This window comes from Apium graveolens, chromosome 6, assembly GCF_009905375.1.
Source record: "Apium graveolens cultivar Ventura chromosome 6, ASM990537v1, whole genome shotgun sequence".
Taxonomy (NCBI): Eukaryota; Viridiplantae; Streptophyta; class Magnoliopsida; order Apiales; family Apiaceae; genus Apium; species Apium graveolens.
In genome coordinates, this window is record NC_133652.1 from 79531382 (window position 1) to 79603470 (window position 72089).

The window sequence follows — 72089 nt, forward strand, 5'->3', positions numbered from 1 at the left end:
ATGTCCAACGCATCTATCTTGGTTGACAGATCAGAATTTTTCCTTAATTGCCTCTTGATGTCAAGCATTGTAGCTTCCTGAAGTTTAGAATCTATCTTATCTGAAATGGCCTTCTTCATCTCCTCAATATCACCCTTCATGGTGTTTACATCCCTAGCATGCTGGAAGCCCTGGATTTGTTGAAGTTGCAGGGAGGCTAGATGTGCCTGAAGGAGCTTCTTGGTGCTGGCATTAGTAGTGGTTTGAAGAGAAGTATTTGTCTGATTGATTAGCTGGATCAGGGTTGTCTTGAAGTAATGCTCATCACAGTGCTTCGAGAAGGCCCATGATGGCATACCTGATCTTGAACTTGAGCCTACTTCTCCCCTATATCCATTGCTTCATCTTCACTATCCCCACTCCCATCTCCAAAGAAATCAGCTGAACCATCAATCTCATAGTCCACATCACCAGCTTTAGAAGGCAATGCTGTGATGGCATCCTTAGCTCTCATCATAGACTATGTGGTATGCACCAAATTCAGCATCCTTTCTGCATTGTCATTGCCCTGTTCAGCTAAAAGTTGATAAGCTGGAACAGGGTGAGTAAATGCCTTAGCATCAAGGGAGGTGGAATCTATAACAGCTTTAGGATGCTGAGATAGTCCCTCCATGTCTACATCCTGGACATTCATTGACTCACTAGCAATGACATCCATCCTTATAGCTCAAGTACCTGCATTTCTCTCATTTTCTCTCTTTTGTTGCATCAGGGTCTCACCTTGGCTCCCCACCCTCACACCCTCACCTTCACCTACTAAGGTGGGACTCCACTCACTCTCTTTTGCCAATCCTGAAGAAATGGATTGCATAGTTTCACTCATTTCCTCTCCTTTTTCCTGGGAGCAACCCAGACTCTCACTAAAAACACTCTTCTCTCTCAATCCTAGGAGTGACTGAACAACCACTAAATCTTCTGCACTTGAAATAAATGAAGTTTGAAGTTGTGCACAGATACTCGATGGATGAGTGATATCCATCAAGTGAGTGGTTTTGCTATCCGACGGATAATTGATGTCAAGCTTATCTATCGGGATACAATCACTACTCGACGGATGAGCAATATTCGTCAAGAGAGTAGAAATGAATGAGCTGGGAATAGAAACTATTGTTGGCTCTGTGCTGATTGAAGATATTTTGGGCACAGATGATACAACAGTTCCTGAAAGAATTGGTAAGTGAGCCAACAAATCATCTAAAAGATGATGCTCACTTGCACTAGATTTTGGCTTCCCCAACAGAGTTAAAGAAGGGGAATCAGGAATTGATGTGTTTATCATATCCACATCCATAGAATTTGTTGGTGAGTTGGGTGTTTGAGGTGCTTCTATAACTAAAGATTTTGGATGTGACTCCACATTTATTGGAGCCACATGAAACTGAATTTGTGAAGGTGCAGTGACTGTGTCTGTTGCACCAGTTTGCACTGTGTGGGTACCCTGTGCATCCCCAAAGGTTTTAGATTTCTTCTTTCTGGCATAAGTTTGGGGTGAGCTTGTGTCCCTAACCCTCTTGGCCTGTGCTCTTGGTTGAGAGCTTTGTTCAATAACTACATCTTTTTAGGAGGATGCAGCTAGAAATGAGCTTTTATCCTTTTTAAGCACTGCAGTTTGTTGGGAAACTGCAGTGTGGCTAGGCTGGGATCCACTCAACTCTCCAACCTTATTCTTGGGGTTTCTTTGATATTCATCCCTTCCCTCACCTAACTTACCCTCCTTCACACTCCCCTCTTTGGCTTTAGTGGATTTTGCAACTGGCATCTTTTGAGAGATACCAGAGGGGGCTTTCTTTGATTTGGATTTTGAAATAATTGCAGTTTTGGTGGCTTGGGTAGGCAACTGTTTGGTCATTGACACAGTTGCCATAGCCACACTAGAACTCAAAGAAATTTTTGAGGTTGGAATAGTTGTAGGGATAGATGAACTTACCTCACTTACCTGAGGTGCTTGCATTACAGGGAAATAGAATAATGGCACATCCTTGTGATGATTGGCCCTGTTCAAATCTGTAATGAGCCTTCTCTCTTGAACCCAACAATCTAATTTGTTGTTAGGGTTCTCAAGCACAATCTCTTCACAAAGGTGGTTAGCTAACATCGTAAGGAATCTAGCATAATACACATTCTTACCTCTTTTATTTAACTCTCCCAGTTTAAAACCTAACTCAAATAAAACAAGGTCACTAAAATTAAAATACTTATCTGTAACTAGCATGTAGAGCATGTTAAGCATGGAAATATTCACTGAATCAAAATTACTGATCTTTCCTGAGAAAACCATTGTAACTACATCACACATGAAACTCCATTCTTTCCTAAGACCCAATCTCCTAATGTCACTCAGTTTAGAAGTAGGAAAAGCATAGTTCATGGAATTAAGCATATTGATTATATCATTGTCAGTGTGTGGTGAGGTTACATTGTCATCAGGAATTTTGAAACATGCTTTTATCACATCAATATTGATACATAATTCTTTACCTTTAATGGTTAGTGTGATGGTCTTATCTGTAGAGTTGTAGGTAGTAGTGGTCCATATCTCTTCAACTTCACAGAAGATTGTGGGTGATTCCAGCATGGCATAATTGAGCTTGCAATTCTTCACAAAGTCCATCATCTTGTGATAGTCACCAGATTGCTGAATACCCTTGTTAACCAGTGCAGTGAAATTGTTCTTCTCATAAATGAACCCAGTTTGAGAGATAATCTTTACAACAGGTGCCATTGTTAGAGTATAAGAGCTTGAAGAGAAAGAGAGTAAGTGCTTTGAGAGAGAATGAAATTAGAGCAGTTGAATTGAGAATGATAAAAGAAAAGTGATTGAAATGAAATAAGCTTTTATATTATCTCAAAAATAACTGATAAAATTAATAAAGTAAAATAAAGTAACCAATAGAAATTGCCTAAAATAGCCGTTTAAAAATAAACTGTAAAAATTCCACCCATTATCCGTTGTGTTATGCTTACAAACTGTAAGTATACTCGATGGATAATGTACAGAGAATTAACGACTGAGATTAAGACAATTCGATGGATGAGGATAAACTGTTATCCGTCGAGACATAAAATATTCCAGAAAAGTAATTGATTTTTATTAGCACATAATATACCGACGGATGATCAAACTCGATGGATAATGATCAACCGTCGAGATGTAAATTTTGACTTACCCAAAATTTCATCCAAGACTGAAAAATCAGTTAAATTTCTGGCTGCATTTCAACTTGCAAATTAACTCATATAAATTTAAGAGTAATTAAGCATACCTAACTCACTTACCAACCTTGAAAAGGTGGATTCATCCAGTGGCTTGGTAAAGATATCTGCAAGCTGCTTCTCACTTGGAACAAAATGTAGCTCCACAGTACCATTCATTACATGTTCCCTTATGAAGTGGTACTTGATATCTATGTGCTTTGTCCTTGAATGTTGTACTGGATTTTCAGTGATGGCAATTGCACTTGTGTTATCACAGAAAATAGGAATCCTCTCAACTTGCAAACCATAATCTGGCAATTGATTCTTCATCCATAATATATGTGCACAGCAACTACCAGCAGCAATATATTCAGCTTCAGCTGTAGAAGTAGAAAATGAATTTTGCTTTTTACTGAACCAGGACACAACCTTGTTTTCTAGAAATTGACAGGTTCCTGTTGTACATTTTCTATCAATTCTACAACCTGCATAATCTGCATCTGAATAACCAGTTAGATCAAAACCAGAATCTCTAGGGTACCAAATGCCAAGTTTTGGTGTTCCCTTGAGATATCTGAAAATTCTCTTAATAGCTATTAAGTGAGATTCTCCAGGATCAGCCTAAAATCTAGCACATAAACATGTAGAAAACTTTATATCTGGAAACTAGCTGTTAAGTACAGAAGTGAGCCAACCATGCCTCTATAACTAGAAATATCCACAGACTTTTCAGTAGTGTTTAATTTAATCTTAGTTGCAGTGGCCATGGGAATTTTTGCATATGTGCAATCCACTAGATCAAACTTCTTTAAAAGATCAAAAATATATTTAGTTTGACTAATGAATATTCCATCACTAACTTCCTTAACTTGTAAACCAAGAAAGTAAGTCAATTCTCCCATCATACTCATTTCATACTTACTTTGCATCAGTTTGGCAAACTTTTTGCAAAGTTTCTCATCTGTAGAGCCAAAAATAATATCATCTACATAAATTTGAACAAGTATACTAGAGCCATTAACATTTCTGAATAACAAAGTTTTATCTACAGTACCTCTTGTGAAGTGATTTTCCAAAAGGAACTTTGATAAAGTGTCATACCAGGCTCTAGGTGCTTACTTCAATCCATAAAGTGCTTTCAAAAGATAATAGACATGATCTGGAAAATTTGGATCTTCAAAACCAGGAGGTTGACTGACATAGACTTCCTCCTCCAAATCTCCATTCAGAAAGGCACTTTTGACATCCATTTGATAGACCCTGAAATTGGCATGGGGTGCATAGCTAAGAAGATTCTGATGGCTTCAAGTCTTACAACAGGAGAAAATGTTTCATCAAAATCTATTCCTTCTTGTTGATAGTAGCCTTTAGAAACCAATCTAGCTTTGTTCCTGACAACTATGCCATTCTCATCCATCTTGTTTCTGAATACCCACTTGGTGTCTATTGAATTCTTTCCTTTAGGCTTGGGCACCAGCTTCCATACATTGTTCCTTTCAAACTGGTTTAGCTCCTCCTACATAGCTAAAATCCAATCAGGATCCAACAAAGCTTCTTCTACCTTCTTTGGCTCTTCCTTGGAAAGAAAGCTACTGTATAGACATTCTTCTTGAGTTGCTCTCCTTGTTTGAACTCTAGAAGAAACTTCACCAATAATAAGCTCAAAGAGGTGATCTTTTGTCCATTTTCTTTGTTGAGGTAGATTACCTCTAGATGAAGAAACCTCATTGTTTTCTTGATGTGTGATTGAGTTTTGATTGTTAGAAACTCCCCCTGAGTTTGTGGATCTTTAATTTGAGAAATGGGAACTTTCTATAGGTGATCTATCTTGACTTCCTGCTCCTTTTGATAACCCGGTGGATGGTGAATTTTGAGTACCGACGGATGAAGCTGGTTGTCTCCCGACGGATAACGCAGATTGCCTCCCGACGGATGAAGCATTATGCAACTCGACAGATGTTGAGTTTTGTGCTTCATTGGTAGTAGATTTATCTGTATTATCCTTAGACACTGTTTCTTGATCACTTTTATCATCACTGTCATCACTAACCATCTCCACATTGTCGAATTTGAGGCTCTCATGGTAATCTCCATATTTCAGTCCTTCAATCTTTTTATCATCAAACACAACATGTATTGATTCCACAATAATGTTGGTTCTTAGATTGTAGACTCTATATGCTTTACCAACAGCATATCCAACAATAAATTCCTTCATCTGCTTTAGCATCAAACTTCTCATTTTGATCAGTTTGATTTCTCAGAATATAGCATTTGCAACCAAAGACATGAAGAAAATTTAGAGTTGGTTTCTTGTTCTTGAACAATTGATAGGGAGTCATGCATCATGCTTGATTAACCAGAGAAAAATTCTGAGTGTAGCATGCAGTATATACAGCTTCAGCCCAGAAATAGGTTGGTAGTTTAGATTCTTCAAGCATTGTCCTTGCAACTTCAATAAGTGATATGTTCTTCCTTTCCACTACTCCATTCTGTTGTGGAGTCCTTGCTGCTGAAAACTCATGCAGAATCCCATTTTCCTCTCAAAACGCTCTCATGACAGAATTCTTGAACTCAGTTCCATTGTCACTCCTGATTCTTCTAACCTTGAAATCGGGATGATTATTGACTTGTCTTATGTGATTGATGATGATTTCACTAGCCTCATTTTTAGACTTTAGGAAATATGTCCAAGAGAACTTTGAGAAATCATCTACAATTACTAAGCAAAATCTTTTCCTTGAGATGGACAACACATTGACTGGTCCAAACAAATCCATGTGAAGCAGTTGCAAAGGCTCTTCAATTATTGAATCAAGTTTCTTCCTGAATGATGCTTTAATCTGCTTCCCTTTTTGGCAGGCATCATACAGTCCATCCTTAGAAAACTCCACTAGAGGAATACCTCTAACCAGTTCTTTCTTTATTAGCTCATTCATGGTCTTGAAGTTTAAATGGGATAGCTTCTTGTGCCATAGCCAACTTTCATCCTGACTTGCTTTACTGAGAAGACAAGTAACAGATTCTGCATTAGATGAGTTGAAATCAGCTAGGTACACATTTCCTTTTTTCACACCAGTGAGAACCACTTTGTTGCTTCTTTTATTAGTCACAACACAGGCTTCTGAATTGAAGGTTATTGAGTTGCCTTTATCACAAAGCTGGCTGATACTCAACAAGTTGTGTTTGAGACCATCCACTAAGTAAACCTCCTCAATGATGACATTGTCCTTTGAAATCAAGCCATATCCCACAGTATAACCCTTGCTGTCATCTCCAAAAGTGATACTTGGGCCAGCTCTCTCCTTAAATTCTGTGAGCAGGGTAGAATCACCAGTCATGTGTCTTGAACAACCACTATCCAAGTACCAAAGATTCTTTATGTTTCCCTGCACATATCAAAATCAAATCAAGTTGATTTTGGTACCCAAGTGTCCTTGGGTCCTGCCTTGTTAGCTTTCTTTTTCTATTTCTTAGGCTTTATCTCATTTGACTTAGGGATATCAGATTCATCCTTGGTCATTTGAGTTGGGCCTTCGAAACCATTCATTGCAACAAAATTATCATGCATATTATAATTAACAGGAAATGGCATGCTGTCAGTAAACATGTTATTCCAGTAAGGCATGCTAAATGGCATTTGTGGCATGCTAAATGCAGCATAATAAGGATTAGGTGCAAATGGCATATTAGCAAACTGTGCATTCATATTCTGTGTAGACATAGCATTCATAGGCATGGGAGGCATGGCATTCATGTTAGGAAATTGAGGTGGCACAGACATGGAAGTAGGCATGGCAGATTTGCAGTTAACAGACAAATGATTTACACTACCACACTTGACACAGATTTTTCTAGGAGCGTATTTATCAGGTGTGTAGTTATTGTGTTTGTTAATCCCTACTTTACCATTTCTATTGTTTTTCTTTTTAGTCTCTGTTTTTACCTCAATTTTTTCAAGTCTATCACTTAACTGTTTGACAGTCATGTGACCAACATTAGCCTTTTTCCCTTTCTTAACTTGACTCGATTCTCCTGAAACAAAGTTCTTGGAAACAGACCCATACTTCTCATTCAACTTAACAAGTTTGGCTTTACTGATAGGCTTGCTCACAGCCGACGGATGAGGATTTTCATCATTCTATGGATAACCCTTTTTGTCATCCAACGGATGATCCTCATCATCCGTCGAGTTTACATCTATTAGCACTCCATCTACCAAATTTGGTTCTAGTTTCTCTTTGTTATTTTTCCAGGCTGCATCACAAAAAGACTCAACTCCTTGAACTTTGGTGATTTGAGCATGGACATCCCTGGATGTTTTCCATGCCTTAATCACCTCCAGTTCACGCTCGAGCTGCTTCTTTAAAATTTCTTCTTTCTTCAAGGACTCAGTTAATTCCTCCTTGGCAATCTTACACTCAATTCTTAACTTTTCAAAGTCAATGAACTCAGACTCAAGCGCATTATTTCTCTCACTCAAAAACAAGTTGTTTTCTTTGATTTTAGCATTTTCTTTAGTAAGATACTTAAGTATAACACGCAAATGATATAACTCTGTAGACATGTCATTTATGGCATCATTACACTCAGCTTTAGATAAATGTGCAAGGTTTGTAGTAATTACTTGATTACTTGAAGAACTTGTTTCTGTTTCATCAGACTTGGCCATTAGGGCTAGATTAACATAGCTGACATCTTCATCTTCATACAGACCATCTGCTGCCCAGTCATTTTCTTGTGTTATGAAAGGCCTTTCCTTCTGTTTGAGCAGTTCAAAGTATTTTTGCTTATAATCCACAGGCTCAAACTTTTTCTTACTGAAATCAGACTTCCTACATTCACTGGCAAAGTGCCCTACCAAGCCACATTTGAAACATTTGAATTTTGATTTATCCACCATGTTTCTATTTGGCTTGGATGCTCCAAAGTTCTTCTTGAACTTGAGCTTGGAAAATCTCCTGGAAAGAAATGTCGGGTGTTCATCAATGTCCTCCATGTCATCTTGGCTCAAAGAATCTTCATTTTCAGCTGCAAGCCCTTTACCCTTGCTTTCACAGACCCTTGAAGTTGACTCAACAGCTTCCATCTTCACTTCCTTCTTTTTTTCCAACTCAGCAATTAGTGCAATGGATCCTCCTTTCTTCTTTCCTCTTTCCATTCTCTCATCTTGCTCTATTTCAAGCTCATAAGTTTTCAGGATGCCATACAGTCTCTCCAAAGTAAACTCCTTATAATCTTGTGAGTTTCTTAATGAGACTGTCATTGGTTTCCATTCCTTTGGAAGAGATCTAAGGAATTTCAGATTGGAGTCTTTTATCAGATAGACCCTTCCATGCAACTTTAGAGCATTTAGTAGTTTTTGAAACCTACTAAAAATGTCAATGAGAGACTCACTTTCTTCATTATGAAAATGCTCATATTGCTGAATCAAGAGCTACATCTTGTTTTCTCTAACTTGCTTAGTGCCATCACAGATGATCTGTATTGTATCCCAAACATCCTTGGCAGTTTTGCAGTTGATAATGTTGTCAAATATATCTCTATCAACTCCATTAAACAGGATATTCATGGCCTTTTTATCCTTCCTGACTTGTTCAATGTCAGGATCAAACCATTCATGCCTTCGCTTGGGGACTGATGGCTCGTTTCCTATTGCAGCTCTCATTGGAACATGAGGGCCTCTTTCTATGCAGTCAACATAGGCCTCCTCTTGAGAAAGCAAATGAAGATGCATCTTTACCTTCCAATGATGGTAATTATCTTTATCCAGAAAAGGGATATTGACTCCAACATCCTTCTTGTTCATCTTGCTGTATTGTTTTGATATTTAAACTCTTTATAAGTTAAGAGCTCGCTCTGATACCAATTGTTAGTCCCTTAACAATATGACAAGATTTACAGAAGTGGGGTTGAATGGAATTCTTGAAACTTTTTCTTGAAATAAAAATATTCTAACTCGAATATATATATAAGTGTGAATTGATTAGCACAATACGGAATAGTTACTTAAATGAATCAAATCACAAGTAATTAAAAACAAGAGTCTTTAAAAACTTTATGTTGGATTTGAATGATTCCACCAGATATATATATATATATATATATATATATATATATATATATATATCGAGAGAACCCTGTGTGCAAAATGCTCACAGCTGCTTACAAAAATTGAACAACTAAGACTGCAGAGAAATGTTAAGAATTCTGCTTACAAATGTTTCTGTGCTTTGTTGCTTAGATCGATATTCCTTAGTTGCTACTTCCTGGTTTATATATCACCAAGATTACAAAGTAATGAGATAGGATAATAAAACAAAAACTATCTAGTCTATTACAATGCTACTTCATTACTCTATTCCAGCATCTTTGAATATCTTCATAATAGCATGGAAATGGCAATGCTTCTTTGTTCTCGAAAACCCAGTTGAATAGGCTACCACATTCCATTTGCATCCACTCGACGCATGTGACTGTGTTATCACTATCAACAGATATTTAAATTCTTTATCCGTCAGGTTCATGATCATCCGTCGAGTTATTGATCATTCGTCGGGTTGTCTAGTTGATCATTCGTCGACTTCATTGTAGTTTATCCGTCGGGTAGCAATCTGGCACTTGACTTCATTTCATTTATGCAGAATTACAAGACATCATCTATGTATAATTAATCAACCTATTCTGCATATCTAGTTAAAGTCAACATGACTTGAATACTACTTACAGAATCTATAAAATGGTGTATGCAGAAATGTGCTACAAACTTATTGTTACATAAGCTACTCACTCGATGGATAATAAGCCATCATCCGTCGGGACTATAATGAGTCATCCGTCGGGACTATAAATCTTATCCATCGAGTGCTACATAATTTTACTAAGTAAAATCCACCAAGGTGTTTTGTTCATGAAATCATCAAGTACACAACATATACACAACAATTAGAACCTATAGAGCCGAAATACCCTACGTTAGACGTCTAGGTATGCTTGACATATCCTCAATAACACATATACCCTTGGATAACAAATCTTGACTCATACTTATATACATTATTACATTACACGCATCAATTTAGGGTTCACGTTCTCGAAAATCGGTTTGGTGTTCGTTTCCAGAAAATACGTATACTAGTTATTTTACGAAATTAAGGTTATTGGTTTTGGCAAAACAATTTACCACTACATACAATCAGGTTCCGCACAAAATATATGTATATACTTATTCATACTCGCTCGACGTTCCGATAATTATAGGGTATGTCCCGCATTTTCGAATTTAATTTCCAAAAATTCGGGCAACATCACCACTGTTTATCGGCCTACCCGTCGATCAACTCAACGTCACAGTCAACCAATCAATCCAACAAACAGGCAATCAATCCAACTTCACATTCCAAATAATCCCGAAACGTATTATTTAACTACTACTTTTTATTTCGAATAATAATATGCGAACTAAATTATTTATTTTAAAATATTAGGACTCAGATATACATCATCATCGTCCACCGTCGGCTCGCCGAGGCTAATCGCTGACGGTGGTAAAATTCGCGGGTACCCGATTAATTTCGGGTTTCCAACGCGTACTTCACTGATTAAATCTAATTTTCCGTATAAAATTAATTTATTTCACGAATTGTAATCAATAATTCCTGCAAAAATAAGAATAATTTCAAAAATAATCAAAATAACACAACAACCAACAATTACAATACAACACAGCACTGTACACTTCACACACGCGTGTTAAACACGCGCAACCACTGCACAGGGCCACCTCGCCGGAGAACCGGCGGTAACCCCAAAAGAACAGAAGAAAAACAACAGCAAGGGAACTAACACAGACCAGACGCAATTACATGCACACAGGAGGGAGGGGAGGCGGTGACAAGGTCACCATAAATGGAATAAAACGGCGGCATAATTACCGGGAACAAAGAGGATTCCGGCGAGGAGAACAGGGAAGAAAAGAACTGAAAGCAACTGCGAATATATATGCATATATTTGATATTGAGAAAGAAGAGAAACTGTAGAGAGGGGGAAATACAGAAAACGGGAGAGAGAGAGAGAGAGAGAGAGAGAGAGAGAGAGAGAGAGAGAGAGAGAGAGAGAGAGAGAGAGAGCAAATGGGGAAGGAGGAGATGAACATGTTGTGTATATTTTTTATTTTTATTTTTATTACATAAACAATTAGCCAATCAGCAACTGCCACACCTCTACCCATTCCACCATTATTTGACACGTGTTCCTCTCTTTTCATAGCCCTATTTTTTTTCTCCCGGTTTTGTAATTTAACGAATAATCGCACGAATAAAAATATCCCGAAAATTACTAAAATAGTTTCAAAATATCATAAATAATCCAAAGTTATTAAAAACAAAATTTCATAATTTTTAAATTATTTTTAAAACGCAACTTATACCCGCTTTAACAAATAAACGAAACATCGTGCAGGTAAATTTAATCCCAAAAATCTTCAAAATAATTTTAAAAATCTCAAAATATTCTAAATATAATAGAATATGAATTTCATAATTTTTGAAATATATCTGAATTTAAAACTGAATTTGCAACAAAATATAATCAGAAAATCATTTAGGGTTAAATAATTTACGAAATATTGATTTCTAAATTTTATAAAATCCCAAAAATAATTATTGTAATTATAAAATTATAAAACCAATTTTAAAGATAACCCAAATTTTTATACAAATAAATTTGCATTAAATCGACTTTTATAGGCGAAAATAATTCAACACAACTCTATAATTAATTATGCGGACAACACGGTACACCATAAATCACACATAGATAATAATCAAACAACACATAGCGGTCAAAACCAATACACATATTTTATTTATTTAATAATTCCACAATTACACATTTAAATAATACAAAAATACACGAGTCGTTAGAAAAGCTTTCGGATTTGCTACTGGTTCTCCCATTGCAATGATAACTAGAGTACCTGAAACACATGACTAAAGTAAACCTTGTATGTAAGAGAGTACGAGTCAGTGAATTTTAACGACCACTGATGTCAAGCATATAAACTAAAAATTAACACCGAGTCCCCGGCAGCGGCACCAAAAACTTGTTTGGGCGAAAACACGCGCTAAAATTACACGCAAGTATACGCGTTCGCAAGTAATACAAGATATAAATCTGATTCGTTCCCACGGAGACTCTTTTTAGTTAACTTAAGATTATGCACATATGCAACAATGGTATGGCTATCACTCAATGCTAAGACAATAACAAGTTGAGATGTTTATAACTAAGTTTAAACTAACATGCAATTAACTATGAATAAAAGTTTTTGAATTAACTATATGAGATAAATATGGGATTCTAAATTCATTAAATACTTCATTCAAAGTCATTGTTCTTAACCTTAGCATGCAATGGTGATGACAACTAATCAGATAACACGAAACTAGTAAATGCCAACTTTCATTGCACGAATACCCTACTACCAGACATCCACAAACGAGATAGACCTGAATAGACACCAATTATGTTGAGACCCTATATGTCTATAGAATTTGACAACATAAAGGTTTAATGAAAAAGTTATCTATCGTGATTACATAGGGCAAGTAAGATGGTTAAAATTACCTACGAATCATGCATAACAATTATACATGAACCTGTTAGGAATATGTGTATTAGTTTGATGATAAGTTCAGCAAAACACTTAAGTAGAAATCTAGTGTTTGTAGCCTCAACGGATAAGACCATCTTGGCTATCCGTTGAAGGAGTAGCCTTACTTAGCAATAAGTTTGGTATTGTAGCACATCTCACTCTCTGGTTTCAAGTTGTAATTCTTAGATGTTGTTAGGAGATAAATCAGTCATGTTGACTACTAATGGATGTACAAGTAGGAGGGCTAATTGTAAATATTTCATGCCTTGTAATTTTGTATAAGTGAAGAAGTGTCAACGGATATTGAAGACCTTCAACGGATAATAAACTAAGCTTCAACGGATGTCTCTAACGCCTCAACGGATAAAGCTTCAACTGCTAGAGCATCAACGGATAAAGCCATCAACGGATGAAAGCTTCAACGGATGCACTGCTAGAGCATCAACGGATAAAGCCATCAACGGATGAAAGCTTCAACGGATGCTCAGTCTCATAGCAGTTGATAGTGACAGTTAACAAAGCTGACAGAGGCACATGGATTGACAGAGATGTGGTAGCCTATTTCAGGAACAGCAGAAAAAGCAGCCGTTTTTAGTCTGGTTCATAATGGAAAGTCAACAGATAATTCCATATTACACTGGATAAAAATGGAACAGAAACAAGTGGAGAACTATTGTCTTATTGTACTTTATCTTTGTCTTCACTTGTAAACTTGGTGTTATATAAACCAAGTAGTAGCTAGTAATTAGATATGAATTTTCCCTGAGCTGTTTAGAAATATCAAGAGAGAAAATCATCTAGTTTGTACTAGGAAGCAGCTGTGATTTAATTTTGAATCACAGATTTTCTGAAATAACACATCTCTGGTGGAACAACAAATCCACCAGAAAAGTTTTTAAGTTCTTTGTGTTCATTTCATTTGTGTTTAAATATATATCTGTTTGCATCAGCTCCAAGCAATTCACACACTTTTGATCACTCAAACACTTAGTCTTACAAATTGCTCAAAACTTGAAAAAGTTTTGAGATTTACATTCAACCCCCCCTTCTGTAAATCTCGTTGTTAGTCCACTGGGAATAACAATTGGTATCAGAGCGAGCTCTTAACATACAAAGAGTTTAAAGATCTATTATGCTAACATCATGAGTAAGAAGGATATTGGTGTAAAGATTCCAATCCTGGAAAGAGATAACTATCATCACTGGAAGGTGAAGATGCATTTACATCTTCTCTCTCAAGATGAAAGCTACATCAACTGCATTGAGAATGGTCCTCACATCCCACACAAGGTGGCCACAGCTGCTACTGCTACAGTTGCTGTTGGACAGTCTATTCCCAAGCCAAAGGCAGAATGGACTGTTGAAGATATTGAAGAGGTCCACAAGGACAAGAAAGCCATGAACATTTTGTTTAATGGCCTGGATCAAGATATGTTTGACAATGTCCTCAATAGCCAAACTGCTAAGGAAATTTGGGATATTGTGCAGCTTATCTGTGAAGGCACTGAGCAAGTTAGAGAAAACAAAATGCAGCTTCTCATTCAACAATATGAATATTTTCATTTTGAAGAAGGAGAATCATTGAATGATACATTCAACAGATTTCAGAAACTATTGAATGGATTAAAGCTGTATGGGAGAGTGTACCAAGTCAAGGACTCCAATTTAAAATTTCTAAGGTCTCTACCAAAGGAATGGAAGCCTATGACTGTTTTTCTAAGAATTTCTCAAGATTATAAGGACTTCACACTTGAAAGATTATATGGAATATTGAAGACTTATGAACTTGAGATGGAGCAAGATGAGCTGTTGGAAAAGGGAAAGAGAAAAGGAGGATCAGTTGCACTTGTAACTGACAGTGAAAAAGTTGAAGCCAGAAATGAGGAAAAGACAATTCCAAGTCTCAAAATTGGTACAAGCAAATCAGAATCAAGCAAGGGTAAAGAGCAAGTTGTTGAGGATGAAGACAATTCCAGTCAGGATGAATCTGATGATATTGATGAACATCTGGCCTTTCTGTCCAGGAGGTTTGCAAAGATGAAGTTCAGGAAAAACACAAAGTTCACTAAGCCAAACAAAAACATGGTGGATAAATCAAAGTTCAAATATTACAACTGTGGCATTAGTGGACACTTTGCAAGTGAGTGTAGGAAGCCAAATTCTGAGAAAAAGAAATTTGAGCAAGTTGATTACAAAAGGAAGTATTTTGATTTGCTCAAACAAAAGGAAAGAGCTTTTCTCACTCAAGATGACTGGGCAGCAGATGGGGTAAATGAAGATGATGATGTGGAATATTTCAACCTAGCCCTGATGGCTAATTCTGATGAAAATGAAACTAGTTCATCAAGCAACCAGGTAATTACTACTGATCTCTCTCAGCTTTCTAAACATGAATGCAATGAAGCCATAAATGATATGTCCAATGAATTATATCATTTGCGTGTTTCTCTTAAATCACTAGCTAAAGAAAACACTAGGATCAAAGAAAATAATGTGTTTTTAAGTGATAGGAATGCTGTTTTAGAGAGTCATGTAATTGAGCTTAAAAAGATTAAACTTAAATGCTTGAATGTCGAGAATGAACTAGAAAAAGCTGTTAAGAAAGTAGAAATTCTTTCTAAACAGTTAGAAAGTGAGCAAGAGGTAATCAAGGCCTGGAAAACATCTAGGGATGTTGGTGTTCAAATTGCCAAGGTTCAGGGAATTGAATCATTCTGTGAGGATGCCTGGAAGAAAAACAAAAAGAAGTTAGAATTAATTGATGGATTGTCAATGGATGTGGAATCAACGGATGATGAAAGTTATCCGTTGAAGGAAGAAAAGGAGCATCCATTGAAGGCTCATCAATTAAAACAGGCAAGTTCTTTTAAAAATAAAAAGAATGATTCAACTCTCAAGAACTTTGTCAAAGAAGGAGCTAGCACACCCAGAGATGTCAGTAAGGTGAATATAGGACACATGACTTTAGATCAGTTGAAAGGTAGGCTTAAGTTGGTTGAGGATAAGAAGGAAACTAAAAAAAATTTAAAAGAAATGGGAAGGTAGGGATTAATAAACATAACAATTATACACCTGATAGGTATGCTCCTAGAAAAAGCTGTGTACATTGTAAAAGTGTTAATCACCTATCTGATAATTGCAAATCTGTTAAAAATGCTCCCATGCCTTCAAATCCCTCCATGCCTAACATGTCTATGTCACCTCTGCATGTTATGCCTGTTATGTCTCACCAGAATCCCCATGCACATTTTGCAAACACGCCATACATTAACAATCCTTACTTTACTGCATTTAGTATGCCTCAAATGCCATACAATATGCCTATGTGGAATAACATGTTTGCACAACCTATGCCTTATCAAATTCAATCAAATGTGTTAAATGATTCTGTGACTAACCCTACACTTCAACCAACCACATCTGAGACCAGGGTTGACCCAAAGTTACCTAAGTCAAAAGATGCAGGAGGAATGAAGTCTAGGAAAAAGACTAACAAGGCTGGACCCAAGGACACTTGGGTACCAAAATCAACTTGATTGATTTTGTTGTGTGCAGGGACAAAGAAGGAATCTATGGTACTTGGACAGTGGTTGTTCAAGACACATGACAAGAGATTTCACCCTGCTCACAGAGTTTGAGGAGAGAGCTGGCCCTAGCATAACCTTTGGAGATGACAGCAAAGGATTCACTATGGGATATGGCTTGATTTCAAAAGAAAATGTCATCATTGATGAAGTTGCATTGGTTGATGGTCTCAAACACAATTTATTGAGCATCAGTCAACTATGTGACAGAGGGAATACTGTTTCCTTCAATTCTGAAGCCTGTATTGTCACAAGTAAAAAGGACAATAAAGTAGTTCTAACTGGAGTTAGAAAAGGGAATGTGTACTTAGCTGATTTCAACTCTACAGATGCAGAATCCATTACTTGTCTTCTCAGTAAAGCAAGTCCAGTTGAAAGTTGGCTATGGCACAAGAAGCTGTCCCATTTGAATTTCAAGACAATGAATGATCTAGTCAAAAAGGACTTAGTTAGAGGAATGCCTCTAGTGGAATTCACAAGGGATGGACTGTGTGATGCTTGTTAGAAAGGAAAGCAAAAGAAAGTATCATTCAGTAAGAAGCTTGAATCTGCAATTGATGAACCACTGCAACTTCTACACATGGATCTTTTTGGACCAGTCAATGTATTGTCAATTTCAAGGAAAAGATATTGCCTAGTGATTGTAGATGATTTCTCAAAGTTTTCATGGGTTTATTTTCTTGGATCAAAGGATGAAGCTAGTGAAATCATCATCAATCATATCAAGCAAGTCAACAATCATCCTGATTTCAAAGTAAGGAATATTAGGAGTGACAATGGAACTGAGTTCAAGAATTCAACCATGAAGATGTTCTGTGGAGTAAATGGGATCATGCATGAGTTCTCAGCTCCAAGAACTCCACAACAAAATGGTGTGGTGGAAAGGAAGAACAGATCACTAATTGAAGCTGCAAGGACAATGCTTGAGGAGTCAAAGCTCCCAACTTATTTTTGGGCTGAGGCTGTTAACTGTGCATGTTACACTCAGAATATTTCTCTAATCAATCAAGCAAAATGCATGACTCCCTATCAATTATTCAAGAGAAGAAAACCAACTTTAAACTTTCTACATGTCTTTGGTTGCAAATGTTACATCTTAAGGAATCAATCTGATCACAAAGGAAAGTTTGATGCAAAGGCTAATGAAGGAATATTTGTTGGTTATTCTGCTGGAAAATCATATAGGGTCTACAATCTAAGAACCAACATTGTCATGGAATCTGTACATGTTGTGTTTGATGATAAAAAGATTGATGGACTAACAGATGAGGGACATCATGAAGGACTCAAATTTGACAATATTGAGATATATTGTGATGATAGTGAAGATGAGAATGATGAAGAAGGCATCTCAAGAAGAAACCAGAGTCTGCCTTTGGATAATGCACAGAATGCTGCATCCGTTGAAAGTCAAAATTCAGCTTCCGTTGAAAGAAGCAATGCAGCACCCGTTGAAAGACAAAGTGCATCATCCGTTGAAGTTCATAATGAAGCATCCGTTGATCACAGTCTGTCAATGGATAATCACTTCACCTCATTAGTTGATAGAACTCCCAATTCCTTTCAAAGGATCAGCAACTCAGGGGGAGTTTCAACAAATCAACATTCTATCTCACATCATGACAATACTGAGGCAACCTCATCAAGGGCTAATCTACCACCTCAAAGGAAATGGACCAAGAATCACCCTTTTGAACTGATCATCGGTGATGCTACATCTAAAGTACAAACTAGAAGGGCTACTCAAGATGAATGTCTGTATAGTAGCTTTCTATCACAGGAGGAACCCAAGCGAGTGGAAGAAGCTCTTTTGGATCCAGATTGGATTTTAGCTATGCAAGAGGAGCTAAACCAATTTGAGAGGAACAAAGTGTGGAAGCTGGTAACCAAGCCAAAGAACAAGAGTTCTATTGACACAAAATGGGTATTCAGAAACAAGATAGATGAAAATGGCATTGTCATAAGGAATAAAGCCAGATTGGTTGCCAAAGGCTATTCTCAACAAGAGGGAATAGATTTTGATGAAACATTTGCTCCAGTTGCAAGACTTGAAGCCATCAGAATCTTTCTAGCCTATGCAGCTAATGCCAATTTCAAAGTCTATCAGATGGATGTCAAGAGTGCATTTCTAAATGGGGAATTGGAGGAAGAAGTTTATGTAAGCCAACCTCCAGGTTTTGAAGATCCAAATTTTCCAGACAATGTGTATTATTTGTTTAAAGCACTCTATGGACTAAAGCAAGCACCTAGAGCCTGGTATGAGACTTTATCAAAGTTCCTTCTAGATAATCACTTTACAAGAGGTACTGTTGACAAAACTCTCTTCTTTAGAAATGTTAATGGCTCTAAGATACTTGTACAAATTTATGTTGATGATATTATATTTGGATCTACAGATGATAAACTTTGTAAAAAGTTTGCTAAATTAATGCAAAGTAAATATGAAATGAGCATGATGGGAGAGCTAACTTACTTTCTTGGTTTACAAGTTAAACAAGTTAGTGGTGGAATTTTCATTAGTCAAACTAAATATATTTATGATCTTTTAAAGAAGTTTGACTTAATGGATTGTTCACCTGCAAAAACTCCCATGGCCACTGTCACCAAGCTTGAATTAAACAAGGCTGAAAAGTCTGTGGATATTACAAGTTATAGAGGCATGGTTGGCTCACTTTTATATTTAACTGCCAGTAGACCTGATATTATATTTTCTACATGTCTCTGGGCTAGATTTCAAGCTGACCCTAAAGAATCTCACTTAGTGGCTATTAAAAGAATTTTCAGATATCTCAAAGGGACTCCAAATCTAGGAATTTGGTACCCTAGAGAGTCTGGTTTTGATCTAATTGGCTACTCAGATGTAGATTATGCAGGTTGCAAATTAGACAGGAAAAGCACAACAGGCACCTGTCAATTTCTAGGAAACAAGCTTGTATCATGGTTCAGCAAGAAGCAGAATTCTGTTTCCACATCAACAGCTGAAGCTGAATACATTGCAGCTGGTAGTTGCTGTGCACAAATACTGTGGATGAGGAATCAGTTATTTAACTATGGTATAACTGTTGACAAAATTCCAATATTTTGTGACAACACAAGTGCCATTGCCATTACTGAAAATCCAGTGCAGCACTCAAGAACCAAGCACATTGATATCAAGTACCACTTCATTAGGGAACATGTGATGAAAGGTACAGTGGAACTTCATTTTGTTCCAAGTGAAAAGCAGATTGCAGACATATTTACCAAGCCACTTGATGAATCAACATTCACAAGATTAGTAAGTGAGTTAGGCATGCTTAACTATTCATAATCTATGTCATCTATGCAATCTGTCTTGTAGCCTGAAATGAATTTGTTGCAAGAACAAAGTTGGATTTAATCAAGACTTATCCTATCAACGGATATTCCCTATCCGTTGAAAGCCAAAATTGTTCTATCAACGGATATTCATTATCCGTTGAAAGACAAATACATTTCTGGTAATTTTATCCTTCAACGGATAAAATAGTGTTGTTCATCAACGGATAACTATTTACCTTATCCGTTGATGTGTCACGTTAGTGAGTCACAGCCGTTGATTCTTTTACTCAACCGTTGATACAGATATACAGTGTTGTATGTATTTGTATTTACGGTAGTTTTCAGAATTTCTACAGTTTCATCTATTCCTGAACGGCTTTCACTTACTTAAAAGTATCATTTAATTATTTTAATTTATATTTTAATTCAAGAAAGTATAAAAGCCCAATTGAATTCTTATTTTCACTTTACGCTTTCTTGCAATTATCATTTTCTTTCTCTCTCAATTCTCAAGTTCTTCTCTGCAACCTCTACTTACAAAAATGGCACCAGTAGTCAAAATTATGTCTCAAACAGGATTTGTTTATGAAAAGAATAATTTCATAGTCTTGGTTGAAAAGAAGGAAGCCCATTCTGATTATCATAAGATGATGGACTTCATCAAGAACTGCAAACTGAGCTATGCAATGCTGGAAGCCCCAACCATCTACTGTGAAGTGATTGAGGAGATTTGGACAACTGCAGAGTTTAACTCCACAGATATGACTATTGCCTTCTCTCTCAAAGGTAAGGACTATTGCATTAATTGTGATGATTTACAATCTTGCTTTAAGTTGCCTGAGAATAATGCCATGACACCACACACTGATAAAGATGTCTCTGCTATGCTAGATTCCATAGGCTATGCTTTTGATTCTGCTAGTTTAGGTAGTATTAGAAGGAAAGGCCTTAGGAAAGAATGGAGTTTTCTTGGAGATGTCTTTATTAAGGTTTTCTCTGGGAAGATTAGCAATTTTGATGCTATCACTTCATCTCTTGTTAATATGCTCTATATGCTAGTTTCTGATAGGTACTTTAATTTTAGCAACTGTGTTATGCTAGAATTAGGTTCCAGATTAGGCAACAAAGCTAATAGACCACATAACATCTACTTTGCTAGATTCTTTATGTTATTGGCTAACCATGTTGCTGAAGGTTTGGTTATATCCAATGAGAATAATAAACTCAAATGTTGGGCACAAGAGAAAAGGGTCCTTGCAGACCTTTTGAGAATGAACCTCAACAGCCAGGTGCCATTGGTATACTTGCCAATCGTGAATGCACCACAGGTAAGTGATGTAAATGTTTCTATAACTCCTACTATTTCCATCCCCAATATTTTTTTGCCTTCTAGTGTGGCTATGGAACCTGTGTCATTGTCCAAACAGGCTCCTACCAAAGCCACCAAATCTAAAATCTCCAAAGTAAAGACAAAGAAACCTACCTCTGTTGTTTCTCAAAAGACAACAGTTGTAACAACTACCATAAACCCTGAAGGGAGTGAACAGGGTGTGAGTGGTGAGGGGAGGGGTGAACATCAAAAAGCCCCCCAGGATAAGGTGGGAGAGGTGAGTGGTACCCATTCTAGCCAAGCCACAGTCTCTCAAAAGACTGTAGTGGTTCAAAAGGAGTCCAGCACATCCCTAGTTGCATCCTCCCAAAAGGATGTAACTATTGAAAATAGTCCCCATCCAGGGACACAGAACAAAAGAGGGAGGGACACTGAAGCTAAACATTCACCAATTCAAGCCTTTTCAAGGAAAAAGAAGGCTAAAACCCTAATTTCCATACAAGGGACACACACAGCACAGATACACCCACCAGTATCTGTGCCTTCTCAAATTCAGCTTGATGTGATTCCAGCAAATATGGAATCACAGCCCCATTCTCTCAATATAGACACACACCATTCCTCAAACTCTCCTACACCCTCTCTGGATGTGGATATGATATTCACATCAATTCCTGATTCTCCCTCATTAAAACTCAGGGAGGAGCCCCACTCAAAACTTGGTGATCATCATCTTTTAGATGATTTGTTGGATCATCAGCCAATTCTTTCAGATGTAGTTGCAGAATCTGTGTCACCTCACTTAAAATCAATCCACACAGATTCAACAATTATATCACTTTCTATCTCTACATCATTTCCTTCTTCAACGGATATCTCTCATCCGTTGACAAGTGGTTGTTCTTCAACGGATAAGCTTAACAGCAGTTATCCATTGATACCATCAGTTTCCACTTCAATGGATACTCCCTATCCGTTGATGGCCTCTACACACTTAACAGAAACAACTCCAACTGTAGAGGACATGGCAACTGTACAATCACTTTTAGGCTTGAGGGAAGGGAGTGCTTTTTTGAGTGAGATGCTGGGTTGCTCCCAGGCAAAAGGAGAGGTTGAGAGTCACCAAATGCATGCTATTTCTTCCAGCATGGAAAAATTAAGTGAGAGGAGTGCCACCTTAGAAGGTGAAGGTGAGGGTGTGAGGGTGTGTGTGAGCCAGGGGGAGCCCTTGATGCAAGAAAAGAGAGAAATTGAGAGAAAGGCAGGTACAGAAGCTATAAGGGTGGATCCAGCCATTGCTAGTGAGTTAATGAAAGTGGATGATGCGGATAAGGGAAGACAATTTCAGCAACACTACAAAGCTATCATTGATAACATTTCCTTGGATGCTGACACTTTTACTCACCCTGTTTCAGCCTATCAATTATTGGCTGCACAGGGCAATGTGGAGGCAGAACAGACACTACACATTGTACACACTTCAGAATCTCTTCTCAGAGATAAAGCTGCTGTCAACAGGCTGCCTTCTCAAGCTGGTGAGCCATCTGAAGAATTTGGAGTAAATTCTAATGATGATGACTCTAATTCTTTGAATGAGAGCATGAACTTAGGGGGAGTAGCAGGCCCAAGTTCTGTTCCTAATCTTCCTGCATGGGCATGGGCAAAACCATCAACACCAGGAGAGTTTGGTGTCACTTTGGTCAAACAAGTCATGACAATTCAGCAGGCCATTCAGGAGACTCAGGATGCTGGTACCAAGGCAATTCTTCAAGCTCATCTGGAATCTCTGCATCTCTTGCAGTTGCAGCATTACCAGCAAAATCTAAGTGTGGATGAGCTCAAGTTGGACATTGCTGATCTGAAATCCTACAATGCTGAGAAATTGGATTCAGTTATACCCTATGGTACTATGCAAGATTTGTTGGGGAGACTAAGGAAGGCCTCTGATGCTGACAAGAGGCTGGCCAGATTGGAAGATAGGGTTCAAATCATTGAAGACTCTATGGTCACCATTCTTCAGAATCAACAAACTCAAACAAATCTACTCATGCAGCTGGCACAAGCACAAGGCTTGACCCCTACCCTTGATGATAACAAAAAGGGGGAGAATAAAGGGAAAGGGGAAGGTGAGCCATCTACAACAGTTCAGATTTCACAAGTGCTAGTTCCTGTCATCACAACTTCTCCACCAATTCAAGTCAAAGGAAAGCTAGATGGAATTGATCTAATCCAGATAGCAGCAGCTGAATTGCAAGTGAAAGAGCAAAGGAAGAAGATTGATGAAAAGATGCAACTAATATTTGGTTCTACAACTTCTCAATCACAATCTGTGAAGCATAGCACAAAAGTGGAATCAATTATTATGGAACTCAAGCCAGTAGGGAGGCATAAGGATGGAGAAACTTCTTCCAAAGAGCTGCAACCTATGGTTCTCAAGCCCAACAACAGATCCAATAAGGACTCTACAAAGAATCCTCTAAAAGAGGTGGATTTTCCTCTTCCAAAAGCAGATGAGGACAAGCTTTTAGGAAGAAGTATTGCATATCTCAAAGAGACCATGGATGAGGCTGTAAGGAGAAACATGGCTATTATTTTCAGAGAGGGAAAGAGCATATGTGTGATGCAAGGACATCCCAAATTCTCAATAGCCAAGAAGAAAGAAACCAAAAGGTTGAAGGAAGAAGCCAAACAGCTAAAGGCTGACAAAAGAGCACAAGCAAAGCTTGAAAAACAGCTAGAGTCAAGTCAGGCTGAAGATCAGAAAGAAATTGAAGACAAAGGTGAAGATGAAGCTATGGGGGACATGGTTGGTACTGAGATGGAGGAAAGAAGTAAGGAAGAATGGCAGAAAGGGAAAAGAAAGAAGGTCAATGTAAAGAGAAAGAAGGTAGATAAGACTGAAGAAACCCAATCAATATCCAAACCACTACCCTCTATTCCTGAACCCATTGTACCTGACCCCTTCATGAACATTCATGGTGAAACAATCATTCCCAAGGAGGAACCAATTGATTGGGACACCATCAAATTGCCCACCTTCCTAACCTCTTCTCCACCATCAAAGAAGCAGAAAAGAAGAATCAAATCAACACCCTCTAAAGCCTCAATCAAATTCACACAGAAGCCTAAGTCCAAACCTCAAAACTCTAAAGATGATTATGTTCACATCTGTGACATAAAAGAATTTTCAGACATTGAACTCTATCTGGATGAGCTGGAGGATGTAAGGGGAATAGCTGCCTACAGACAGCTACCAGAAAGACTAGTGTTCAAATACAAAGGAGCTGGGGAAAGAACATGGCCTCTTCACAGAATTCTGAATGAAGGCTACACTACCTTGATTAGAGTCTACTCAGCCATACATAAGGATTCTGGCATTACCAGAACTGTCAGGACTGAGATTCTCAACAAGATTGCCAACATAAGGAAAACTTGGAGGGAGCCCAATACTTTGCCTAGAACTTTACTCATTCCAGAGAGAGGTATTACAATTCACAAATCACCTCATTAGTTGATGGAGTTCAGAGACAACAAAGGAGTCAGAAGATTTTTCAGAATTGAAGATCAGCTAAAGATTGCCAGTAATGAAACTCTCAAGGATATGCAATCTAAGTTAGATATCAATGAAGAAGATGAAGCTGAATTCTACAGACAACTTCAACTTCAAATGGAGGAGAATGACAGGAGGCTAGGAAAGAAAACCAGGGATCAAAGGAAAAGAAAGTAATTTGCTCAAGCTAAAGGAGCACCCTTGGAAATAATGTATTTCTTCAATTTCATCTCAGCATATACACTTTTGCAGCACTTTTGAATTTCTGCTTAGTTACAGTTTATATATTTGTTAAGTGTTTTGTTATCATCAAGCTAAACCCAAATTTATGCCTACAGTTCTAGTAGACATAAATAGGGGGAGATTGTTAGGAATATGTGTATTAGTTTGATGATAAGTTCAGCAAAACACTTAAGTAGAAATCTAGTGTTTGTAGCCTCAACGGATAAGACCATCTTGGCTATCCGTTGAAGGAGTAGCCTTACTTAGTAATAAGTTTGGTATTGTAGCACATCTCACTCTCTGGTTTCAAGCTGTAATTCTTAGATGTTGTTAGGAGATAAATCAGTCATGTTGACTACTAATGGATGTACAAGTAGGAGGGCTAATTGTAAATATTTCATGCCTTGTAATTTTGTATAAGTGAAGAAGTGTCAACGGATATTGAAGACCTTCAACGGATAAGAAACTAAGCTTCAACGGATGTCTCTAACGCCTCAACGGATAAAGCTTCAACTGCTAGAGCATCAACGGATAAAGCCATCAACGGATGAAAGCTTCAACAGATGCACTGCTAGAGCATCAACGGATAAAGCCATCAACGGATGAAAGCTTCAACGGATGCTCAGTCTCATAGCAGTTGATAGTGACAGTTAACAAAGCTGACAGAGGTACATGGATTGACAGAGATGTGGTAGCCTATTTTAGGAACAGCAGAAAAAGCAGCCGTTTTTAGTCTGGTTCATAATGGAAAGTCAACAGATAATTCCATATTACACTGGATAAAAATGGAACAGAAACAAGTGGAGAACTATTGTCTTATTGTACTTTATCTTTGTCTTCACTTGTAAACTTGGTGTTATATAAACCAAGTAGTAGCTAGTAATTAGATATGAATTTTCCCTGAGCTGTTTAGAAATATCAAGAGAGAAAATCATCTAGTTTGTACTAGGAAGCAGCTGTGATTTAATTTTGAATCACAGATTTTCTGAAATAACACATCTCTGGTGGAACAACAAATCCACCAGAAAAGTTTTTAAGTTCTTTGTGTTCATTTCATTTGTGTTTAAATATATATCTGTCTGCATCAGCTCCAAGCAATTCACACACATTTGATCACTCAAACACTTAGTCTTACAAATTGCTCAAAACTTGAAAAAGTTTTGAGATTTACATTCAACCCCCCCTCTGTAAATCTCATTGTTAGTCCACTGGGAATAACAGAACCTATGCTAGCATGGCAAGTTCTAAACCTCTATATTCACTTTTGTTTTAATAGAGATTAACTCGTTATCTTATATGTTAGCTACGCACATAAGACAAATAAGCACAACCAATACTAGGATATCAATCAATCAACACACACCAAGATATTGAAACAAATTAACTATGGAAATCCATAAGTAAATTCGTTAGAACCCCACGATAACGATTAGTTCATAACCGAACTCATCGTCATCATGGGTTCCGAGGAATACATGATATAAAACAATATAAGAGTACTGGGGTTCAAGTATAAATCAAAAAACAAGCATCCGAAGTACAACTATATTGAAGAATACAAAAATCTTCTTCTCCGTAGCCGTCTTGTGCTCTCTAGGTCTTCGTATTGATCTCCTCTCGCTCTTTGTTGTTAAAAACGTCTTTTTATCACTATATATAAGCCCCTAGTGGACCTGGACCCTCAAAATCATCAAATTCTACTAAAATTGGGATTCTAGGGCAAAAAGGGTGGGGCGGACGCGCTCAAATCATCGCGGGGCGGCCGCTCTAGTTTTGGGGGCGGACGCGCTTGACTTATGGACTTTTCTGCAGTTTCTTCTTTTGGCCGTATCTTGAGTTCTACTCGTCAGAATTAGGAGATTCAACTGCCCACGTGAAACTAACGAGATTCTCTACAACTTGAGAATTTCCTAGGCTTTCAATTCTTAGCTATTTTCAGCATATTTCCTTGAAAAGCTCCTTTCTTCATTTAATTGATGCCTGAAATGCAATAACACAAAAATATATCAACAACTTGAGTCCAAAATACCAAATTATGCTTGTAATGAAGCGTTCCAAGTAGATATAAAATCCACTTATCACTAGTTAATAGAAGTGATGAAGAGGGAGTTAAAAAGTATTTCGAGGAGCGAAAGAATCTTGACGACCTACTCTTATATGAGGAACTATATTGGAAACAGAGAGCCAAGGAATTTTGGCTAAGTGAGGGAGATATTAAGTCGAAGTTCTTTCACGCTGTTGCATCAAAAAGGAAGAAATTCAATCATATTACTCACCTCTACAATGATGAGAACGATTTGGTTAATAAGCAGGAGGATATGTGTAATGTGGTGTTGAAGTATTTTAGGGAGGTGTATGCAGGTAGCGAGGATAAGTCGAACGAGTTGGTTGATAATGGGGAACGAGTCATTATAGATGATCACAACAGAGAGCTAACAACAGAAATAAATTTTATGGAAATTACCATAGCAATAAAGCAGATGCACCTAGATAAAAGTGCAGGCCCTGATGGGTTTAGTCCGGCCTTTTTCCAGCATTTCTGGAACCTGCTTGGAGAGGAAGTTTTTAAGTGCTGTAAAAATTGGTTGAATGTGTGCTTCTTCCCTGAAAATCTAAATGACACGACCCTGGTTCTCATCCCGAAAAAAGATAAGTAGACCGAATGGCAGACCTTCGGCCTATAGCTCTGTGTAATGTGTTATACAAAATTGTAGCAAAAGTCCTCGCAAACAGACTCAAACATATTCTTCCTGGCGTAATCTCTGAAAACCAGTCGGCATTTGCATCGGGTTGAAATATCTCAGATAACGTGTTAGTGGCTTTTGAAATACTACATTACATGAAAAAAATTATAGAGGGCACGAGGGTGAGGTAGCTTTAAAGCTTGACATCTCCAAAGCTTACGACCGAGTAGATTGGGATTATCTGAGATGGAGGATGAAAGTAATGGGGTTTAGTAGCAAATGGATAACATGGATCATGCTTTATGTTGCATCGGTTAATTATTAGATAGCTTTGAATGGGAGTACAGTAGGACCGATAAAACCAAAGAGGGGGTTGAGACAGGGAGACCCGCTATCCCCATATCTATTTTTCTTTTGTGTTAATGGTCTCTCTAACGCTCTTACTTCTGCTGCAACTGAAGGAAAGATTAATGGGTGTCAAATTTGTTCAACTACCCCGCATATAATCCACCTTCTATTTGCGGATGATAGTTTTTTGTGTTTTAAAGCCACTGAGGTTGAAGCGCAGGTCATCAAAAGTCTTCTAAATGACTATGGTAATAAGTCTGGTCATGTGATTAACTATAAAAAATCGGTTATTTTCTTCAGCGCCAATGTCAGAAGGGACAAACAACAGGTGCTTAGAGATATTCTAGGAGTATAAAATGGTCTGGGAGATAGAAAATACTTAGGTCTCCCTTCTCTGGTTGGGAGATCCAAGAAAATAGTGTTTGGGTTTGTTAAAGAAAGAGTGTGGAGAAAGGTTCAGGACTGGAGTAATCAAATCCTTTCTAAAACGGGCAAGACTGTTATGATCAAGAATGTTGCAAAGACAATCCTCTCATATAGCATGTCATGTTTTTTAATTCCAAAAACGCTGTGTATAGAGATTGAAAAACTGATGAACGGTTATTGGTGGATATCGAATGGTAGTAATAGTCATGGCATAAGATGGATGAGTTAGAATAAAATGGCAGTACCAAAAAGTAGAGGCAGTTTGGGGTTCCGTGACTGACATGGGTTCAACGTAGCTTTTTTGGGGAAACACATTTGGGATTTTTGCCAAAAGTCGGAATCATTAGTAACTCGTATATTCAAGGCTCGTTACTTTCCGGGCAGACACATACTGCAAGCTGTTAAGGGTAATGATTCAAGCTTTATTTGGTCAGGAATTTGGGAGGCAAATGAGAAGTTAAAAGGTGGGTTTAGATGGGTGTTAGGAGATGTCAAGGAATTAAGTATATTTAAGGATCCATGGCTTCAGGGCAAGGTAGATTTTCGTGTGGAAGATAGTCATTTGAATATCATCAGGAATGAAAAGGTGTGCTTCTATTTCCATCCTAATAGCAAAGTCCGGGATGTGCATAAAGTGGAACATGATTTTCATAGGGATGATATCAAATTAATTCTTCAAACGAAAATTCCTCAAAGAGAATTTAGGGATAGAATAGCGTGGATAGGATCGAGTAAGGGTATATACACTGTCAAGACAAGATATAGATTATGGTTTGATCAAAATAATGTTGTTATCAACATGAATTCTCTTCAAGGATGGAACAAACTATGAAATATGCAGATTCCTCAGAAACACAAAGTTTTTCTATGGAGATTTTGTAAGAATAACATCCCGGTGAGATGGTTACTAAGAAGCAAAGGAATCGCTACCACTTTCATTTGCCCAATGTGTGGTGTTGACATAGAACACTTAAGACATTTGTTCTGTGAATGCTCTTATGCTCTGGAATGCTAGCATGTTATGGGAGTGGATATCAAGCTGCAAGATATAGAAGATGCCTCAATCTGGTTACTGGATCTGATTAGCAAGGGGAGTTCAGACATGGCCCAGGCTGCAGCAATAGTGTTATCCAGTATATGGTTTGCGAAGAATAAAAAGGTGTGGGAAGACAAAACCATAAATCCAGCGGTTACTGTGGATATATGCAGAAGACAAGTGCACGATTGGTAGGAAGCAAACAAGTGCAAAACAGATGGTCGAAACATACAATCTAAGCAACCATTAGGAATCAAGTGAGCTGGAAACCACCAGAGGAAGGCTACCTTAAATTGAACGTGGATGCTGGATTGACGAAAGGTGAAAACATGTTTACGGTAGGGATGACTATTCGGGATGACAAAGGACATTTTGTAACCGGGAAAAATATGAAGATAGTAGGACAAGTTTCTGTGTTGGAGGCAGAAGCTAGAGGAGTTCGCGAAGCAATCAACTTGGTGAACAATATTGGATTGCAGCATGTGGTGATCGAAAGTGATGCACAGGTTGTGGTTCAGGCCTTAAAGTCCAAGGAGAGTTACCAGGTAGAAGTTGGACACATCATTGATGAATGCAAGGAAATGTTGGGAAACCGAGCTGACCTATCCATTATTCATATCAAAAATCAAGCAAACATGGGTGCTCATTGGATGGCTAGAGTTCCATGTTTGTTAGATCATTCCAATATTTTCATGTATCCACCTGTTTGTGGAGATGGTATCTACTGAGTTCTTTGCTTAATGAAAGTTTCTTCCCTACAAAAAATTAAAATAAATTCACGATCTTATAAAATTTGACGGTCAACAAAATTTTGAATGCCAATATATTTAACAAATCTTTTGTAATCCCCGATAAGTATTTCTATACCCGAAAAAGTTATGTGAAATTTACATCAAATATTTCAAAATTTTAAAATCTGAAAATAAATATCAACAAAATATGAGATAAATTATTATATCTCCAGATTTGAAAAGATAAAATAAAATTTAAATGTCTTTACTATATAAAATCCAAATTAAGTATAATCTCCTCCTGCCTATCAATTTTAATGAAAAAAAGCCAAACTTGTTGATAGAAAGGCCTTTTTAGGAAAATCAATGGGACTAAATATTGAGAATGAAATCCTTGTTACAGCTAAATATACCAACAATCGCTACAGAAGAAGTATCGGGGCCCACAAAATGCTTGACTCATCTCTGTGCCTAAATATAGCATGCCTGAGGTTTAAGCTCGGTTACACAACACAACACTCACAACAACAAGTCTCAAAGTGCAACTAAATCCTCAGCATATATCCCCATACATATACTGTTGCATTCTCTCTCATTGCAATAACAACAAATACCAAATTCATTTCTCATTTTTCTTTTCGCCCAGCGCTTCGCATTCAGCTTACTTCCCCGTGAAACACCAGGTACAATTTTCATAACTTTTACAATTTTTCACATTATTGTCTATTCAATCGTATTCATTTTATGCTCGTACCTGTTCATTTCTAATAAGACAAGCACTGGTTGTTGCTTAGACTTTATTGGTTTTTTTTCTTATGATCAAGAAGGCTAGTGTTGTATGGTTTGTTGAATGTATATATATTATGTTTCTATGTTTTGTTGAATTTTGTTACCATAAAAATGAATAATGAACCCCTCTTTGCTTGATTTATGTGTTGTATTAGTTTGCACTTAATTGATGCTTATCTGTACAATCTAGCCTCTGTATTTCATATTGGTTATTTTACCTTGAGGATTTAATGTTCAATTTTATTGTATTTCAGTACTAAATTTTCTTGCCATGGTTGACAGAGTTTAATTGTTGCTATGTCCAGGGTTGGAATATTTTTTCTGAGAGCTTGAATTGGTACATATCAATTTAGCTGTGATTTATTCAACTTAGCTTTTAGTAAATTTACTATTACTTTCCTTCCCCTTTGATATCACTTGTTAATATATCTACCTCCGATTGTGTTAATTCTTTTATCTTAAACAAACATGTAATGATTTTGACTTATAAATAAATAGATAGTGCAAGTGATGTTCAATCGGATTTTCTATCTTCCCAGGCCATTTCAGTTTTGAAATATCTGTGCAATGGTTGGTTCGTGCGTTGTATAATTTTCAAATTGTTGTTTCCCTCGAGAATAGGTGTAAAGATCTTTAGTATTGATCAAAGGAAGGCAAGTGGCTCTCGTGCCTAGTCTTCTTGTCGGATATATAACCATAAACATATCCAAAGTTGTCACTGTAATTAGACATCACCCGGACTAGATTCTTGATACGCTATTTATTATATTTTCAACGCTTCTAATTCATTACTTTGGTACTACGGCTGGTTTGTTCCTTGTTTGACTATTTTTACGTTTCCTCAAAAGAAAGGTTCCAAAAGATATTGAGGACCGATTAATGGAAGACACGTAGCCCTTGTGGTTGGATATATAGATACTTATATGATTGCAGTGATGCAACATTCAGACATTAAATACACTGGAACTGCGCCGCTTTATCAGGATTTTGCAAGTACTTTTTACTTTTTTAATTTATTTTCTTAACTGGTTTCCAGGGTTCTGCTGAATGTAGGAAACATTCTTCTGAATAAGTATGAAGTTTATAGTTAGCAAAAAAATAACTGATGTTTACATATCTGTTCTAAAATTTACTACTGTCATTCATGCCCTTCTTGATGCACTAATCTCATGTAGTAAATCTTCCTTTTGGCATCCATTACTATTTATGCGTGAAGCAATTAACTTACATTAGCTTATGAATTTGGTTCTTATTACAGATTGTGTGGCTTAATAGAATATCTGCATTCTGCAGGCGAAAACATCGGCGTGCTTTCACATCTTGTCATAAGTTTGTGCATAGAGCCTGAACTTGAGTAAAATGGAGTCTGTTGAACTGGATGCTAAGAGGGCAAAACAGATTTTGGAGACAAAACTTCAAGAGAAGGATATTAGAGGAGCCATATGTTTTTCTAAAAAGGTGCAAAGTTTGTTTCCAGAGCTCGAAATAATTTTCAAATTTATAGGGAACCTTGATGTGCACGTTTCCAATGAGAGCGAGGAAGTAGACTGGTACACCGTCCTTGGTGTGGATCCTTGTGCTGATATTCAAACACTGAAACACTGTTATGTGAAACTTGCTAAGAGTTTACATGATTCCCTAGAAACATATAAAATTTTGGACAAAGCGTGGAGTATATTGTCTAATAAATTCGAAAGAGAAGCATATGATTTGAGAAGATTGTGGGCAATGCAACAGAATGCCATGATTGTGGGACAGGCGACTTCAGCTAATGAAAATGTTTCAAAAGCCTTCTCAAATGTTGATAATGCTGTAACAAGTCATCGAAAGAGGTCGAAAAATAACTGCAACACTGGAACAAGGGACCAAAGGAGTGGTTTTGCTGCTATTAAAGATCCTGGTCCACAACTGATCAGTCCTCGCCCAAATTTCCAAGCAAATTATGCTCCACGACCATCAGATATATTTTTGTCCAATAAAAGGAATATTCAGCCTGTTATGCAGAATGTCTCGGGAGAGTCCGTAAGTGGAAAAATTCCAGTCTCATCATCTGCTGCAGTTCTTAATCCAAAAGTGAGCACTGCATGCCCAAATCCTAGTGCAAAATATGCTCCGCGACCACCAAATACCTTTTGGTCCGGCCAAATGAATATACAACCTGCTTTGTACAATGCCTGGGGAGAGTATGGAAGTAACCAGACACTAGTTTCCTCGTCTGTTACAGTTCCCAGTCTTCAAGTGCTTAGTCCTTGCCGAAATTCTCAAGCAAGTAATGCGCCACCACCAAGGAATACCCCTTGGTCCAACATCAGGAACATTCAGCCTGATATGCACAATGTCTCTGGAGAGCATGGAAATGGCGGAACAGAAGTTTTGGATGCTAAAGAGTTGATTAAGCCATCACGTGTAAGCTTGAAGAGAGGATATGAAGGAGGAGATCAAACGAGCGCAAGTAGAGGGAAGGCCCCGCGCATTTATCTTGGGGAATCAGGGATCGGTTTGCCTTCTGTTGCTGGATCCTTTTCTAGTGAAGGTATTAAAGATTATCAAAGGAATATCTCGGTTGGTCCCATACACGATAGCAGCAAAAATGTGCCTCAAAATGACATGGCAGCTGCAAGTGGGGTTGATCGTCAGAAAGGTGCATCTCAACGTGACATGAGTAATCATCGAGGAGAAAAGATAAGTGTGTCTGGGAGTAGCAAGAGCAGCAGTAGGAAGAAATTACCAGACCATACCAGTTTACTGGTGAGAAAGGCTAGAACTGCAATTCTTGATAAGATAGATCAATGGAGTGCTGCAGCTAAGAAAAAGAATGAATGCGATGCTGTCCACAATATAGAAAATGCAACTGAAGAAAATTCTGGACTAGATGGGTTACTGACTATGGAGGTTCCAGATTCGGATTTCCACGATTTTGACAAGGAAAGAACCGCGCCGTCATTTCGTGAGAACCAGGTCTGGGCTGTGTATGACAATGATGATGGAATGCCGCGTTTATATGCTCTAATCCAGAAAGTGCTTTCAAAGAGATCATTTAAGCTGCAGATTAGCTGGCTAAACTCCAGTAGCAACAAGGAGCTCGGACCAATAAATTGGATTGATTCTGGATTTCAGAAAACATGTGGAGAATTCTGGGTTGGGAAAAAACAAATCAATAATACACTGAACTCATTCTCTCACAGAGTCTCAGGGTGGACTAAGTCCTCTAAGGTATATCAGATCTTCCCAAAAAAAGGAGATGTATGGGCTCTTTATAGAAACTGGTCCCCTAATTGGAATGAACATACCACCAAGGAAGAAAAGCATAAATATGATGTGGTGGAAGTGATTGAAGAGGACAATGTGGGCAAAGGTGTGACAATTATTCCTCTGGTGGAAGTTGCTGGTTTTAAGTCTGTGTTTTGTCGGCCTTTGGATGCAGAAGAAGCAAGGACAATTATACCAAAAGAAGAGATATTTCGCTTTTCTCATCAGGTAATGTCTTACTCGCTTACAGGTCAAGAAGCTCCAAATGTTCCCCAAAGTTCCAGGGAGCTTGATCCTGCAGCGTTGCCGTTGGAGCTTCTAGTCATTAATTAAGCACATGCTCATGATTGATGGTGTCTATAGTCCTCATTTGTAGCAGTCGTTCTAGAGGCATACCCAGATTAGGAAGAGGAACTTATCTTGTAACTTAAAAAATTCAGACATTGTTACTCATGTCACCATAAGTATAGATCAAACATTGCAACTTTTCTTGTTTATTGATTTTGTATTCTAGTAAGTAGCCTGTATTCATTTACTGAGTGAACTTCGAGAATATGCGTCTTGATTTAGTTTCTATTTACCGAGTGAACTTCGAGAATATGCATCTTGATTTAGTTTTTATTTAATTAGTATATGTTGTCGACATCGTGTTCTAATTGGTGGCTGATGTCTTACCGTGTAGCCTTATTTGATAAATTTTGGATGTTAGTCTAGATTTTATTGATAATTAGTGTCTGTTGTATTCTGATTAACCCACAAAGACATTTAGTAAGAAAGCTATATATGTTAATTTCCAGTTTCGGCCAGGTGACTAATTAACTTACTCTCAGTTAAATATATTGATCTTATTGCATGAACCTTGGTATTTGCTTCAAGTACTATTTTACTATTGCCTAAATCGAGTTGATTACTTAACTTGGGATTTCCACAAGCGGCCGGCTAGTACCAGGGAGGCGGTAAAAAGGCAAATGTAGTGAAACAAAATTTATATGCAAAGATGAGTTTGGATGAATGGGGAATGAAGGAGTAATATATAAAGCCCTAGGTATACTTTTCTTTTCAGGAAAGAAAGGATGTGAAAATAACGGAAAGCCTGAGTAATATAACTTCCAAACCCTGCTCATAATTTTTGTCGAGAGGATTGTATTTTACACTAGTTAAATTTGATCAAAAGTTAATTCTGTATATATATTTTCGGAAATTTCAGTTTGCATATCCTATTCAATATGCACCTTTTTTGTCTAAATTTTTAGTCTTATTTATTGTCTTCTACAATATATTTCGTCTTTTTTTTTCACGAATAAATTATATATGTTGTTAAAGACAAAAATTTGGACTAAAAAATTAACAAAAATAGTGCAACATAGATCGCATTTTAAAGAAGGAGGTGTAAACTGCAATTTGTGAAAGTAGATACATAAAATTGATTTTTAGCGAAAATTAAGGAGCACAAAATGCCAGTATCTCTTTTTTTTGTTTTAGGAAGATGATCGGCAAGAAGATTACATGTTCCGGCTACTTTACATTTTATTGTATGGAGCGATAGTAAACAGAAATATTCTTTTAGTTATCTTTTTTTAACTCACACTATTTTCATTATTGCATATGATTTACCCCAATTTATAATTTAGGAACCAATTCTTCCAAATTTTATATAACCTATAAAATTAATAACAAAATATGCGGTTCGTGGGAATCAACTCAAATTATTTTATTCAACTATACATCCTCTTATCAGTACACCATATTGTCACATATGTTTTTTATCATATACATAATATATAAGTGTGCTAAATGAATATTTTATTTAACTTTAAATATACTTATTTGAATTCCGCAAAAAAAGATAGTTAGTTGATATTTGTACAGTTAATTTTAAAAAATTGAATTACCGATATAAAATTAGGCATAGTACATAAATGGATTATTATCTTATTTATTAATCATTTTTTAGTTTGAAAATATATCTCATATATTTTTAACATATTTTTTATTATAATAAGTAACTAAAATGTACATATATAATTTTTTTAAAAATATTGAATATAGAATCGCTTATATATAAATAATTTATATTGGTATTACATATTTAGATAAGTTCGAATTATAATGAGTCAATACATTTTAGAACTTGGCCCATTGTTCAAAAAATACTCGAAATTTGACTACATGACCCAGCCGAAAAACATCGTCACATTCTACGTTTAATAAATTTAAATTATAAGCTTGGCGAAAATATCTTACCAATAATGTGGAATTTTTTAATATCTTATGTTAATATAAATTAATGTGTTTGAGGTTTTTATAGGATCAAGTCAATTAATTATTTATAGTAAAATTATTAATTTCACTGGTAACGCATTATTATTTTTGGGATTTGTCCCAATTTTAAGAATATTTGAAATTTGAAATGAGATGTCACTAGATTTGTTAAAACTACGATTATATATTAAATCGATTTATTTTTCATTTAAAAAAAACTAACTTTTTAAAAGAATTCTTTTAGATCAACAATATTCATTGATCAAGATGATATTGTACAAATATTTTGAATTATTTTAATATTTTAAATTATTCAAATAAAAGTTATATCTATATTATATTGTAGCATTTGATTCAATGCATTTTGTATTATTTAAGGAAAAAACATATATTGTTCAATAATTTGAAAAAATTAACCAGTTCAACTCATATTTATAAAATTTTATCGAACTGAAATTTTTTAATTTTTGAAGAATAGTATAAAATGTTATCAAATTATTATATGAAGAAATATTAGAGTCGTAATGAAAGAAACTTAAAAACGGTTTAAATAACGATATAAATACAATTTTTCTTTCGAATTCTTGAAAAAAATCATGAATATCAATAATAAGTCTTAAAAATATATAATTCATTTTTATGTTACAACCATGATTGATACCCGGTTGCGTAAAAAATAGATATCGATTATTTGTCATTGATAATGTGAATACCATATATAAATTATAGCAATTTATTTATTACAGAATTTTAATTTTTGAATAATTATAAATGCATGTTATTTAAGTAATCAATTATCTCACTAGATGTTAATAATGATTATACATGTACATAAATCAGATATTTAGCATATAAATAATAGAAACCATTATAACTTACCAAGGGATGTAACATACAATAATTTACATGCTAACACACACATACATATAACTTAATCTTACTTTGTTAACAGTAGTATAAATAAAAAACTAACATTTTCCCATACATAAGTTGAATTTCAAAAATTAATATTTTTCATTAAAATCAACTTTAATATTAACAATAATGTAAATTTTACATTATTGTATATTATGATTGTAAGTTATTATGACTTCAGTTTTGCATTTTTTATCTTTTCAAATTGAGTAAGTTAATTGTAAGTTAGTAGTTAACTCAGTAATAATATATAGCAATACATATAGTTTATTTAAATAAAATTCAAAATTTTGGTCAACTCTGTATTCAACATATATGTTAATTTGTAGTTTTTTATTTGTAAACATACTAACGGCATTTTACAGATTAAGATTAATCGTTTCGTTTTAAACGTACACTTACTACCATGTTTATATTCTTTCATTAAATATAAAATAACGGGTAACAAAAATATAATATAATAATAGTAGAGGGGATATTCACTCCTAATAGTAGAGGGGATATTCACTCCTAAAAGTGAGGAAACATTTGAAGCTCCTAATGTTACAAATGGGGACTTGGAGCTTGTTGGAGAGAAATTTTATCTCCATTTCTTCAAAATTTGACTCAAGAGCCGATATACGGATATTGTTGGAGTTGTTTTACAAACATTATAAATACATGATGCATAAAAAAACTCAAGAAAATGACTCGTGTTTCGCACGGGTTATTATGCTAGTTGCCACATTATCGAGGAAACATTAGTAATCCTTCAACTCCCGCACCGTCCTAAATTTTGCAAGTTTCAAACTTTGTGAATATAAACATGTCAAACTTTGTGAATATAGACATAATGGATTAAGTAAATCATCTTACACTTTTTTCCAAACAGTATTTATAATATATCAAGACATAATAATTTATAATAACTAGCTTTACAACCCTTGACATACACGGATTTTCATTAATATTTAAAAATTATAATAAATTTGTTTTAGTTAATATTAAATAGTATATAATTGATGAGATTTGGACAATTAACTACTCAAGTTTCAGGTTCAATAATATAAATATTTGTTGTCGGCGGATTTCAAACCTAAGAGCTTGAATAGTGTAAAATGACAGTATAAATCTTTGTTGTTGGCGGGATTCGAATCTAAAAATTTGAGTACTGTATATTATTTTAGTATTTAGATCTAACGGTGTCCTGATCTGCTTGATTGAAAAGATCCAAGGGTCGAAAATGTGGATAACCGAACCAACCAAAAAACAGCATACCAAAATATACCTCATTTCGGTTATTATAGTATAGTATAGAAGTATAGATAGTATATATTAATAACATCATTTAGAATATGTTAAAAGTTTTAGTCGAACATTTTCTTTTCTTTTTCAAACAGAAATTTATTATTTTTCTTGGATATGCTTTTCAAGATGCACCATTTTATTTTGTACAACTTTTTTTAATGTAATAGATATTAAAATAACATTTTATGACTATTTCATGAATTCATTCTATTTAAGGTTAGTCCAGCTAGGAATTTGGGATCTTGTCTACCTTGTGTTGTATAGAGTCAATAAACTTATAACAGGTGTTTCTCATTCTATTTACATAGTGTATGTTATACATGACATTATTGGTTAGTGCTGATGATTTTTATTAATAAATGAATTAATAACATTTTGGAGATTATGCTTTTAATGACTAACCAACTTTGTCTAAAAAATGATAAAAAGAATAAGTTTGACATTAAAAGAAAAAGACAAAAGGCCTTATAAATTATACTTGTGTTGATGACTAGTCAACCACTAACCAACTCTGAAATAGGTTTGACATTAAAGAATGAAACATATTCACAAATTATGTATAATCAAAGCAAGTTTGATACAATATTTATGATATATGCTTAATTTTTTAATGTTTACCGGTGAAAAATTGAACTATATATACACATGGAGCAATTTATTTGAGATTAGATGTTAAAAATTACGCTCCATGAGAGATTTAATGCTAGCTAGAGGTTTGTTTAAATTTTAAATTTTAGTTTTTGAGTAGTGTTATTCTTTTTTTCACCCAATGATAAATATGGGGATCATCATTTAATGACAAAAATATAATGTTATTAAGTTAATAGACATATGTTCTCTCTTTCAAATATTAAATTAAATGGCTATGTAGTGTTTAGAAATTAATCCTGCATCAATTCAATAATAATATTGTGTATAATTTTTAAAAATAAATATTATATATTGTAATATGTTTATTTACATTACACTAAATATTTTTTAGATGATTAGATAAATGAAGTTAAGTATTGTTTGTTAATTAATTTACCAACTTTCTTAAGCAAAAATAAAATAAAGTTGGATGTCAAATCAAACAAAAATAATATGAGTTTCTAATTAATTAATCAATAAGAGAGAAGATGAAGATTACAAAAACTCTTGTAGATATCCTTATATATAGTATTTACTGATAATGACTGGTAGATCAAATTAATTACTCCTATTTATTGCTATCTAATTATGTAAAGAAGTTTTTAGTTACCATTTAATTGCAAACTTACAACAATATTGAATCAAATGGATACTATGGCCAACATTTTTCTAGCTTAAAACCTTACATAAACCATGCCCCACAAACTAAAATCAGTACTCGTACTGAAACTACTCATTAGTCTCAACACCCTAAAAGAAATCTCAAATCCAGCTGCATAATGTCTTCAACCAACCCTAAAAAACAACCAAAACAAGTCAATGATGTTAATAAATTATCATCACGTGATCAATTGGTTCAACCCAACCCCAATGACATTGCTCACCAACGCAAGATTATACTTGCTCGTTTCTGGAATTATCAACGTCAACAGATGGCCAAGAAAAAACATATCGTAATCAAGAAACATGTATTTCCTTTGTCACGAATCAAGAAGATCATGAGGGCCGATCCCGATGTTGAATTGGTGGCCAATGAAACTCCAGTTCTTTTAGCTAAGGCTGCTGAGTTATTTATTCAAGAACTCACCATCAAGTCTTGGCTTGAGGCTGAGCATGCTGGACGTCGCACTCTTCGTAAGGATGACATTCTTGAGGTTGTCAATGAAACTAACTATTACGATTTTCTGTTTGATCTCCGTGATAAACCAGCAGGTGGTGGGAGCAGCTCTATGGTTTCTGGCAATGCTGATCCAGTGGCATCGTCTTCTGTTCCGACGGTGACTGTGAAAAATGGGGCTCTCATGCTGACTCCTGCTGTTCAGAGGTGGATTAGGTATGACGATGAGAATGTGAAGAATGAAGGGAAGAAGAATGATGATGATGGTACTGCTGCTAAGTGATGTAGCCGATCAGTTGTACCCTTATTTGATTTGTCATCAAATCAAAGCTATACAAGGGTTTCTCGATTTTACTGTTGTGTTTTGTAGAGCCTGTTGCTCAATAAGCCTTAGGGCATGGTGTTTGTATTGAGTTCTTTTCTTATGTGGTTTTTAGTTTGGATGTAATTTGTTGTGTCTTTTTCTCTGTTCTTATGTTTCGATGTCTGTTGATTTTAAGCCTTTGTCATGCCTCCTTTGTGCAAGGGGCTTCTTGTTCTTCTATCAATAAAACATGTGTCCTAATTATTGTAGTTCTTAGTTTTATTGATGTGATGTCCAGTAAAGAATAATAATTGTATATAAATAATCGAATCTAATTTGAAAATTGAGTATAACATGGTTTGAGGAATTTTAATTAATTGAATAATTTCTACATTTTCAGTGAGATTCATGGTGTTGATGAAATGGTATACATATTGGTAATGTTTAATATTGATGAATGGGCTAAATATCAATGGGTCACTAAAGTGGATACGATATATCAATATATTTAATAATTTTAACGGGGATATTATTTTGATCATTAAAGTCATATAATATCAAACAGATACCTTCCAAAATGTGAAGAGAAGGTAAATATTATATTTTGTTAATTTTTACATATTTTACTTCAGCACTACTATAACCAAATTAAAAGTTATGAACTCTAGTATTTTAGATAAAATATATAGATTTCAAAAATTTAATACAATTTATTTTTAATTAAGTAAGATATAATAACTGTAAAATTTGATATAAATAGTAAATAATTTTTTAAAATACAGATATATTATCTAAAATATTAGTGATAGGGAGAAAAATAAGCCTTGATTGTGCAATTAATATCACATTAATTATGCCCGGATCGGGCTGACAGTACAGCCCATTTTAAAGGGTTCAAAACCCTGAATATTAATTAATTTCGTAATTAATTAATATGGGTAAAATCAGCTGACAAATGGAATCCAAATAGGGATATGACTCCTTGGAGATTGACCTCCAAGAAACCCCAAGGGACAAGAAAACAATTTCCTGCAATATAGGACTCCAAAGTCCACTCTAAATCCGAGACTTGTCCACCAAGTCTCCTAACCTTAATCTAATTCAAAGGCATTCCATGTCTATATAAGGGGTCTCACCCCACAAATTAGAACTACGTTTTTTACTTCATTCTTGACATACAGCAAGGTACGTATGCATCTTGTAAAGGCAAATTGAGTCACGAAACACAAGAGCAGTCAAATCGAGCCTCGAAGCACACGAACCATAGCAATTAATACGACCTAGTTATTTAATCCATAACATTTGGGCCCGCAAGGGTTGGCTCAGTTGGTTAATGATGGGATAACTATCCTCTTGGTCACAGGTTTGATTCCCACTGGAGGAGAATTTATGATTATGGCTCTTGAGCCAGAGCCTGTCGCTTAAATGCATTTTACCTTGGTTCATGTGGTTTGTAGGCTATTGCGTGAGCATTTAGGGTTTACCCAATGCGCACCCGAAGGGTAGGGGCTGCGGGTTACCTACGATAAAAAAAAATCCATAACATTTGGCGCCGTCTGTGGGAAAGCATAACAACAACCATGGTGAACACACGACGCAGAAACAATGCCCCTGAAGGAACACCGGTTGGGACAACTCAATCAATCTCGTCAGTAGTAGAGATACCCCCGCATTCAACCTACGCCTCCACCCAAGGAGGGGTTCTGGTAGGAGCAACCGAGGCACAGCCTCAAGGGACGAATACCCCGACTTTTCAAGGGACGAATCCCCAATTTCAGCAATTACAAACACCTTTGAATCCTCAACTCGTTGGATATGAATAGTCTATAATTTTGACCACTAACCCCCTTACGGGATGCCCCTATATCTTGAGGTTAGAGGGAGTGGGCACTCCAAGCAGAGTGAAGCACAAGGGCAGACGCCCCATTATATACGCGGTTTGGCTCCCATTCCAGAGGATCAAGAATTCTCTGAACCTTATACTGAAAGAGTCTCTGAATCTTTGAATGATGATGTGGCTCCAAGAAGGGGGCGTGCTGGTAAAGAACCGATGCCTGATGCTAATCAGCGTCCCAAGAGCACCCAAGGGACGAATCCCCAAGAAGTACAGAAGAGGATCAGGACTCATGAAGCTGAGATCCAAAAGCTGAAGCGCGACCTGGAGGCGCACCTGACCCCAAGACCCCCACTTCCTCCGAGGCGGAGAGATCCCCCGCCAATTATAGACCTGAACAGTCCAATATCAAGAAGGGATGTTGCCCCAAGGGCCGATCCAAGTGATCTAATGCTCCTAGGAGATCCCGACGATCCAACTCCAACATTTCACTGAAGAGATAATGAATGTTCACATCTCAAGGAAGTTTAAGATGCCCAACATCAAACCTTTCAATTAATTATAAGAATGTAACCATTGTTCTCTTTATGTTTACTATAACCATAAATAAATTTCAAATATTTCCCCATATAACACAACTAATTGAAAATATTTCAAAAAGATGGTTTGAAAAAAAGAATTTTCAAAGCTAATATTTTCATAAATAAATTAATAGTCAAGTTTGTATATACCATGTCATCACCAATTTGTGTGGCAGATATGGTCATTTTCTGAGACTACTCGATTGTTTATCATGATTGGAATTTGTACTTAATTTTCTTGAATAATACTACTATAATAATGGTATAAAACCAAAAATATATATATATATCTGATGAATGAAAAGTGATCAAATAACACATCTATTAATATTTTCAAGAATATTGTGAAACTTAGCTAATTAATTGAATTATATACATGTACAATTATTCAATTAACAATACATATCATATTATTTCTCTTTGACATGCTAATCAGCTAAAAATTACATACAACTTCTTCAATTATTTTGTACGCCTGCTGGATGAGTCGGACTTTAATATGTTCAACAAGAATAGAAATGTAATTATATTTTAATGTTATTAGATAAATTAATTTAACTTAATAAGAATTGATCTATAAAGTTGAGTTAAGACTACCAGCAATAGTCTTGATGGATAGGTCAAGATAGGGATTTAAGTTAGTTTTAGATTTAAGATAACTCTAATATTGTTTCCTTGGTTTCATGTTTTATATTTTGGTGTCAGGATCCCAATAGCAGTACAGATGGTAGTGATATTGAGTCGACCCTTCTTGTTAGCCCACCTAACTCTCCTATTGATACCCTTCCACCTCCATCCCAGGATCCACGCTATATTAGTTTTGATACTGATGAGGACCCCTTTCAGGACACCATTACCTCAATGCCCGTTTGTCCTATGATGCCACCACCTGAGCCCACATCTGTTATGTCATATTCTCCAGCACATACTACTGAGTCCCATATTCCTTCTAGGGCCACTACCTTACCTATGTCTGCCCACGTGGATGCTGATTTGGCCAGAGATCGTGACTTTATGTTTACTCGTATGCGTGAGTTGAGAGCTTTTGTGGATATGATAACTTATGAGTCTCGACAGCGGATGATGGTGTCAGAGCCAAAGTGGCGTGTTCGGATGGGATGTTTAAGCAGCTTACACGTAGACGCTTGGATGATGGACCTTTCTCTAGTGATACTACTGTTAAGGCCCGTAAAGTTCATAAGTTACTAAGGTGGATGCTCTATGTGTTGAGGGAAATCCTGAACTGTGATGTTTAGAGGAGAGTTGTTAGCTGATTTTAGACGGGACAGCTGGTGGAGCCCGTAGGTTGTGTTGTTGCTCAGTTTCAGTAGGCTTAGAAGAACTTTATTAGATGCCAGGTTTCCTGTTGTATTTTCAGTTTGTTCAAGTATTGCAGTTGTAGCAGTTAGCCAGAAATTAGGGGTAAATACGAGGATATTTTTTAGTTTTTTCGTTATTTGACCTTAGTTATGTTGTTGTGCTCTATTTTCATTTCAAAACTTTTCTTTGTAACTGTGACCTTGACACTATCTATCTACCTATGTATCATTGTTTATTTACTTTTACTTTTTAAATTATAACTACTTACGTGAATTGTTGATTAATATCTTTGCATAATACTTGTGTTTAATAGAAGGAAATATTGAGGTGGTTGTTGTAGTTTATGCATGAGGGCAATGGCATTGGCAGATATACGTAGGTGCTTGTGGGAACACGTGCCCCACTGAAATAATAATTATCAGCTTTTAATTAACAGATATATGTAGGTGCTTGTGGGAACACGTGCCCCACTAAAATAATAATTAGCAGTTTTTAATTAATATTTTATAAAATAAATATATGTATCTTATAAAGTGCCCCCACTAATTAAAATTAAGTGTCCCTATAATTGTAGAAAATCTTTCATATTTTGAGTTATGTTTATTGTTTTATAGTTATATGATCATAAGTTGGAAATTAAATGATTGAACTACTAATTTTTAGCATATTAACATTAATTTTTTTACGAAATTTAGTAAAAATGATAAAAAAAAAAAAAATATGGACCACCGACTCGTTACATACTAATTAAAGTACATGGTACCCCAGGGAAGTGAGACTCCAGAGGATGTTTGAGTTTTGAGAGTTCATTTATCCTTTGTTCTTAGTGTTATCTATATTATTACATCTTTAAGTTTAATTCTATTTTAGTTATGTGCTGGATTGGGCAAACAAACAAATTTTTAATCCATATATTATTTAGTTTGGTCTTCACAGTGAAATTAACTTGGTTGATACAAGGGCTGTTCACAATGTTGGTGGTGTGATTTTTCTCAATAACCGAGGATCAAATCTCATATGTGATTTTATCAAATTCTCAAACCACTTCTGTATCACGAAATTTTTAAACTGCATGAATTATATCATGAGAATGTGTTGTAGTTCATTTCGGTTTATGCCTTTATAAAAATAATTGGTATATAATTTCATATCTGTCACAAAAAATTACTCAGAAGTTGAGGTCTTTTAAAATAATTAATAAAATCTAAAACTATTGTCTTGTGTGATTAACTCTTATAGTGGCAACATGTCTTAGCAAGCCAATTTGTTCAAAAAAAACAGATATTAGATTGACATGTTCAATTGTTACAAAGAACACACTAGTAATCCAATTTCTTAAGGCACTGTGCATCCACGTGTAACCTCCCTTGTTTCTTATGCATGTATAAAGTATAATAAGTTAAAATATTACAACTAAGCATACTTGTATAAATTTAAGTTTATACATATCAGAGTATCCTGTAGATTAACAAATATTAAAACATAATTATATAATTTAATATAATATTACGGTACAATGCGGCTTGAACCGCATTTCAGAAAATTATAACCTCAAACCGCACCGCGCGGATTGTCAAAATTCAAATCCAAACAGTAACACAAAAATTAAAAATCGTATTTTATGATACGAAATGATGTGGTGCTGGCGATTTTTACGATTTAAGCGATTTTTGGTTCAATCATAATTGATACTGCTATGGATAGTTGAAGATGTGTCTGCGTATTTTGAGTTGGTTAGCTGTCCGTTGAGCTAGTTTTTGAACTGTTTAAGTGAGTTGGGCCGTTGCTGTTGAGGCTTGCTATAATAGGTTTATCTAATTTGGATTCGAATTCAGTGGAATTTTTTCTGAAATGTAACATAAAATTCTATAAAATTCACTTTTTTTAAAGAATTTTGAAGGTCAACAAAATTGGCATACCACTATGTTAATGATAAATCTATACTGTTACAATATATATATATATATATATATCTATACTATACTATTATAAGCGAAACATGATTTCGTTTGTTCGGTTGGTTACCGCCTTCCTAAAATGTATGTTAACACCTTCCAAAAAAAGTTTAAACAAATATTATATAATTAAAATAAATAAATTATGTATCTAATATAACTACAAACTCTATGAATTATAATCCAGTTTGATATCTAACAGCACTCAACTTCTTTCTTAGTAGGAAATCAAACACTTCCTAAATTAATTTTATTAATTCAAATTATAATATAATAAAATATTAATTAAATTAAGGAAAAATTAAAAAACAATAGCAAATCATACATATACACTTATATTCAAGACTCCCACTTTCGTATAGGCCCTACACCCGGCATATAGGTTGCAGAAGAAGAAGAAAATACTTTTTTAAATTTTAACTATTCAAATTTTTGAATCCTTCAATAATTAATAATATATATAACATATAAAATAATATGTAAATATTTTAATTTTATTAATTTCAATAATATATAACCATTATTTTTATAATTTAGTTTTACGAAATATCAAAATAATAAAATTACAAATATTATAATCAGTCCGTGCATCGCACGAGTTATAGGCTAGTATATCTATACTATATTATAATAGCCGGAATAGAGATAATTTGGTTCAACGGTTTGGTTCAACGATAATTCCCTAATTTTGATTATTACAAAAATAGATAAATAGTGTTATATATCTAATAAACTACTAAATTATAAACTACTACTAAATATAGTATATTTATCCTACTAAACTATGAATACAACTTATCCTATTATTAAAAAATATAAATAATAGTGTTACATATCTGCTAAACTACTAGAAATAGTCTATTTATTCTACTAAATTACGACCACATGTTATTCTATTATTTTTATTATAAATTTATAATTATTATATATTTATATAAATATTTTAAAAATATAATATAACTTGATAAATAAAAATTTAAAATATTAATGGAAACCCGTGCATCGCACGGGATTTATGCTAGTATACTATAATAACCAGAATGGGGTATAATTTGTAGTTTGGTTAACCCTCATTTTGGTTATCCCTTTTCATCACGACCGTCGAATTTTTTTCATCAAATAATCAGAGCCGTTAGTTCCAAATACTAAAAAATACACTACACAAGATCTCAGGTTCGAATCCCGTCAACAACAAACATTTATATTATTATTTATAAAATACATATAAGTTCTGAAGTTCGAATCCCGTTAACAACAAACATTTCAGGTTTGAATCTTACCAACAACATATATTTACATTATTTTTTATGAATAAGATCCCATCAATCATATATTATTTATACTATTTGAACTTAATTTGAAATTATAAACAATGCAATTATAATCATATAATCATTATTTAGTATATAATTATTTATATAAAATTTCAATAAATTATATAAAATAAAAATAAAAAATATATAAATATTAATCAAGACCCGTGCATCGTACGGGCCGTAAGCTAGTATTCATAAATTTAAAAAGATGGTATAGAATCTAGATCGAATATTCTAAATTTATTATAATCCGGGTTAAATAATAACGAAATCTGAAATATTTGATAAGATTTAAATAAATTCACGATCTTATAAAGTTTGACGGTCAACAAAATTTTGAATGCCAATATATTTAACAAATCTTTTGTAATCCCCGATAAGTATTTCTATACCCGAAAAAGTTATGTGAAATTTACATCAAATATTTCAAAATTTTAAAATCTGAAAATAAATATCAACAAAATATGAGATAAATTATTATATCTCCAGATTTGAAAAGATAAAATAAAATTTAAATGTCTTTACTATATAAAATCCAAATTAAGTATAATCTCCTCCTGCCTATCAATTTTAATGCTTGTTGATAGAAAGGCCTTTTTAGGAAAATCAATGGGACTAAATATTGAGAATGAAATCCTTGTTACAGCTAAATATACCAACAATCGCTACAGAAGAAGTATCGGGGCCCACAAAATGCTTGACTCATCTCTGTGCCTAAATATAGCATGCCTGAGGTTTAAGCTCGGTTACACAACACAACACTCACAACAACAAGTCTCAAAGTGCAACTAAATCCTCAGCATATATCCCCATACATATACTGTTGCATTCTCTCTCATTGCAATAACAACAAATACCAAATTCATTTCTCATTTTTCTTTTCGCCCAGCGCTTCGCATTCAGCTTACTTCCCCGTGAAACACCAGGTACAATTTTCATAACTTTTACAATTTTTCACATTATTGTCTATTCAATCGTATTCATTTTATGCTCGTACCTGTTCATTTCTAATAAGACAAGCACTGGTTGTTGCTTAGACTTTATTGGTTTTTTTTCTTATGATCAAGAAGGCTAGTGTTGTATGGTTTGTTGAATGTATATATATTATGTTTCTATGTTTTGTTGAATTTTGTTACCATAAAAATGAATAATGAACCCCTCTTTGCTTGATTTATGTGTTGTATTAGTTTGCACTTAATTGATGCTTATCTGTACAATCTAGCCTCTGTATTTCATATTGGTTATTTTACCTTGAGGATTTAATGTTCAATTTTATTGTATTTCAGTACTAAATTTTCTTGCCATGGTTGACAGAGTTTAATTGTTGCTATGTCCAGGGTTGGAATATTTTTTCTGAGAGCTTGAATTGGTACATATCAATTTAGCTGTGATTTATTCAACTTAGCTTTTAGTAAATTTACTATTACTTTCCTTCCCCTTTGATATCACTTGTTAATATATCTACCTCCGATTGTGTTAATTCTTTTATCTTAAACAAACATGTAATGATTTTGACTTATAAATAAATAGATAGTGCAAGTGATGTTCAATCGGATTTTCTATCTTCCCAGGCCATTTCAGTTTTGAAATATCTGTGCAATGGTTGGTTCGTGCGTTGTATAATTTTCAAATTGTTGTTTCCCTCGAGAAAAGGTGTAAAGATCTTTAGTATTGATCAAAGGAAGGCAAGTGGCTCTCGTGCCTAGTCTTCTTGTCGGATATATAACCATAAACATATCCAAAGTTGTCACTGTAATTAGACATCACCCGGACTAGATTCTTGATACGCTATTTATTATATTTTCAACGCTTCTAATTCATTACTTTGGTACTACGGCTGGTTTGTTCCTTGTTTGACTATTTTTACGTTTCCTCAAAAGAAAGGTTCCAAAAGATATTGAGGACCGATTAATGGAAGACACGTAGCCCTTGTGGTTGGATATATAGATACTTATATGATTGCAGTGATGCAACATTCAGACATTAAATACACTGGAACTGCGCCGCTTTATCAGGATTTTGCAAGTACTTTTTACTTTTTTAATTTATTTTCTTAACTGGTTTCCAGGGTTCTGCTGAATGTAGGAAACATTCTTCTGAATAAGTATGAAGTTTATAGTTAGCAAAAAAATAACTGATGTTTACATATCTGTTCTAAAATTTACTACTGTCATTCATGCCCTTCTTGATGCACTAATCTCATGTAGTAAATCTTCCTTTTGGCATCCATTACTATTTATGCGTGAAGCAATTAACTTACATTAGCTTATGAATTTGGTTCTTATTACAGATTGTGTGGCTTAATAGAATATCTGCATTCTGCAGGCGAAAACATCGGCGTGCTTTCACATCTTGTCATAAGTTTGTGCATAGAGCCTGAACTTGAGTAAAATGGAGTCTGTTGAACTGGATGCTAAGAGGGCAAAACAGATTTTGGAGACAAAACTTCAAGAGAAGGATATTAGAGGAGCCATATGTTTTTCTAAAAAGGTGCAAAGTTTGTTTCCAGAGCTCGAAATAATTTTCAAATTTATAGGGAACCTTGATGTGCACGTTTCCAATGAGAGCGAGGAAGTAGACTGGTACACCGTCCTTGGTGTGGATCCTTGTGCTGATATTCAAACACTGAAACACTGTTATGTGAAACTTGCTAAGAGTTTACATGATTCCCTAGAAACATATAAAATTTTGGACAAAGCGTGGAGTATATTGTCTAATAAATTCGAAAGAGAAGCATATGATTTGAGAAGATTGTGGGCAATGCAACAGAATGCCATGATTGTGGGACAGGCGACTTCAGCTAATGAAAATGTTTCAAAAGCCTTCTCAAATGTTGATAATGCTGTAACAAGTCATCGAAAGAGGTCGAAAAATAACTGCAACACTGGAACAAGGGACCAAAGGAGTGGTTTTGCTGCTATTAAAGATCCTGGTCAACAACTGATCAGTCCTCGCCCAAATTTCCAAGCAAATTATGCTCCACGACCATCAGATATATTTTTGTCCAATAAAAGGAATATTCAACCTGTTATGCAGAATGTCTCGGGAGAGTCCGTAAGTGGAAAAATTCCAGTCTCATCATCTGCTGCAGTTCTTAATCCAAAAGTGAGCACTGCATGCCCAAATCCTAGTGCAAAATATGCTCCGCGACCACCAAGTACCTTTTGGTCCGGCCAAATGAACATACAACCTGGTTTGTACAATGCCTGGGGAGAGTATGGAAGTAACCAGACACTAGGTTCCTCGTCTGTTACAGTTCCCAGTCTTCAAGTGGTTGGTCCTTGCCGAAATTCTCAAGCAAGTAATGCTCCACCACCAAGGAATACCTCTTGGTCCAACATCATGAAAATTCAGCCTGATATGCACAATGTCTCTGGAGAGCATGGAAATGGCGGAACAGAAGTTTTGGCTGCTAAAGAGTTGATTAAGCCATCATGTGTAAACTTGAAGAGAGGATATGAAGGAGGAGATCAAACGAGTGCAAGTAGAGGGAAGTCCCCCCGCATTTATCTTGGGGAATCAAGGATTGGTTTGCCTTCTGTTGCTGGATCCTTTTATAGTGAAGGTATTAAAGATTATCAAAGGAAAATCTCGGTTGATAACATACACGATGGCAGCAAAAATGTGCCTCAAAATGACATGGCAGCTGCCAGTGGGGTTGATCGTCAGAAAAGTGCATCTCAACGTGAAATGAGTAATCATCGAGGAGAAAAGATAAGTGTGTCAAGGAGTAGCAAGAGCAGTAGTAGGAAGAAATTCCCAGACGTTACCAGTTTACTGGTGAAAAGGGCTAGAACTGAAATTCTTAATAAGATTGAGGAATGGAGTGCTGCAGCTAGGAAAAATAATGAATGCAATGCTGTCCACAGTCTAGAAAATGCAACTGCAGAAGATTCTGGACTAAATGGGTTAATGACTATGGAGGTTCCAGATTCGGATTTCCACGATTTTGACAAGGAAAGAACCGCCCCTTCATTTCGTGAGAACCAAGTCTGGGCTGTGTATGACGATGATGATGGCATGCCACGTTTATATGCTTTAATTCAAAAAGTGGTTTCAAAGAGACCATTTAAGCTGCAGATCAGCTGGCTCAATTCCAGTAGCAACAAGGAGCTCGGACCAATAAATTGGATTGATTCTGGATTTCAGAAAACATGTGGAGAATTCAGGGTTGGGAAAAAACAAATCAATAATACGCTGAACTCATTCTCACACAGAGTCTCGGGGTGGACTAAGTCCTCTAAGGTATATCAAATCTTCCCAAAAAAGGGAGATGTATGGGCTCTTTATAGAAACTGGTCCCCTAATTGGAATGAACATACCACCAAGGAAGAAAAGCATAAATATGATGTGGTAGAAGTGCTTGAAGAAGACAATGTGGGCAACGGTGTGACGGTAATTCCTTTGGTGAAAGTTGCTGGTTTTAAGTCTGTGTTTTCTCGGCCGTTGGATGCAGAAGAAGCAAGGACTATACCAAAAGAAGAGATTTTTCGCTTTTCTCATCAGGTAATGTCTTACTTGCTTACAGGTCAAGAAGCTCCACATGTTCCCCAAGGTTCCAGGGAGCTTGATCCTGCAGCCTTGCCATTGGAGCTTCTAGTCGTTAATTAAGCACATGCTCCTGGTTGGTGGTGTCTACAGTCTTCATTTGTACCAGTCGTTCTAGAGGCATACCCAGATTAGGAAGAGGAACTTATCTTGTAGCTAAAGAATCCAGACATCGTTACTCATGTCACCATAAGTACTATAGATCAAACATTGCAACTTTTCTTGTATATTGATATTGTAATATTCTAATAAGTAGCCGGTATTCATACCGAGTGAACTTAGAGCATCTTGATTTAGTTTTTATTTAATTAGTGTATGTTGTTGACATTGTGTTTTAATTGGCCGTGTAGCCTTATTGATAAATTTTGCATGATAGTCTAGTTTTTATGGATGATTAGTGTCTGTTGTATGCTGGTTAACCCACAAAGACATTTAGTAAGAAAGCTATAAATGCTATTTTCAGGTTTTCGCCAAATGACTAATTAACTTACTCTCAGTTAAATATATTGATTGTATTACACGAAACTTGGTATTTGCTTCAAGGACTATTCTACTTTTTCCTAAACCTAGTTGATTACTGAACTTGGGATTTCCCCAAGCGGCTAGCACTAGGAGATGGTAAAAAGATAAATGTAGTGGAACAAAATTTATTTGCAAATAGAGCTGGCCAAATGGGCGGGTTTGAACCGCTCATTCGGGACCGGTTCGTACCGAAACCGTAAAAAATTCGGACCGAATCGGGCCGGTTCAAACCCGCACAGCTCGGTAATTTAGGTGAACCGAACACGAATACCAATTTTAGAACCCGAGACCGCACGAGCCCGCACGAGCCCGCACGAGCCAAGCCCGCACGAGTCGCACGGCAAGCCAGCTCGCACAGCCCGCACGAGCCCGCACAGCACGCCCGCGGGTGGCACGCACGCGCCAACGTCTTCCTCTGCTCCCTGCTCTTCTTTCTGCCATGGCTGCACCTGCAACTTTACACTCTGATTCCCTGCAGGTTAACGTTACCTCCAACTTCAAGGCTCCAACGGTACTCTAATTTCCTTATAAATATATACATACAAACACAACTTAATTCGTAATTCGTAATTCAACCAGCCCAGCCCAGCCCAGCCCTCACCCAGCCCAGTTCGTAATTCAACCCGTAGAAGCCCGGTTCACACGGCTCGCCCACGGTCCGCACGGCCCGGTTCGTGATTCAACCTGCACGGCCCGGTTCACGAATTCGTTCGGTTCGATTACGAGTCCTGTTATCACGGTTCAAACCCGGCCCGAGCCCGGTTCGTAATTCAGCGGTCCGGTTCAGTGTTCAATTACCGAGTGTTCAACCCGTGTGCGGCCCGGCCCGGCACGCACGGACCGCACACTTGGCCAGCACTATTTGCAAAGATGAGTTTAGAAGAACGGGGAATGAAGAAGTAATGTAAAAAAATAAATGTAGTGAAACAGAACTTAAAGTAAAGAAAGGATGTGAAAATAAAAACACGAGTAAAATAACTTCCAATACATGCTCACAATTTTTTGTTTTAGGATGATCATAGGCTAGCCTTTTGTTTCAGGAAGATCATTGTTTTTCTTGAATATGCTTTTAAAGATGAACCATTTTATTTTGTACAATATTTTAATGTAATAGATATTAATATAACATTTGATGACAATTTTATGAATTTATTATCAAAGGTTATAAGTCACGTAACCCAAGTTTGGGATTTTTTCTACCTTTTGCGGCATGGAGTCATAAACTTATAATAGGTGTTTCTCAACATCTTTAATAAAATTTCAAAATAAAATTTAAATAAAAAATTGTATGAATTTTACATAGTAAATTTTATACATGAAATTGGTTAGTGCTAACTTGAATGAATTAAAAACATTTTGTAAATTATATTTTTAATGGCTAACCGCTAACCAACTCTTTCTAATAAATAATAAGAAAAAAGATATAGCATTGCAAATTATATTTGTTGATGACTAATTAATCACTAACCAAACAACTAAGCAACTATGAAATAGGTTTGACCTTAAATGATAAAAGGTATCTACAAATTATGTTCTTATTCAAAGCAAGTTTTAATAAAGTGTTTATAATATATGCCTTTAAGTTTTTAATGTTTACAGGTAAAAAATTCGACTACTGCTATTTGCAGCATTGGGAGTAACTAGATCTATAACCCGTGCAACGTACTCTATATTGGACGAATCGATATTATTTTAGTTATACTTTATAATAATATTTCATGTTATCCCTTCCGAATGTTGATGAATTTATTTGTGTATATGAGTAGATTTTTATTGTGATGGCAATGGTGCAATAGTGTTTATCTACAATTGACGTAGAGACCAGTGACATTTCTTGTTTTCCATCGTTAAGGACGATCGATGGAAGTTTTTTAGAAATTTTAGTAATTGCCTAAACTACCGCACGATATAGTTGTTTGTTTACATAAAATTTTATTTTATAATTGTTATTTGAAATTTAGTATTCTTCAATTTTAATTTATGACCTTATTAACTCTTTCCCCTCCCTCGAAAAATATTAATAAATTCACATCTCTCGAGATACTAGGTGCTTCTTGGTTGTATTTCATATGTAAACTTTACCAAGATTATTTATTTTAGTTAATATTATTCGTTCACGCCATGATAACGCCGTAAAATATCAATGTAAACCAACATAATCATATATTTTATGAATTATGAACACCATAAGTTAAAGATTTTTTTGCATAAATTAACACACACACATATATATATATATATTATACATATATATATATATATGTGTGTGTGTGTCTATATATATATATATGAAAGTCCTGAATTTTTTTGTGTAAATATAAGAATATATATTATATATACATATATATGTGTGTGTGCCTATATATATATATATGAAAGTCCTGAATTTAGTTTTTTTGTGTAAATATAAGAATATATATATTATATATATGTGTGTGTCTATATATATATATATATATATATATATGAAAGTCCTGAATTTATTTTTTTGTGTAAATATAAGAATATAACACTTAAAGTATGACATGATTAAATATAAATATTTATTCATTTAGAGGTATAAATGGTTGCGATGCACATAATCATATTTAATATATAAGTTTCTCTAGTTGATTTGTTTTTAATATTTAAATCGTAAATATTTATAGTAGACTATAATGTGATAAATATGGTATATGCCAGTCAACTGTGTGATTAAAGGTGGGTGTGAAGTGGGAGAGTGGATATCATAATTGGGGTGTGAAGCGAATGGACGCTATGCTGTTTTTCGGGGCGGGGGCGAAAAGAGACGAAATATTCTTTACTCAAGTTTGACCAATTAATATAAATAAATAAATTTTATTTTAATAGTAAAATTTTATACGATTTTCGCATATCTTTTTATCTATATATATATTTTTGTCATTAAGATTAACGACGAACAATAATATTTTGTAAAAATAAATTTTATAATAATTTAAATGTACTACCACTTTTTTTATAAATGACATGATTTTGTACTCAAGTTTCTCATGTATTAATATTGTTTATTTTTTTATAATAATAATATTAATATTAATAATAACAATAATAATTATTATTATTACTATAATTATAATTATTATTATTAGAATTTTTAATATATATGTTTTATAGACCTCCTATTCAAATTAAATATTTTTTTATTTTTGAATGAAATTTAAAATTATTACTATTACTATTAATAATTATTTATACTTTATATTTAAAATTCACTTATTTATATTATTAATTTGAAAATTAATAATTCATGTATTCTCGTCTTTAGAATTTAACTTACGTTAAAAATAAGTACAATTTTATTTTTTGTAGACAAAAAAATTGAATCATTAACTAAAAGAGAAATTTCATTTGAATATTAGGTTTTTAATATTCGAAGCAAATAAAAAGGATAAGACATGACTGCCACATGCCAAATAGAAAAACAAACTCAGGGTAATATAATATTTTTATTGTTTTGCTCTGATAATTAAGAACCTGCTCTGAAAATATAACATCTCTAACTAAATTGTTATATATATATACACATGTACGTACATACGTACATATGTTTGTATGGATATATGTATGTATGTCTGTATATATGGATACATGCATGCGTGCATGTATTTATATAATAATTAGTTATAAATATATATATATATATATTAAATATGCAATAATTAATCGATATTAGTAAATCACTTATGGGATAGCTTATGTATTATATGATGCATGCATGTATTTCTATAATAATTAGTTATAAATATATATATATACTAAGTATGCAACAACTAATCGATATTAGTAAGTCAATTATGTATTATATGAATTCTTATGCAAGGGTTATCATTTAAATTTTTTATACTAATTTCTTTTAATAGAGTATGTAAATTTTATGAAGAAATTATTTTTAATGACTTGAATATTAATGATGGTTTAATTGAGGTAATAAAAATTACATGAATAAATCTATATTAAATATATAATAATGAATGAGTCGCATATTAATGATGTTTTAATTAAGGTAATAAAAATTAAATGAATAAATCGGTATTAATTATATAATAATGAATGAGCATTAATTGTTACAACAAATTATGTATGGATATTAATTACTATATTTATAATTAAATTTGATCAGCGAACCCTCTGTTGCTGTATTAGATATATAATAGATTATTTGAGATGTTTGATAAGGTTAGATGTTAAAGACTTCATGAGAGGTTTAACGCTTGAGGTGTGTTTAAATTTAAAATTTTATTAGTAAGTGTTGATGGAGGAATTTGGTAACAACAAAATTTGAGGTTCGTCGCCGGAATCAAGATCTATGATGATGGTTTTTCGTCTGAAAAGTGAGTGGAGTATAGTGGTTGTGATGAATTGGGGGTTGAGATTGCTTAGGGTTGGTGATGGTTCCTTAAGGCTCTCGCGTCCGACCCCTTGCAATTTGCCTACGTATCCCTATTTATAGGAATCAAGTCAACATAGTTATTGGGGAACAAAAAACCTAATGGACTTAGATCTCTTGTCCCGAGGCCCAGTAGGAAACCTACTGGAAACCGTCTTCTACTAGCTTTAGGGATGTCCGGCGATTAGGCCCAACCACAAGGGCGCAAGGCTCCTCCACGGCCTCAAGACTTCACGGATAAGGCATTTCTTTGGCCAATGATAACCTTCCGCTACAAGCTGTTTCTCTAATCTGTGGACACAGGTATAGCCATGGTTTACCCCAAATGTTGGACGCATCTTTGTCCCCCGGATAGGGAGCCCCTACCAGACTGCAGGACAAGTGATCCCAAACTTTTGGGTGCAAAGTGCAGGATACTCCGAAGTCTCCCAACGAGGACACCCGTTGACTACAGAGACAGAGCTCCCAAAGCACACACCAGATTTTACCCCACATCCCCAATGAGGACACCAATTGACTACAGGAGAAGGCCTTCCATCCAGGCATACCCCTGGAGGTCTCTTACCACGGACACCGCCTTCTTGTGGTTGCATTACAGGATTGAGTTCTTTAGTAGAGTACCTGCAGCAAATATCTAAGAAATAATAACCTCCTTCCTCCTTGATACATCCATATAACTCGTCCAAGTAACATGTTGAAGTTTACTTCCAAGCTACTTTCTTTAATAAAGGCGCGCCCAAACACTTCTATGGGTTACGAGCCAACCCAAGAAATCATTCAAAATCCCCTCTTCATACAACTATAGGGCACGCCTTCTCATATCAGTGGGGGCGCTGAAAGAGATATGTCCTAAGTCCAATCATGTATGAGGATTTAAGAATAACTTTTATGTAATCTGTTTTGATTTCATTGATATTAATAAAAGACTTGTTTTGTTTTTATTGCGGGCTCTATCTATTTAAATGTTTAAATAAGATATACCACAGTTTAGAGTAAAGCTTTTTATGGATTGTGATGAGATCATAATAATGAGACCTAAAAGATGATAACTCTAAACTTAAATAGTTTCTGGTCGTAGGATTACTAACTGGTAATTAATAATCCGCAAAGATCGGTACATACTATGCTTACTTTATTATGAAGGATGTCTGTTCTCATAGACATTTGTGTGGTGACACTATAGCTAGTATGTAGGTGCTTATTATAGAATAAGTTCACTGAACATGACTCACACAGCTGAACAACTGATGGAGTTCACTCACGTGTCAGCAATTATTCACATAGTGATAGTTGTACAAGTATCCTTAGACTTGAGGTCATTGTAGTCAACTTGTGTACACTGAACTATGCTTTAGTTTAGTTCTTAGTCTCAAGGGAAAATTATAAGGGCTCTACTGGGTATAGGAATTTGTACACGAAGGTAGTGTATGATCAATAAAGGATCTACCCCTTCCAGTGTAGGAAGAGAATGTTCAATGCTGATCCACTTATGTTAGTTCAGGAATCTCTGGCCAGAGTGAATGAAATTAGAAAGGAGTTTCTAATTTACATTAAATAGAACTAAGCATAGTTAATGGGAAAGCAAGTGATTAAATAAGATAGGCTTGACACAAGTTCTATGCCTTATATTTAATCGTGACATTGCAGGGTAGAAGGAATTAATTGTACAGTAACTACTCATTGAATAGGTTCTTGGTATTCTAAGCAGTGAATTCGTATTATCCGGATAGTCGCGATATGCTGAGAAGTATCCCTCATGATGTAGAATAAATATGATTAATTAATTAATCATATTTAATGAATTAGAGAATTTATATAAATAATGATAAAATAATTTTATTATTATTTATTTCTACTACCGGCTTAATATTGAACCTACATGGTCACACCATAAAAGAGAATGATTTAATGGTGAAGGAATTAATTAATAATGGCTGATAATTATTTATTTATGAAATAAATAATTAATTGGTAAATTTAATAATTGATTAAATGAGATTTAATTGATTATAAATTAATTAAGAAAAGGTTCTTAATATTATTAATTAAGAATTTAATTTTTGGAAATTAAATCAAGAGAGAGAATTATTTCTAAAGTGTTTATAAAAGGATTAATAATTAAAAGGTGTTTTAATTATTAATGAGAATAATAAAGGATTAATAATAATAATATTTTATGGGAAAATTTTCAGCTGAAAATTTTGCCTATAAATATACTATTATAAACCCTATTTTTGCCTCAACCAAAAAAATTTACAAAACCCTAATTCTCTCCATCTCCTCCTCCTTCATTACATCGTTTTCTTGGTGGATACCGGTGGAGTGCCTCACACTTGAGGAGCAGCTGCTAAGGATCTCCGTTCATCGTTTTTGGATCGCCATTAAAGACCTCCATCTTTCTATTAACGTAAAGTTTCTTAATGTAAACATACTGAACTACGAATTAAATATTATTTTTCGCATGGATCCTGCGGTGGGTTTTGGTTTTTTCTAATATTAAATTTACATTTTCGCTGTGTTATGTGCTAAAAACCCTTCAATCGCATCAGAGCTACTTGCGAAAAGTTTTTAATTCGTTTATGTGTTTAACTGTTTTCGATATATGAGCATGTACGTGATTCGCCATGATTTGATGTTGATATAATATGCTTATATATGTATGGTTTTGAATATATGATATTCATGTGAGTTGTATAATCATAACATGATTATGTAATCTGTATATATACTGATATATACATGATTTATGTTTGTTATAATTATGAGAATCATATTAGATACGGATTCTGAATTGGCTGCTGCAGATTTGCTGAAATCTGGGTCTGGTGTCCGATTTACGCAAACGAATACCCTATTCCATTGGTAAACGAGCGTCTGAACAAAACTGATAGCAAAATCTATCAACGACTCATCTGTAAGGCGTTTGACGTCGTTTACTGCCCGTAAACAGTGATTCTTGTTTTTCTGATTTGATGCTGATTTTTCTGATTTTTGTCATATTTTCTTTTTATGATTAGATCATGGATAATATGATATGTTAAGATCAGATTATGTGTTTTAACATGCTTTTATGTGTTGTATGAGCATGGTGGATGGTTATGGCCTTTCGACCTTAGTGTAATGGTTTTGGTTTTGGTTTTAAATACGACTTGCATGTCGTCAATCTTTGTAATCATAAATCTCGAATGTAACTCGAGTTATTCTTGTAAGTTCATTTATTAGTTTTACTTTCAATCATGTAATGTAATTGAAGACTCAAGAAGGCTATCCAATGGAGGTGATACAAAGAAGAAGACGAGGCATACAAGAAGTCTAAACAAAGAAGAAGACTTATGTAATAAGTAGTTGTATTTATTTCCATCACCATATTAGATTGACCTTGATCTTTATCATGAGCTTGATAAAGATCACATATAATGGGGCCATAACCAAACATGTTTACTTTATTGCACTTTACATTTACTTGTTTATTTAATTTTATATATGAGATATATGCCTATGTTTACCATGCGATGATAGATTTAGGTGAACTTAAATCAATATAAGGCGTGCTCTAGAAAATCTAGAATATGAATCGTTTCTTGCCTTAATAATAAATATTATGAATACGATCATGAGATTCTTGTGTTTATGAAACACGTAATTGAATATGAATTTTCAATATTGAGAGAAAGGATGATTCTGTCAACAACAGATTTCTATCTGTAAGAAAGAGTTATTAAGTGACGCCTCTTGACAATGCTCCACCCGATCTGGGAATCATCTGATTATCGATTATTGATTTGAAATATTTAATTTAAAAGGAAGAATCTCTTTATAATATTATTATGATTGTAACGTAATATAATCCCTCTAAAATTAAATAATATCAAGTAGTAATTGGCCAATGACACAACGGGCTTGTGTCGGTCATAGCCTTCCAACATGGTAGAAAGTGGTTCTTATTTTTAAATCATTATCGTTTCGTGCTACAGCCGAGGGCTTTGATTTTGAAATAAGAAATACTTGTCTATTACATAGAGATGTGTACATTGAATTAGAATCTAAAGGTCGGTACGTGCTACAGCCGTGGGCCGTTGGAGACTGATTCAATTGTACGAAATGTTGGGTTAGACTTGAATTAGAATATTGAGTTTGTCGTGCCACAGCCGTGACTCAATTATTCAAGAGGCTAAACTTATATTTGGGAATAACATAAGATGTAATTGACAAGAGTTGTCTGCCTATTGAACATCACATGACGTTTCGTGCTACAGCCGAGGTTGTGTGATGAAATGTAGGATCCCTATTCCCACTAGCATTATGAATGCTTAATTTTCACTTAGGGAGTTGAAAAAATTAGATAAACTAGTGGGAGACACTTATGAATAAATACCCGATTCATATAGTGTTTTTGAAATGAAATTGAATATTTGTAAAGTGTTGTTATGTGTTTATCATTTACAGATTTACTATATTCGTCATGTCTTCTGCACTATCACTCCGGAGCATACTAGATGCTCACAAGTTGACTGGTCCTAATTTAGCTGTTTGTTTTCACTGTAACAAGTTGGGGCACTGGAAGAGGAACTGCAAGGTTTACCTTGCAGAATTGAAGAAGAAGAAGGGTAGTAAGACTACCGCTTCTGATTCAGGCATGTTCATGATCGAAGTTAATATGTCACTAGGTCAAATTTCTACTTGGGTATTAGATACCGCCTGTGGTTCTCATATTTGCAATTCGTTGCAAGGACTAAAGGGAAGTAGGACTCTTGAAAAAGATGAGGTGATTCTACGTATGGAAAATGGAGCAAGGGTTGCGGCCATATCTGTAGGATCATTTAGTTTATATATGCCTACGGGCAAGACTATTATTTTAAATAATTGTTATTACGTTCCCTCTATTGTGAGGAATATTGTTTCTATTCCTATGTTGGATGTGGATGGTTTTTCATTTATTATTAAGAATAATGAATGTTCTATCCTTAGAGATAATGTTCTTTATGGACGTGGTATTATAAATAATGGTCTATATATATGTGACGTAGAGCATGAGAAAACGAGATGATGAAAATATGACCTATTTATGGCACTGTAGGCTAGGTCATATTAGTGAAAATAGACTGCAGATATTGCATAAGGAAGGGTTACTTGACCCCTTTGATTTTGAATCATATCCTACATGCTAGTCTTGTCTATTGGGTAAAATGACCAAATCTCCTTTTAGTGGACATGCAGAAAGGGCTGCAAAATTTGCTAGGATTGGTACACACAGATGTATGTGGACCAATGTCTATGCAAGCCATGGGTGGATTTTCATACTTCATTACTTTCATAGATGATCGATCTAGATTCGGATATGTGTATTTGATGAAATACAAGTCTGAAGCCTTTGAAAAGTTCAAAGAATATAAGTATGAAGTGGAGAAACAAACCAAACATAGTATTATAACTCTTCGATCAGATCGAGGTGGTGAATACTTGAATGGAGAACTTCTAGATTATCTTAAAGAAAATGGTATAGTCTCCCAGTGGACTCCTCCATATACTCCACAGTTAAATGGGGTATCTGAAAGGAGAAATTGAACTTTGTTAGACATGGTTCGGTCCATGATGAGCTATGCGAATCTTCCAGGATTCCCATGGGGTTATGCATTAGAAACCTCATCATATTTACTGAAAAGGTGCCTTCCAAATCTGTTCCTCAAACACCATATGAGATATGGAAAGAAAGGAAACCGAGTCTTAAACATGTTAAGATTTGGGGATGTCCAGCTTATGTCAAGAAAGTTGACCCAGATAAGCTGGAATCTCGATCCGTAAAATGTAATTTTGTGGGATATCCTAAAGAGACTTTGGGGTATTACTTTTATACCGATCATCGGGTGTTTGTCTCCAGACATGTTACCTTCTTGGAAAAGGAGTTTATCCTTGAAGGAAATAGTGGGAGCAAAATTGAACTTGATGAAGTTCAAGAAGCACAAACTACTACGGATCAAGTGGAAACACCTGTTCAGACTGAACAACCTTATGTGGAACAGCCCATCCGTAGGACAGGGAGGGTGTCTCGCCAACCTGAGAGGTATTATGGCCTTGTCATTGAGAATGGCAATGAGTTGTCAATAATTGATGATGACGACCCTGTGACCTATAATGAGGCTATGAGTGGAGTTTAATCAGAGAAATGGCATAGTTCCATGAAATCCGAAATGGAATCTATGTATACCAACCAAGTATGGACTCTGGTTGAGGCGCCTGAAGGTGTTAAGCCTATTGGGTGCAAGTGGGTATACAAAAGAAAGATTGGAGCAGATGGCCAGGTGGAGACCTATAAGGCCAGGCTCGTGGCAAAAGGATTCAAACAAAGATAAGGGATTGACTTTGATGAAACTTTTTCGCCTGTAGCCCTGTTAAAATCAATTCGGATTTTGCTTGCAATTGCTGCTTACTACGACTATGAGATCTGGCAAATGGACGTGAAAACGGCCTTCCTCAATGGGGAACTTGAGGAGGAAGTGTATATGACACAGCCAGAGGGTTTTCTTTTCAAGGGAAATGAACACCTAGTGTGTAAGCTGCTGCGAACCATATATGGTTTAAGGCAAGCTTCTCGTAGATGGAACATCCGTTTTGATGAGACAATCAAAGAGTTTGGTTTTATCAAAAAACATAGATGAACCATATGTCTACAAGAAGGTTAGTGGGAGCACGGTAACATTTCTTGTATTGTATGTGGATGACATACTTCTTATAGGAAATGATATACCGATGCTACAATCAGTCAAAGTATGGCTATCAAAGAACTTCACCATGAAGGACTTGGGAGAAGCATCCTACATTCTCCGTATGAAGATCTATAGAGATAGATCTAGAAAAATGATAGGTCTTACCCAGGGTACATACATCCAGAAACTGCTTAAAAGGTTTAGCATGGAAAACTCCAAAAGAGGTCAAAGAGGTCTCATACCGATGAGCCATGGAGTGTCCCTTTCCGAAAAAATGTCTCCTAAGACACCTGAGGAAAAAGAGCGTATGAGTAAGATTCCTTATGCTTCAGCAATAGGATCTATCATGTACGCGATGTTGTGTACAAGGCCTGATGTTGCTTATTCAATTAGTGTGACAAGCATATATCAGTCCAATCCAGGTGAAGACCACTGGAAAGCAGTGAAAAACATAATTAAGTACTTGCAAAGGACTCAGGACATTTTTCTTATTTTTGGTGGTGAATCTGAGTTGAAAATAGAGGAGATGTCAACATCGAGAGAGTTGACACACATAACAACGTAGCAGACCCACTCACAAAGCCATTTTCTCAAAGTCACTTTGATCGTCATAAAGACAAGATGGGTATTAGATACCAGAGTGATTGGCTTTAGTACAAGTGGGAGATTGAAAGAGATATGTCCTAAGTCCAATCATGTATGAGGATTTAGGAAAAACTTTTATGTAATCTGTTTTGATTTCATTGATATTAATAAAAGACTTGTTTTGTTTTTATTACGGGCTCTATCTATTTAAATGTTTAAATAAGATATACCACAGTTTAGAGTAAAGCTTTTTATGGATTGTGATGAGATCATAATAATGAGACCTAAAAGATGATAACTCTAAACTTAAATAGTTCCTCATCGTAGGATTACTAACTGGTAATTAATAATCCGCAAAGATCTGTACATACTATGCTTGCTTCATTATGAAGGATGTCTGTTCTCATAGACATTTGTGTGGTGACACTATAGCTAGTATGTAGGTGCTTATTATAGAATAAGTTCACTGAACATGACTCACACAGCTGAACAACTGATGGAGTTCACTCACGTGTCAGCAGTTGTTTACATAGTGATAGTTGTACAAGTATCCTTAGACTTGAGGTCATCATAGTCAACTTGTGTACACTGAACTATGCTTTGGTTTAGTTCTTAGTCTCAAGGGACAATTATAAGGGCTCTACTAGGTATAGGAATTTGTACACGAAGATAGTGTATGATCAATAAAGGATCTACCCCTTCCAGTGTAGGAAGAGAATGTTCAATACTGATCCACTTATGTTAGTTCAGGAATCTCTGGCCAGAGTGAATGAAATTAGAAAGGAGTTTCTAATTTACATTAAATAGAACTAAGCATATTGAATGGGAAAGCAAGTGATTAAATAAGATAGGCTTGACACAAGTTCCATGCCTTATATTTAATCATGACATTGCAGGGTAGAAGGAATTAATTGTACGGTAACTACTCACTGAATAGGTTCTTGGTATTCTAAGCAGTGAATTTGTATTATCCGGATAGTCGCGATATGCTGAGAAGTATCCCTCACGATGTAGAATAAATATGATTAATTAATTAATCATATTTAATGAATTAGAGAATTTATATAAATAATGATAAAATAGTTTTATTATTATTTATTTCTACTACCGGCTTAATATTGAACCTACAGGGTCACACCATAAAAGAGAATGATTTAATGGTGGAGGAATTAATTAATAATGGCTGATAATTATTTATTTATGAAATAAATAATTAATTGGAAAATTTAATAATTGATTAAATGAGATTTAATTGATTATAAATTAATTAAGAAAAGGTTCTTAATATTATTAATTAAGAATTTAATTTTTGGAAATTAAATCAAGAGAGAGAATTATTTCTAAAGTGTTTATAAAAGGATTAATAATTAAAAGGTGTTTTAATTATTAATGAGAATAATAAAGGGTTAATAATAATAATATTTTATGGGAAATTTTTCAGCTGAAAATTTTGCCTATAAATATACTATTATAAACCATATTTTTGCCTCAACCAAAAAGATTTACAAAATTCTAATTCTCTCCATCTCCTCCTCCTTCATTACATCGTTTTTTTGGTGGATACAGGTGGAGTGCTTCACACTTGAGGAGCAGCTGCTAAGGATCTCCGTTCATCGTTTTTGCATCGCTATTAAAGACCTCCATCTTTCCATTAACGTAAAGCTTCTTAAAGTAAATATACTAAACTACGAATTAAATATTATTTTTCGCATGGATCCTGCGGAGGGTTTCATTTTTTTTAAGATTAAATTTACGTTTTCGCTTCGTTTATAGGGCACTTCCTCAAGCTCCATGCTTTCTTTTCTACTCATTAATCTGAAGGCTCTTTTTTCCTGCTAAAGCATTATCTGGGCGCGCCTTCAAGTCTTAGGGCTTTTCCTATTTTCACCATTTTGAGGGCGCACCTAGAGTTTTCAATGTATTCTTGATCCTTACCGAGAAACAGGGCGCGCCCTTACCTTTTCGGGAAAGAGGGCTTTGCCATATCTTTCTTTGAACTTGGTATTCTTTCCCTAATTGCATTCAGTTGACCCGAGTTTAACCCGAATATTGTTTGTACCAAATTTTGCGCATAACAACTACCCCCCAAATTCCATATGCCATTGGAAATGGGATTGGAATTTTCTACCCCTAGCAAACTTAAAAAATTTGTATGAGCGTCTACCAATTTGAGGGTGTGCCCTTACGAACTTATTCATTACCGCTTCTTCATCCTCTTCCATTTCTTCATTAAACACCATAAGGCGCGCCCTAGATGAATGCGCATCTCATGAATCGGTATAACAACTTCACAACCCCTAGCGTAACATTTATCACTCTCCACCGCTTCTCTTCTTGATGGCTTTAATATTGGTTTGTCTAGAGAGGTTTAGCACTTATGCACCACATCTTTAAGCTTACATAAGCTAACTTGGCGTAAAAAATAAGAGAAATCGTACAAAAGTGTGCACCGCGCATACCTTAGAAAAACACAATCCATTAAAAAAGGTTTGAGGATTTTCTCTAACTTTTTCATCCCAATATTGGTCCCCTATGGGCGCGCCTTAAACCAAAAGTGTCATCATAGGAGGGCGCGCTCTAAGGGAAGGCGCAACCAGAATAAAAGACTAGTTATCTGATCTTCAAGTAATAAATAATCTTTGATGCAAGGAGGACGTGCCTTGTTGGTGAGAATGATCCTTCCACCAATGAAACAATACCATTCAATATTTGATTTCTTGCTTCTTTTCAAATCATAACTCCAAATCACTGATCTCGTCTTTTCCATAAATAGTGTGACTCATTTCTTCAAATCAAAGTCAAAACTTTTACGATCTTCTACAATCATCTAATCATCTTGCTATTGATTGCAGGAGGAGTAAAAAAATGAAAACTTCTATTCATGAGTCTGATGTTAGGGGTTGATCAGTATTTTACAAACCACAAAATCCTTGTTTTCATTGTGGTAGTAGTTAGCATTCAATTTACACTTGTAGTTCCTATCATAAGATGTATCATAACTATTATAAACCTTTTCCAAAATTCAACAAAACTGCTTATGTGCTTAATTCTCCTAGTTCTACTAAATCTACTTCTGATAAGACAAATCCTGATAAGGGAAAAACTGTCAGAAGTAAGTCTGAATCACAAAGACTTAAGTTATCCAAAATGAGGGCCCAACAAGTGTGGGTATTAAAAATCCTTCTAATTAATCACTCATCTGACTGTAGGGTAACAGGAAAAATACTCTTGTCTTGGATAGTGGATGTTCAGGACACATGACTGGAAATAAATCCCTGTAGTCAGAATTTGAGAGGAAGGATGGACCAGATGTATCTTATAGGGATGGAAATATATGACACACTCTAGGATATGGCAACTTGGTAATTGGAAAGGTAGTAATAGAGAATGTAGCTCTGGTGGAAGGACTGAAGCATAATTTACTAAGCATCGGTCAAATCATTGACAGAGGTTATCATGTGGTGTTCTATGACTCTCACTGTGAAGTTGTTCATAAAAAGTCAAAGAAAGTTGTCTTGATGGGATACAGACATGGCAACATGTATGAAGCAAGACACCATGAAAGTCTTGAGCAAGAAGCTACTTGCTTTATCTCTAAGGCATCAGTAGATGAAAGCTGGAATTGGCACAAGAAGCTCTCACATCTCAACTTCAATTCAATCAATGAACTTGCCAAGAAGGAGCTAGTAAGAGGATTACCAAATATGCTATACTCATCTGATGGTCTTTGTGATGCTTGCCAAAAGACCAAACAAAGAAGAGTATCTTTCAAAAGTAAAACAAAATTTTCTATCACTGAACCATATTATATGTTACATTTAGATCTCTTTGGACCAGTGAACATAATGTCTATCAACAAGAAAAGGTACATACTTGTAATTGTTGATGATTTCACTAGATATAATTGAGTTTATTTTCTACACAGGAAGGATGAAACCCCTGAAATTGTTCTAGATCATATAAGGAAAATTGAGAATGGATCCAACTTCAAAGTGAAAATACTGAGAAGTGATTATGGAACTGAGTTCAAGAACTGAAAAATGGAGGAAGTCTGTAAGTATAAAGGCATACAAAACCAATTCTCATCTCCTGGCACACCTCAACAAAATGGTGTTGTTGAGAGAAAGAAAACAACCCTGATTGAAGGTGGCAGGACTCTGTAGAAGAAGCCAAACTACCCACTTACTTCTGGGATGAAGCAGTAAACACAGCCTGTTATACTCAGAATATCACACTGATAAACATACATGGTGCTACTCCATATTAGATGCTGAAAGAAAAGAATCCAGTCTCAAACATCTCCATGTATTTGGATGTAAGTGCTTTGTTCTGAGAACTCATGCTGACCAGTTAGGAAAATTTGAATCAAAAGCTGATGAAGGAATCTTTGTTGGTTACTCACCATCAAGAGCATACAAGGTTTTCAATCTGAGAACAAATACTGTAGTTATCTCTATCAATGTATCTTTTGATGATAAGAAGATTCCTGTTTTTGAAGAAGGCTCTCATGAAAGACTGATCTTTGTAAATGAAAATGCACTGTTAGAATCTGAATCAAACTCTAATGGATTATCAATTACTGATGATCCAAATTCTGATACTCCTTCAGATCCTGGAGATGATCATTGTACTAATGAACCTGCACAAGTTAAGGGGGAGAAACAATAAGGTTCAACTGATAGTACTAACAGTGAAGAGTCAACTCAAGTTTCTTCTCAATCTGATCAATCAGAATCTAATGCTGACTCTACATCAGAAGAACATGTGTCAAGTCCTAATTCTTCATCAAGAGTTAACATCACTAATTCAGGGGGAGCCTCAAATGCATTTGATGAGGCACATGATTTAGGGGGAGCATCTAGCTCAAGAAGGACATTTGCTAATACCAGAAAATGGACCAAAGATCATACTCCTGATCTGATCATTAGAAATCCTGATGAAGGTGTTAAAATGAGGAGTGCAACTCAAAATGAATGTCTGTATCACAATCTACTTTCAAAGGAAGAGCCAAAGAAAATAGAAGATGGACTTAAGGATGCAGACTGGGTTATAGCTATGCAAGAAGAGTTGAATGAGTTTGAGAGAAATGAAGTATGGAAGCTGGTGCCTAGACTTAAGAACAGGTCAATTGTAGGTACAAAGTGGGTCTTCATAAATAAAACTGATTTTGATGGAACCATTGTCAGAAACAAGGCAAGGTTAGTGGCTAAAGGATATTCACAACAAGAAGGCATTGACTATGATGAAACTTTTGCTCCTGTTGTTAGGCTGGAAGCAATCAGAATTTTCATGGCATATGCTGCACACAAGAGTTCAAAGTTTTTCAGATGGATCTCAAGAGAGCATTTCTCAATGGAGAACTTGAAGAAGAAGCCTATATTGAACAACCACCAGGTTTTGTGGATCCTAAACATCCTGACTATGTTTATAGAGTTGACAAAGCACTCTATGGATTAAAGCAAGCACCTAGAGCATGGTATGAGACCCTTGCTCAGTTTCTACTTGAAAGTGGATTAAAAAAAAGTACAATAGATAAAACTTTATTTTATCTGAATAAATATAAAGATCTACTTTTAGTTCAAATTTATGTGGATGATATCATTTTTGGATCAAATAATCAAAAACTGTGTGATAAGTTCTCAAAGTTGATGCAATGAAGATATCAAATGAGTATGATAGGAGAAATGAGCTATTTCTCCGGGTTGCAAATAAGCAGACTAATAGTGGCATCTACATTAATCAGTCCAATTACATAAAGAATCTGTTGAAAAGGTTTAATATGCAAGACAGTGCAACTATAACTACTCCTATGGCAACTGCTACAAAGCTTGATCCTCATGAAGGTACATCAGTTGATGTCACAAACTACAGAGGTATGATTGGTTCTCTTTTGTACCTAATGGCTAGTAGGCCAGACATTATGTTTGCCACCTGGTTGTGTGCAAGATTTCAGGAAAATCCTAGGGTGCCACATCTTATTATAGTGAAGAGAATCTTTAGATACCTCAAGGGTACTGCATCACTTGGTCTATGGTATGCAAGGGAAGCTGATTTTGGATTGTGTGGATATCAGGATGTTGACTTTGCTGGCTGCAATATAGACAGGAAGAGTACATCTGGAAGCTGTCAATTTTTGGGAGGAAGAATAATCTCATGGTTGAGTAAGAAGCAGAAATTTATTTCTACTTCAACTACTGAGCCTGAATATATTATAGCTGGGAGCTGCTGTGCTCAGTTATTATGGATGAGGATTAAGCTCATGGACTATGGATTATCATTTTCTAAAATTCCTATATATTGTGATAATCAAAGTGCTATTGCCATGACAGGAAACCCAGTGCAACACTCTTTTACTAAACATATCAGTATCATATATCACTTTATAAGAGAGCATGTCATGGAAGGGACAATTGAGCTTCATTTTGTTCTTACCGATCAGCAACTGACTGATATCTTCATAAAACCATTAGCTGAAGCAACATTTACAAAGCTTGTCAATGAACTTGGTATGGTTAGTTGGGACATATAATTTTATTTTATCCTATTTGATCAAATCCTGATATAAATTGATCAAATCCTGATGTTGTCCTGATTATTTTTAAGATACTTTTTGGAAGTTAATGATGTATTTCTCTACATGCATGTTCTAAGTAATTTATTTGCTAAGTGTACTTGTATACATATATCTTTGCCATCATTACAAATTAGTCTAGGGAGACGCATATATTTTTTTGGGTTAAATCATTCACTTAACTCTGCAGTTAATAATTAACCAAAATCTCTAGTCCTTTCAAATTCCCCCTCTCCTGGTTATTTAAATCAGCATTCATCACCCAATCTAATCATATCTTCCAAACACTAAACTCCCAAATCTCCTTCATTTCTCACATTTTTCTTCTCTCAAACGATGGAGAATTTCAGTTGGTTCTACAGTTATGGCACGAATCTTGTAACACTCTTTCGTGATGGGTTGCAAAGTCAATGGCATATCAACACCATTCCAAATGACATTTGGATTCAACTTCCAGAAGTCACCAAAAATGACTTTCTGGGATTTCAGAAAGAACTTCATCTATACAAACTTCGTCAGTTTGAGAAGATTATTCGTCTTGCTGTTCTCTTTGTTGAAAGAAGGAAAAAGCCCTGATCATCCTCTAGCTGTTTCTCTTCACCATCAGCTTTGTCAGGATTCTAAGATCAAGGCTGTTGCAGTTCTTATCTACTAGACTAGGATACTTTTGTAATCTCTCATGCATGTAATCAAAATTTCATGAAATGTAATTTGTTGATCCATTAATGAAATTTATGTTTGCAAAATTTAATCTCTATTATTCAGTTGTGTGTGCATGTGTTTGTTCTTGATTGTAGCCTGTTAATCTCTAAATCATACAATTATTACCAATATTTTCATGGTTATTGAGATTAAATTGTGGTATTCTAATGAGTTTGTGTTTTTGACAAATACTAATGAATTTGAATCGACAAATCCTGAGATTGTCAAATCCTGATAGATAATCGGTTCTAAATACTGACGACAGGTCAGCATATTCTAATTTAGAATAATATTGTTAAATAATTTCTGAGTTGTTTAGTGCTGCAAATTGACTATATTACTTGATTACTGATTAAAAGTGGATTATCTATTGAATTAATTCACATAGT

General features: G+C 35.2%; 4 protein-coding genes across 4 annotated transcripts; all 4 read left to right on the top strand.

The window, feature by feature from the left end:
- The first annotated feature begins 27194 nt into the window (after positions 1-27194).
- Positions 27195-30098, top strand: LOC141665258 (uncharacterized). Its single transcript, XM_074471238.1, has 4 exons — positions 27195-27450; positions 28631-28920; positions 29350-29561; positions 29621-30098. Exons 1-4 carry the CDS (start codon positions 27195-27197, stop codon positions 30096-30098), a joined length of 1236 nt encoding a protein of 411 aa, XP_074327339.1.
- A 527-nt stretch (positions 30099-30625) lies between these two features.
- LOC141667905 (uncharacterized) lies at positions 30626-34603 on the top strand. Its single transcript, XM_074474548.1, has 2 exons — positions 30626-30784; positions 32184-34603. The coding sequence occupies exon 2, from the start codon at positions 32250-32252 to the stop codon at positions 34470-34472; it is 2223 nt and encodes a 740-aa protein (XP_074330649.1). The 5' UTR covers positions 30626-30784; positions 32184-32249; the 3' UTR covers positions 34473-34603.
- Positions 34604-40012: 5409 nt separating this feature from the next.
- On the top strand, positions 40013-40633 carry LOC141665259 (nuclear transcription factor Y subunit C-2-like). The gene has a single exon (XM_074471239.1). The coding sequence runs from the start codon at positions 40013-40015 to the stop codon at positions 40631-40633; it is 621 nt and encodes a 206-aa protein (XP_074327340.1).
- A 7794-nt stretch (positions 40634-48427) lies between these two features.
- On the top strand, positions 48428-52402 carry LOC141668065 (uncharacterized). Its single transcript, XM_074474752.1, has 2 exons — positions 48428-48586; positions 49986-52402. Exon 2 carries the CDS (start codon positions 50052-50054, stop codon positions 52269-52271), a length of 2220 nt encoding a protein of 739 aa, XP_074330853.1. The 5' UTR covers positions 48428-48586; positions 49986-50051; the 3' UTR covers positions 52272-52402.
- The last annotated feature ends 19687 nt before the right edge of the window (positions 52403-72089 follow it).

Coding starts and splice junctions, on each gene's coding strand:
- LOC141665258 (XM_074471238.1), top strand. CDS start 27,195: ATGTGTAATGTGGTGTTGAAGTATTTTAGGGAGGTGTATGCAGGTAGC. Junction 28,921..29,349: donor ATATCATCAGGAATGAAAAG/GTGTGCTTCTAT, acceptor CTGGAATGCTAG/CATGTTATGGGAGTGGATAT. Junction 29,562..29,620: donor AGAAGACAAGTGCACGATTG/GTAGGAAGCAAA, acceptor AGCAACCATTAG/GAATCAAGTGAGCTGGAAAC.
- LOC141667905 (XM_074474548.1), top strand. CDS start 32,250: ATGGAGTCTGTTGAACTGGATGCTAAGAGGGCAAAACAGATTTTGGAG.
- LOC141665259 (XM_074471239.1), top strand. CDS start 40,013: ATGTCTTCAACCAACCCTAAAAAACAACCAAAACAAGTCAATGATGTT.
- LOC141668065 (XM_074474752.1), top strand. CDS start 50,052: ATGGAGTCTGTTGAACTGGATGCTAAGAGGGCAAAACAGATTTTGGAG.